Genomic DNA, 69086 nt, shown 5'->3' with positions numbered 1-69086 from the left:
TATATAGGGTGTATAATCCCCAGGTGTATCTCACACATCTCACAGTACAGTATATAGGGTGTATAATCCCAAGGTGTATCTCACACATCGCTCAGTATAGTATATAGGGTGTATAATCCCCAGGTGTATCTCACACATTGCACAGTACAGTATATAGGGTGTATAATCCCCAGGTGTATCTCACACATTGCTCAGTACAGATTACAGGATGTATATCACCAGGTGTATAACACACGTCACGCAGTACAGTATACAGGGTGTATAATTAATTACCAGGTGTATCACACACATCGCACAGTACAGTATATAGGGTGTATAATCCCCAGGTGTATCTCACACATCGCTCAGTACAGTATACAGGGTGTAGAATTAATTACCAGGTGTATCACACACATCGCACAGTACAGTATGTAGGGTGTATAATCCCAAGGTGTATCTCGCACATCACTCAGTACAGTATACAGGGTGTATAATCACCAGGTGTATCACAAACAATGCACAGTACAGTAAACAGGGTGTATAATCCCCAGGTGTATCTCACACATCGCTCAGTACAGATTACAGGATGTATAAAATCACCAGGTGTATAACACACGTCGCACAGTACAGTATACATACTGGTCACAACAATGCAGCAGATATTGAGCACTGATCAGGAAACTAGAAGTGACACAGAGCTGCAAGATACAGCAATGGCCTACTGAACTGTACTATATGTATACTGCTGGTAACCAAAATGCTGCACTGTCCTACTATATACTGCTCACAATAATGCAGCACAGATATGGATAGTATACTTGACACAGAGCTGCAAGATACAGCAATGGCCTACTGTACTGTACTACTATAATTATATACTGGTGGTCCCCACAATGCAGCACACTGAGCACAGATATTTGCAGCACACTGAGCACAGATATTTGCAGCACACTGAGCACAGATACGGAGCTTTTCAGGGAGAGAACGCAGCCACGTCCTCTCCGTTCAATCTCCAATGCACGAGTGAAAATGGCGGCGGCGTGCAGCTCTTTATATAGAATAAGAATTTCTCAAGAATCCGACAGCGGGATGATGACGTTCGGGCGTGTTCGGGTTAACCGAGCAAGGCGGGAAGATCCGAGGCTGCCTCGGAACCGTGTTAAATGGGTGAAGTTCGGCGGGGCTTGGATCTCAACAAACCGAACCCGCTCATCACTAATTATATTAATGTAAAAAAAACATACAATCGGTCGACAAACATTGGATCGACCTCATATGGTTGACTTGGACAAACTGTTGACATACAGGGGTAAATTTACTAAGATTCGTGTTTTCCCGTTTGAGGTCAAAGTTCAATCACGAATGACATCGAAAGTGTAAATATGTAACTTTTTGAATTGATTACGACTAATTTACTAAGCTGCCGTATTCTGCATTTTCGGGTTTTCCGATGTCGATGTCATTCGTTTTTTTTGGCAGTGTTTTACGCGAGTGACTTGTAAAACACTGCCGACTTTAATACAATTAATCTCGTCCGGATCTGAGAGATCCGTGCTGGGCTTCATAGTGCACTTTGTTAAAAATAAAATTCAGGTCAGCGGTGAGGTCACTTTCGGTCAACCGCTGACCTGAAAGTTCCCACCATTGGTTACAATGGAGCGCATAGGCGCTACATTGTAACACTGCCGTGTGCCGCCTGTCATACAGTACAGGAGCACACAGCCGATCAGGAGGGTGCCACAACGTGGCGCTCCCTGATTGGCTGAAGAAACCCACTTAGACATCAGTCAGAGTGGGTTTCTGGCATTCGGGGAAAGGGGGCCCATGTGAAAACATTGGTCCCCTTTCAGTTCGTGGTCGGGTATCCGTTTTTTTATTTTTTCAAGTACGTGGATTACAAAAGGATTTACTGAGGAGCCTTCAACCATGGATTATGTGAGTATAATTTTTTCTACAGGTACACCATGGATTCTACTGGAGAAGAGGACCGACCTGCGTGGGAACATAAGGTAAGTATGTGTATATGGAGGTGTGGATGGATGTATTAAAGTTATACTTTCAAGGTGTGTGTGTGTAATGTCTTTATTGGGGTATTTTTTTAGTAGTAGTACTACAGGTACCAGCGGGCCCATTTTTCCGCCGCATGCTGGTACTTGTGGTTCTCCAAGTACCAGCTTGCGGGGGAGGCTTGCTGGGCCTTGTAGTACTGCTACTAAAAACAATATCAAACACTTATCACAAAGGCTATCAGCCCCCCATCCGCAGCCCATTGGATGGGGGGGACAGCCTCGGGCTTCACCCCTGGCCCTTGGGTGGCTGGGGGGGGACCCCTTGATTGAAGGGGTCCCCACTCCCCCAGGGTACCCCGGCCAGGGGTGACTAGTTGGATATTTGATGCCACGGCCGCAAGGCACTGTATAAAAGTGACCCCCGGCTGTGGCATTATCTGTCCAGCTAGTGGAGCCCGGTGCTGGTTTCAAAAATACGGGGGACCCCTACTCTTTTTGTCCCCCGTATTTTTGGAACCAGGACCAGGCGCAGAGCCCGATGCTGGTTGCTTAAATATGGGGGAACCCCTGTCCATTTTTTCCCCATATTTCTGCAACCAGGATCGGCTCAAAGAGCCCGAGGCTGGTTTGCCTTAGGAGGGGGGACCCCACGCAATTTTTTTTCTGAAAATTTAGAACATTTCCCCCCCCTTCCCACTGAAAAACATGCACAGATCTCATGGATCCGTGCATGCCTATACAAATACGGGATAAAAAAGCAGGTCTGTTTTTTTTTTTTAGCACTTTTTCACGATTTGTATTTTATCACGGCAGTGTTTGGCTATTGTCGGCAGTGTTTGTGTTGTGCACTTTTTAGTAAATTCCCGATTTCTAGCAAATTGCAGGCGTATTTGACCGATGGTGTATTGATTCGTGATTTTTTCCTAGGACTTCCAAAATATTACGAATGCCCTCATCACTGCCGTGATTTTTGCTTAGTAAATTACCGAGATGACACTTTGATGAAAAAACGGCATCTCGGTCAAAATCGGGACCTTAGTAAATATACCCCACAGTATGAAAGGTTGACACTGGAAAAGGTTGACAAGTTCATGTGATCAACGCATGTCTAAAATTTTGCCCTTCAAAATGTAAATCTTGCCTCTACACTGACCAGCACCGAGAGTGAGCACTATATGTACTGACTGTCATTTACTGTACAGAGAAAGGCCAAATAAAAAATAATCTGACAATCTTTACACATGACAAAATAATAGTTTTGTTGATATATGAGTTGAGCACGAGAAGCTTTACACTGGCCGGACTGAAGACTGTTCCAATTGTAAAGAAACCTGTAAAACATTATTGAATTTATATTACTAAACAGTCGCACAGAAACTCCTGTATGTAGTCACGTCCTACAACAAAAACAAAAGAGAATCTGCACTCTCAAAGATCTAATGAGATGAAGGATTGAAAAACCCCACTTAATGTATTTGGACAAATCCCATCAATATAGGTCGGGGGTGCTACCTAAGACAACCATTAACAACACATGCGAAATATAGAGGTTAAAATAAAGGAAGTGAAAGAATGTGCTCAAGATAGAAGGTGAAAAAATTAAAAAATGTGTCTGCTCCTTTGATTGTGCTGACTCTATTATAGCTTGTATTGATTCAGAATAAATGTCCTTGTGTGTCACGTATACCTCTGTCCAATTAGTACTTAATTTAAATCCTGATATCTATGTAGCTGCTGTCCTATTATGTTCACTATGTCAAATGCGGTGGAAGTGTACTGTCCACCCTAGGTTGAACTACTCATCTCTATCCCCCACGTTCTCAAGTCTCTTATCGATGGTTAATAACCAAGATCCGTTTATTATGATAACACCGGTATTGGCTGTGATGTCATTGAACACCCGCCGTTATTTTGATTATGTATTTCTCCCAGAATGGACATATATGAAGGTGTCCACCCTACTTTTAAATGCCAGCAGTGACAAGGTATTGGATTAAACACGTTGTCACTGCTACTGATAGGCCATCTGATCTATATTGATTTCTATGCCTTGCCATTAAGGCTAGGGGACATAGTGTGGAAAGTATGCCAATGGGGATTGATAAACACTGTTACTAGGCTAATGTTCCTTAATCATACAGGAGTCTTATGCTACTCAGAGTATTTAAAACACCCGTGGCACATCTGATTGAAACGATGGTGTCACGGATTACTTGTACTACCCTATTTTGCACAGCATAATCTAACTACCATCCTGGGGGGATCCTCACTCCCAAATAACACTCTGGTGAAGGGAATGCAGATGGTAGTACTTTTGTGCTGCTAGATAGACTGTATAACCGTATTACACAAATGTGTGATTATTCCATATAAAGCTATTGCGGCATTGAATATGGTGCTATCTAATTAATGACAGGGTGAGAAATTCTGAGCATCAGATGAACTGAAGACATATAATTGTCCACTTGCCATGTAAGATCCAATCCTGATATAGTAAAGAAAGGAAGAAAGACAGGTGTATCCACAATCTCGACATAGTACCTGTATTCTCCTAATATGCAAGCGATGTCTAAGACCTGCTGGCTGAAGTGTTTTTCCTAATTAGCGGGTATTCCCGTGTTAGCCATATGTTGTACAGACCACTCTAACTGGAGAATGGGTAGATATGAAATTGGAGACCTATTTCTTATGAAGATGGACAGAATAGAGATGGTGGCATTGCATCAGTGTTTAGCCTAATCAGCATTTGTCCGATTAGTGGGTATTCCCATGATCACTGTGCAGTGCCAGTTAATTTAACAAGAAGCTCTAGAATAAAGAGTAAAAGTGACAGAGGTACTAGTAATTAAATATTAATTATTAAATGGGTATCTAGACTGCATCGGCTTTTGATCAGCATTTGTCCGATCCATGGTAACTACCATGTTCGCCGTGCAGTGCTTGAATAACCCAACAGACACATGAAGCAAGCTACAGTCAGCACAAGAGCATCGGAGCAGATCACTGTGCCGATGCGCGCATTTCGCAACAAGCTTTTTCGAGGCTCGGCGGGTGTTCAATGACATCACAGCCAATACCGGTGTTATCATAATAAACGGATCTTGGTTATTAACCATCGATAAGAGACTTGAGAACGTGGGGGATAGAGATGAGTAGTTCAACCTAGGGTGGACACTTCCACCGTATTTGACATAGTGAACATAATAGGACAGCAGCTACATAGATATCAGGATTTAAATTAAGTACTAATTGGACAGAGGTATACGTGACACACAAGGACATTTATTCTGAATCAATACAAGCTATAATAGAGTCAGCACAATCAAAGGAGCAGACACATTTTTTAATTTTTTCACCTTCTATCTTGAGCACATTCTTTCACTTCCTTTATTTTAACCTCTATATTTCGCATGTTGACCGAGCATCGGTCTCTTAAATGAATGTAAATAAAAGTTAAATTTTAATCAATATTTTTGTGCACCTAGCAGTACAACCCCATTCTCTTTCTTTACAATAGGTGTAGTCACGTCCTATCAGTGAAGATATAACAACATACTGTACTACAGCTAGGTGCAGGGTCCATTCTCATGTGATGTGATAGAGAATGATGAGACAGTAGTACTGTGATGTGATAGAGGATGGTGAGACGGTAGTACTGTGATGTGATATAGGATGGTGAGACGGTAGTACTGTGATGTGATAGAGGATGGTGAGACGGTAGTACTGTGATGTGATAGAGGATGGTGAGACGGTAGTACTGTGATGTGATAGAGGATGGTGAGACGGTAGTACTGTGATGTGATAGAGGATGATGAGACATTAGTACTGTGATGTGATAGAGGATGATGAGACAGTAGTACTGTGATGTGATAGAGGATGATGAGACGGTAGTACTGTCATGTGATAGAGGATGGTTAGACGGTAGTAATGTGATGTGATAGAGGATGATGAGACGGTAGTACTGTGATGTGATGTGATAGAGGATGGTGTGGAGGTAGTACTGTGATGTGATAGAGGATGGTGAGACGGTAGTACTGTGATGTGATAGAGGATGGTGAGACGGTAGTACTGTTTCGTGATATAGGATGGTGAGACAGTAGTACTGTGATGTGATAGAGGATGGTGAGACAGTAGTACTGTGATGTGATAGAGGATGGTGAGACAGTAGTACTGTGATGTGATAGAGGATGGTGAGACAGTAGTACTGTGATGTGATAGAGGATGGTGAGACTGTAGTATTGTGATGTGATAGAGGATGGTGAGACAGTAGTACTGTGATGTGATAGAGGATGATGAGACGGTAGTACTGTGATGTGATAGAGGATGGTTAGACGGTAGTACTGTGATGTGATAGAGGATGATGAGACGGTAGTAATGTGATGTGATAGAGGATGGTTAGACGGTAGTAATGTGATGTGGTAGAGGATGGTGAGACGGTAGTATTGTGATGTGATAGAGGATGGTGAGACGGTAGTACAGTGATGTGATAGAGGATGATGAGACGGTAGTACTGTGTTGTGATAGAGGATGGTGAGGTAGTAGTACTGTGATGTGATAGAGGATGGTGAGACGGTAGTACTGTGATGTGATGTGATAGAGGATGGTGAGACAGTAGTACTGTGATGTGATAGAGGATGATGAGACAGTAGTACTGTGATGTGATAGAGGATGGTGAGACAGTAGTACTGTGATGTGATAGAGGATGATGAGACGATATTACTGTGATGTGATAGAGGATGATGAGACGGAAATACTGTGATGTGATAGAGGATGGTGAGACGGTAGTAATGTGATGTGATAGAGGATGGTGAGGCGGTAGTATTGTGATGTGATAGAGGATGGTGAGGTAGTAGTACTGTGATGTGATAGAGGATGGTGAGACGGTAGTACTGTGATGTGATAGAGGATGATGAGACGGTATTACTGTGATGTGATAGAGGATGATGAGACGGAAATACTGTGATGTGATAGAGGATGGTGAGACGGTAGTAATGTGATGTGATAGAGGATGGTGAGGTAGTAGTACTGTGATGTGATAGAGGATGGTGAGACGGTAGTACTGTGATGTGATGTGATAGAGGATGGTGAGACAGTAGTACTGTGATGTGATAGAGGATGATGAGACAGTAGTACTGTGATGTGATAGAGGATGGTGAGACAGTAGTACTGTGATGTGATAGAGGATGATGAGACGGTAGTACTGTGATGTGATAGAGGATGGTGAGACAGTAGTACTGTGATGTGATAGAGGATGGTGAGACGGTAGTACTGTGATGTGATAGAGGATGGTGAGGCGGTAGTACTGTGATGTGATAGAGGATGATGAGACAGTAGTACTGTGATGTGATAGAGGATGGTGAGACAGTAGTACTGTGATGTGATAGAGGATGATTAGACGGTAGTACTGTGATGTGATAGAGGATGGTGATAGAGAGAATAGACTATTAAAGTTAAAACAAAATGTTTCTGTACTGCCTTAATTACTGTATGTCTCTCCAACAAGGTTGGACTGGCCCACCGGGGTACAGGGAAAACCCCTGGTCGGCCCCACTGCCTGGGGCTCCACCCCTTCCTCTAGGTTGTGCACTTGAATCATACATTTTGCATACTGTAAGTTGCATTAAACTGCAGAGTACTATGGTGTATTTATCATGCATGCACTAGCAGTATTTACCATATATATATTTATCTACCGAGTGGCGCAGGCCATGCAGTCGCTAAGGGTTAGCCTCTAAGCATGTGCCCTTACCACTGCATTCTCCCGGTGGGCCACTCATGACCTAGTCCGACACTGCTTTCCAAAATAAAGTGCATTTAGTTCTTTAGTGACCAGAAGGATGGTGGGGGGTTCAGCACAAAAGTACAGGGGAAGAAATATATCTGTGACAGAACGTCCACATAACGGCCTTGGCCATTATTTGTCATAAGGAGAACACCAATCTCACCATATCTGTGTGACGTTACCTTGACTTGTCTCAACACAGTCCCAGAGTATGGAGAACAGCTGTTTTCTCTCCCACGTGCATCAGCCTCCTGCACCAGCAAATGAAGTGTCTGTATTATGATGTCATATATAACTCCCTCTGTTACTAATCTGATAAAAGTGTGAATAATAAAATGTCTCACAATCTGTTCTTAATTCACTTTGATTTCTCATTGTAAAGGACTTTATGTCACTGTGGGTATATATGTGGTGAGGTTACATAAACCAATATCTGCTTTTATTGCAGACTGACTGAAAACAGATTTGCTTTTAACGGGATGCAGTTAATATACTGGCTGTCGGGATCCCGGAGTGCAGGAGACTTACGCCACAATCCCAACAGCCGATGGAATGCCGACAGACAGAATCCTGAACAAGACAGGTTATTCTCTCACAGTTGGTTGGTTCACGCCACTAACCGAGTGGGAATATAACTCATGGACGGCGGGGGAGGAGGAGACGGTGGTGCTGGGATGGGACAGAGGGAGGGAGGAGGAGATGGTGGTGCTGGGATGGGGAGGAGGAGGAGACGGGGGTGCTAGGATGGGACAGGGGGAGAAGGAGACGGTGGTGCTGGGATGGGGAGGAGGAGGAGACGGTGGTGCTGGGATGGGACAGAGGGAGGAGGGGACAGTGGTGCTGGGATAGTGGAGGAGGAGGAGACGGTGGTGCTGGGATGGGACAGGTGGAGGAGGAGACGGTGGTGCTGGGATGGGACAGAGGGAGGGAGGAGGAGATGGTGGTGCTGGGATGGGGAGGAGGAGGAGACAGGGGTGCTGGGATGGGACAGGGGGAGAAGGAGACGGTGGTGCTGGGATGGGGAGGAGGAGGAGACGGTGGTATTGGGATGGGACAGAGGGAGGAGGGGACAGTGGTGCTGGGATAGTGGAGGAGGAGGAGACGGTGGTGCTGGGATGGGGAGGAGGAGGAGACAGTGGTGCTGGGATGGGGAGGAGGAGGAGACGGTGGTGCTGGGATGGGGGAGGAGGAGGAGACAGTGGTGCTGGGATGGGGGAGGAGGAGGAGACAGTGGAGCTGGGATGGGGAGGAGGAGGAGACGGTGGTGCTGGGATGGGGAGGAGGAGGAGACGGTGGTGCTGGGATGGGGGAGGAGGAGGAGACGGTGGTGCTGGGATGTGGAGGAGGAGAAGACATTGGTGCTGGGATGGGGAGGAGGAGGAGACATTGGTGCTTGGATGGGGAGGAGGAGGAGACGGTGGTACTGGGATGTGGAGGAGGAGGAGACATTGGTGCAGGGATAGGGAGGAGGAGGAGACAGTGGTGCTGGTATGGGACAGGGAGAGGAGGAGACAGTGGTGCTGGAATGGGACAGGTGGAGCAGACGGTGGTGCTGGGATGGGACAGGTGGAGGAGGAGACGGTGGTGCTGGGATGGGACAGAGGGAGGGAGGAGGAGACGGTGGTGCTGGGATGGGGAGGAGGAGGAGACGGTGGTGCTGGGATGGGACAGAGAGAGGAGGAGACAGTGGTGCTGGGATAGTGGAGGAGGAGGAGACATTGGTGCTGGGATGGGGAGGAGGAGGAGACGGTGGTGCTGGGATGGGACAGAGGGAGGGAGGAGGAGATGGTGGTGCTGGGATGGGGAGGAGGAGGAGACGGTGGTGCTGGGATGGGACAGGGGGAGAAGGAGACGGTGGTGCTGGGATGGGGAGGAGGAGGAGACGGTGGTGCTGGGATGGGACAGAGGGAGGAGGGGACAGTGGTGCTGGGATAGTGGAGGAGGAGGAGACGGTGGTGATGGGATGGGACAGGTGGAGGAGGAGACGGTGGTGCTGGGATGGGACAGAGGGAGGGAGGAGGAGATGGTGGTGCTGGGATGGGGAGGAGGAGGAGACAGGGGAGCTGGGATGGGACGGGGGAGAAGGAGACAGTGGTGCTGGGATGGGGAGGAGGAGGAGACGGTGGTGCTGGGATGGGACAGAGGGAGGAGGGGACAGTGGTGCTGGGATAGTGGAGGAGGAGGAGACGGTGGTGCTGGGATGGGGAGGAGGAGGAGACAGTGGTGCTGGGATGGGGAGGAGGAGGAGACGGTGGTGCTGGGATGGGGGAGGAGGAGGAGACGGTGGTGCTGGGATGGGGGAGGAGGAGGAGACAGTGGTGCTGGGATGGGGAGGAGGAGGAGACAGTGGTGCTGGGATGGGGAGGAGGAGGAGGAGACGGTGGTGCTGGGATGGGGGAGGAGGAGGAGACAGTGGTGCTGGGATGTGGAGGAGGAGAAGACATTGGTGCTGGGATGGGGAGGAGGAGGAGACATTGGTGCTTGGATGGGGAGGAGGAGGAGGAGACGGTGGTACTGGGATGTGGAGGAGGAGGAGACATTGGTGCTGGGATAGGGAGGAGGAGGAGACGGTGGTGCTGGGATGGGGAGGAGGAGGAGACATTGGTGCTGGGATGGGGAGGAGGAGACGGTGGTGCTGGGATGGGACAGGGGTAGGAGGAGACTGGTGCTGGGATAGTGGAGGAGGAGGAGACATTGGTGCTGGGATGGGGAGGAGGAGACGGTGGTGCTGGGATGGGGAGAGGGAGGAGACGGTGGTGCTGGGATGGGACAGAGAGAGGAGGAGACAGTGGTGCTGGGATAGTGGAGGAGGAGGAGACATTGGTGCTGGGATGGGGAGGAGGAGGAGATGGTGGTGCTGGGATGGGACAGGGGGAGGAGGAGACGGTGGTGCTGGGATGGGACAGGGGTAGGAGGAGACGGTGGTGCTGGGATGGGGAGGAGGAGGAGACGGTGGTGCTGGGATGGGGAGGAGTAGGAGACATTGGTGCTGGGATGGGGAGGAGGAGGAGACGGTGGTGCTGGGATGGGACAGGGGGATAGTGGAGGAGGAGGAGACGGTGGTGCTGGGATGGGACAGAGAGAGGAGGATACAGTGATGCTGGGATAGTGGAGGAGGAGGAGAAAGTGGTGCTGAGATAGTGGAGGAGGAGGAGACATTGGTGCTGGGATGGGGAGGTGGAGGAGGAGACAGTGGTGCTGGGATGGGGAGGAGGAGGAGACGGTGGTGCTGGGATGTGGAGGAGGAGGAGACATTGGTGCTGGGATGGGGAGGAGGAGACAGTACTGCTGGTATGGGACAGGGGGAGGAGGAGACGGTGGTGCTGGGATAAGGGAGGAGGAGACGGTGGTGCTGGGATAGTGGAGGAGGGCGAGACGGTGGTGCTGGGATAGGAAGGAGGGCGAGACAGTGGTGCTGGGATGGGGAGGAGGAGGAGAAAGTGGTGCTGGGATGGGGAGGAGGAGGAGACGGTGCTGGGATAGTGGAGGAGGAGACGGTGGTGCTGTGATGGGACAGGGGGAGGAGGAGACAGTGGTGCTGGGATGGGGAGGAGGAGGAGACGGTGGTGCTGGGATGGGGAGGAGGAGGAGACGGTGGTGCTGTGATGGGACAGGGGGAGGAGGAGACATTGGTGCTGGGATGGGGAGGAGGAGGAGATGGTGGTGCTGGGATGGGACAGGGGGAGGAGGAGACGGTGGTGCTGGGATGGGACAGGGGTAGGAGGAGACGGTGGTGCTGGGATGGGGAGGAGGAGGAGACGGTGGTGCTGGGATGGGGAGGAGTAGGAGACATTGGTGCTGGGATGGGGAGGAGGAGGAGACGGTGGTGCTGGGATGGGACAGGGGGATAGTGGAGGAGGAGGAGACGGTGGTGCTGGGATGGGACAGAGAGAGGAGGATACAGTGGTGCTGGGATAGTGGAGGAGGAGGAGACAGTGGTGCTGAGATAGTGGAGGAGGAGGAGACATTGGTGCTGGGATGGGGAGGTGGAGGAGGAGACAGTGGTGCTGGGATGGGGAGGAGGAGGAGACGGTGGTGCTGGGATGTGGAGGAGGAGGAGACATTGGTGCTGGGATGGGGAGGAGGAGACAGTACTGCTGGTATGGGACAGGGGGAGGAGGAGACGGTGGTGCTGGGATAAGGGAGGAGGAGACGGTCGTGCTGGGATAGTGGAGGAGGAGGAGACGGTGGTGCTGGGATAGGAAGGAGGGCGAGACAGTGGTGCTGGGATGGGGAGGAGGAGGAGAAAGTGGTGCTGGGATGGGGAGGAGGAGGAGACGGTGCTGGGATAGTGGAGGAGGAGGAGGAGACGTGGTGCTGTGATGGGACAGGGGGAGGAGGAGACAGTGGTGCTGGGATGGGGAGGAGGAGGAGACGGTGGTGCTGGGATGGGGAGGAGGAGGAGACGGTGGTGCTGGGATGGGGAGGAGGAGGAGGAGACGGTGGTGCTGGGATGGGGGAGGAGGAGGAGACAGTGGTGCTGGGATTGGGGAGGAGGAGACGGTGGTGCTGCGATGGGGAGGCGGAGGAGACAGTGGTGCTGGGATATTGGAGGTGGAGGAGGAGACGGTGGTGCTGTAATGGGACAGGGGGAGGAGGAGACAGTGGTGCTGGGATGGGGAGGAGGAGGAGACAGTGGTGCTGGGATGGGGAGGAGGAGGAGACAGTGGTGCTGGGATGGGGAGGAGGAGAAGACGGTGGTGCTGGGAAGGGGAGGAGGAGGAGACGGTGGTGCTGGGATGGGGAGGAGGAGACGGTGGTGCTGGGATGGGGGAGGAGGAGGAGACAGTGGTGCTGGGATTGGGGAGGAGGAGACGGTGGTGCTGCGATGGGGAGGAGGAGGAGACAGTGGTGCTGGGATAGTGGAAGAGGAGGAGGAGACGGTGGTGCTGTGATGGGACAGGGGGAGGAGGAAACAGTGGTGCTGGGATGGGGGAGGAGGAGGAGACATTGGTGCTGGGATTGGGAGGAGGAGGAGACAGTGGTGCTGGGATAGTGGAGGAGGAGGAGACGGTGGTGCTGGGATGGGACAGAGAGAGGAGGAGACAGTGGTGCTGGGATAGTGGAGGAGGAGGAGACAGTGGTGCTGGGATAGTGGAGGAGGAGGAGACATTGGTGCTGGGATGGGGAGGAGGAGGAGGAGACGGTGGTGCTGGGATGGGGAGGAGTAGGAGACGGTGGTGCTGGGATGTGGAGGAGGAGGAGACATTGGTGCTGGGATGGGGAGGAGGAGGAGACAGTGGTGCTGGTATGGGACAGGGGGAGGAGGAGATGGTGGTGCTGGGATGGGACAGGGGGAGGAGGAGATAGTGGTGCTGGGATGGGGGAGGAGGAGGAGACATTGGTACTGGGATGGGGAGGAGGAGGAGACGGTGGTGCTGGGATGGGACAGAGAGAGGAGGAGACAGTGGTGCTGGGATAGTGGAGGAGGAGGAGACATTGGTGCTGGGATGGGGAGGAGGAGGAGACGGTGGTGCTGGGATGGGACAGAGGGAGGGAGGAGGAGATGGTGGTGCTGGGATGGGGAGGAGGAGGAGACGGGGGTGCTGGGATGGGACAGGGGGAGAAGGAGACGGTGGTGCTGGGATGGGGAGGAGGAGGAGACGGTGGTGCTGGGATGGGACAGAGGGAGGAGGGGACAGTGGTGCTGGGATAGTGGAGGAGGAGGAGACGGTGGTGATGGGATGGGACAGGTGGAGGAGGAGACGGTGGTGCTGGGATGGGACAGAGGGAGGGAGGAGGAGATGGTGGTGCTGGGATGGGGAGGAGGAGGAGACAGGGGTGCTGGGATGGGACGGGGGAGAAGGAGACAGTGGTGCTGGGATGGGGAGGAGGAGGAGACGGTGGTGCTGGGATGGGACAGAGGGAGGAGGGGACAGTGGTGCTGGGATAGTGGAGGAGGAGGAGACGGTGGTGCTGGGATGGGGAGGAGGAGGAGACAGTGGTGCTGGGATGGGGAGGAGGAGGAGACGGTGGTGCTGGGATGGGGGAGGAGGAGGAGACGGTGGTGCTGGGATGGGGGAGGAGGAGGAGACGGTGGTGCTGGGATGGGGAGGAGGAGGAGACAGTGGTGCTGGGATGGGGAGGAGGAGGAGGAGACGGTGGTGCTGGGATGGGGGAGGAGGAGGAGACAGTGGTGCTGGGATGTGGAGGAGGAGAAGACATTGGTGCTGGGATGGGGAGGAGGAGGAGACATTGGTGCTTGGATGGGGAGGAGGAGGAGGAGACGGTGGTACTGGGATGTGGAGGAGGAGGAGACATTGGTGCTGGGATAGGGAGGAGGAGGAGACGGTGGTGCTGGGATGGGGAGGAGGAGGAGACATTGGTGCTGGGATGGGGAGGAGGAGACGGTGGTGCTGGGATGGGACAGGGGTAGGAGGAGACAGTGGTGCTGGGATAGTGGAGGAGGAGGAGACATTGGTGCTGGGATGGGGAGGAGGAGACGGTGGTGCTGGGATGGGGAGGAGGAGGAGACGGTGGTGCTGGGATGGGACAGAGAGAGGAGGAGACAGTGGTGCTGGGATAGTGGAGGAGGAGGAGACATTGGTGCTGGGATGGGGAGGAGGAGGAGATGGTGGTGCTGGGATGGGACAGGGGGAGGAGGAGACGGTGGTGCTGGGATGGGACAGGGGTAGGAGGAGACGGTGGTGCTGGGATGGGGAGGAGGAGGAGACGGTGGTGCTGGGATGGGGAGGAGTAGGAGACATTGGTGCTGGGATGGGGAGGAGGAGGAGACGGTGGTGCTGGGATGGGACAGGGGGATAGTGGAGGAGGAGGAGACGGTGGTGCTGGGATGGGACAGAGAGAGGAGGATACAGTGGTGCTGGGATAGTGGAGGAGGAGGAGACAGTGGTGCTGAGATAGTGGAGGAGGAGGAGACATTGGTGCTGGGATGGGGAGGTGGAGGAGGAGACAGTGGTGCTGGGATGGGGAGGAGGAGGAGACGGTGGTGCTGGGATGTGGAGGAGGAGGAGACATTGGTGCTGGGATGGGGAGGAGGAGACAGTACTGCTGGTATGGGACAGGGGGAGGAGGAGACGGTGGTGCTGGGATAAGGGAGGAGGAGACGGTGGTGCTGGGATAGTGGAGGAGGAGGAGACGGTGGTGCTGGGATAGGAAGGAGGGCGAGACAGTGGTGCTGGGATGGGGAGGAGGAGGAGAAAGTGGTGCTGGGATGGGGAGGAGGAGGAGACGGTGCTGGGATAGTGGAGGAGGAGGAGGAGACGGTGGTGCTGTGATGGGACAGGGGGAGGAGGAGACAGTGGTGCTGGGATGGGGAGGAGGAGGAGACGGTGGTGCTGGGATGGGGAGGAGGAGGAGACGGTGGTGCTGGGATGGGGAGGAGGAGGAGGAGACGGTGGTGCTGGGATGGGGGAGGAGGAGGAGACAGTGGTGCTGGGATTGGGGAGGAGGAGACGGTGGTGCTGCGATGGGGAGGCGGAGGAGACAGTGGTGCTGGGATATTGGAGGTGGAGGAGGAGATGGTGGTGCTGTAATGGGACAGGGGGAGGAGGAGACAGTGGTGCTGGGATGGGGAGGAGGAGGAGACAGTGGTGCTGGGATGGGGAGGAGGAGGAGACAGTGGTGCTGGGATGGGGAGGAGGAGAAGACTGTGGTGCTGGGATGGGGAGGAGGAGGAGACGGTGGTGCTGGGATGGGGAGGAGGAGACGGTGGTGTTGGGATGGGGGAGGAGGAGGAGACGGTGGTGCTGGGATGGGGAGGAGGAGGAGACAGTGGTGCTGGGATGGGGAGGAGGAGGAGGAGACGGTGGTGCTGGGATGGGGGAGGAGGAGGAGACAGTGGTGCTGGGATGTGGAGGAGGAGAAGACATTGGTGCTGGGATGGGGAGGAGGAGGAGACATTGGTGCTTGGATGGGGAGGAGGAGGAGGAGACGGTGGTACTGGGATGTGGAGGAGGAGGAGACATTGGTGCTGGGATAGGGAGGAGGAGGAGACGGTGGTGCTGGGATGGGGAGGAGGAGGAGACATTGGTGCTGGGATGGGGAGGAGGAGACGGTGGTGCTGGGATGGGACAGGGGTAGGAGGAGACAGTGGTGCTGGGATAGTGGAGGAGGAGGAGACATTGGTGCTGGGATGGGGAGGAGGAGACGGTGGTGCTGGGATGGGGAGGAGGAGGAGACGGTGGTGCTGGGATGGGACAGAGAGAGGAGGAGACAGTGGTGCTGGGATAGTGGAGGAGGAGGAGACATTGGTGCTGGGATGGGGAGGAGGAGGAGATGGTGGTGCTGGGATGGGACAGGGGGAGGAGGAGACGGTGGTGCTGGGATGGGACAGGGGTAGGAGGAGACGGTGGTGCTGGGATGGGGTGGAGGAGGAGACGGTGGTGCTGGGATGGGGAGGAGTAGGAGACATTGGTGCTGGGATGGGGAGGAGGAGGAGACGGTGGTGCTGGGATGGGACAGGGGGATAGTGGAGGAGGAGGAGACGGTGGTGCTGGGATGGGACAGAGAGAGGAGGATACAGTGGTGCTGGGATAGTGGAGGAGGAGGAGACAGTGGTGCTGAGATAGTGGAGGAGGAGGAGACATTGGTGCTGGGATGGGGAGGAGGAGGAGACGGTGGTGCTGGGATGTGGAGGAGGAGGAGACATTGGTGCTGGGATGGGGAGGAGGAGACAGTACTGCTGGTATGGGACAGGGGGAGGAGGAGACGGTGGTGCTGGGATAAGGGAGGAGGAGACGGTGGTGCTGGGATAGTGGAGGAGGAGGAGACGGTGGTGCTGGGATAGGAAGGAGGGCGAGACAGTGGTGCTGGGATGGGGAGGAGGAGGAGGAGAAAGTGGTGCTGGGATGGGGAGGAGGAGGAGACGGTGCTGGGATAGTGGAGGAGGAGGAGGAGACGGTGGTGCTGTGATGGGACAGGGGGAGGAGGAGACAGTGGTGCTGGGATGGGGAGGAGGAGGAGACGGTGGTGCTGGGATGGGGAGGAGGAGGAGACGGTGGTGCTGGGATGGGGAGGAGGAGGAGGAGACGGTGGTGCTGGGATGGGGGAGGAGGAGGAGACAGTGGTGCTGGGATTGGGGAGGAGGAGACGGTGGTGCTGCGATGGGGAGGCGGAGGAGACAGTGGTGCTGGGATATTGGAGGTGGAGGAGGAGATGGTGGTGCTGTAATGGGACAGGGGGAGGAGGAGACAGTGGTGCTGGGATGGGGAGGAGGAGGAGACAGTGGTGCTGGGATGGGGAGGAGGAGGAGACAGTGGTGCTGGGATGGGGAGGAGGAGAAGACGGTGGTGCTGGGATGTGGAGGAGGAGGAGACGGTGGTGCTGGGATGGGGAGGAGGAGACGGTGGTGCTGGGATGGGGAGGAGGAGGAGACAGTGGTGCTTGGATTGGGGAGGAGGAGACGGTGGTGCTGCGATGGGGAGGAGGAGGAGACAGTGGTGCTTGGATAGTGGAAGAGGAGGAGGAGACGGTGGTGCTGTGATGGGACAGGGGGAGGAGGAAACAGTGGTGCTGGGATGGGGGAGGAGGAGGAGACATTGGTGCTGGGATTGGGAGGAGGAGGAGACAGTGGTGCTGGGATAGTGGAGGAGGAGGAGACGGTGGTGCTGGGATGGGACAGAGAGAGGAGGAGACAGTGGTGCTGGGATAGTGGAGGAGGAGGAGACAGTGGTGCTGGGATAGTGGAGGAGGAGGAGACATTGGTGCTGGGATGGGGAGGAGGAGGAGGAGACGGTGGTGCTGGGATGGGGAGGAGTAGGAGACGGTGGTGCTGGGATGTGGAGGAGGAGGAGACATTGGTGCTGGGATGGGGAGGAGGAGGAGACAGTGGTGCTGGTATGGGACAGGGGGAGGAGGAGATGGTGGTGCTGGGATGGGACAGGGGGAGGAGGAGACAGTGGTGCTGGGATGGGGGAGGAGGAGGAGACATTGGTACTGGGATGGGGAGGAGGAGGAGACGGTGGTGCTGGGATGGGAAGGAGGAGGAGACAGTGGTGCTGGGATGGGGAGGAGGAGGAGACAGTGGTGCTGGGATAGTGGAGGAAGAGGAGGAGACGGTGGTGCTGTGATGGGACAGGGGGAGGAGGAGACAGTGGTGCTGGGATGGGGAGGAGGAGGAGATGGTGGTGCTAGGATGGGGAGGAGGAGGAGACGGTGGTGCTGGGATGGGGGAGGAGACAGTGGTGCTGGGATTGGGGAGGAGGAGACGGTGGTGCTGGGATAGTGGAGGAGGAGGAGGAGACGGTGGTGCTGTGATGGGACAGGGGGAGGAGGAGACGGTGGTGCTGGGATAAGGGAGGAGGAGACGGTGGTGCTGGGATAGTGGAGGAGGGCGAGACGGTGGTGCTGGGATAGGAAGGAGGGCGAGACAGTGGTGCTGGGATGGGGAGGAGGAGGAGAAAGTGGTGCTGGGATGGGGAGGAGGAGGAGACAGTGCTGGGATAGTGGAGGAGGAGACGGTGGTGCTGTGATGGGACAGGGGGAGGAGGAGACAGTGGTGCTGGGATGGGGAGGAGGAGGAGACGGTGGTGCTGGGATGGGGAGGAGGAGGAGACGGTGGTGCTGTGATGGGACAGGGGGAGGAGGAGACATTGGTGCTGGGATGGGGAGGAGGAGGAGATGGTGGTGCTGGGATGGGACAGGGGGAGGAGGAGACGGTGGTGCTGGGATGGGACAGGGGTAGGAGGAGACGGTGGTGCTGGGATGGGGAGGAGGAGGAGACGGTGGTGCTGGGATGGGGAGGAGTAGGAGACATTGGTGCTGGGATGGGGAGGAGGAGGAGACGGTGGTGCTGGGATGGGACAGGGGGATAGTGGAGGAGGAGGAGACGGTGGTGCTGGGATGGGACAGAGAGAGGAGGATACAGTGGTGCTGGGATAGTGGAGGAGGAGGAGGAGACAGTGGTGCTGAGATAGTGGAGGAGGAGGAGACATTGGTGCTGGGATGGGGAGGTGGAGGAGGAGACAGTGGTGCTGGGATGGGGAGGAGGAGGAGACGGTGGTGCTGGGATGTGGAGGAGGAGGAGACATTGGTGCTGGGATGGGGAGGAGGAGACAGTACTGCTGGTATGGGACAGGGGGAGGAGGAGACGGTGGTGCTGGGATAAGGGAGGAGGAGACGGTCGTGCTGGGATAGTGGAGGAGGAGGAGACGGTGGTGCTGGGATAGGAAGGAGGGCGAGACAGTGGTGCTGGGATGGGGAGGAGGAGGAGAAAGTGGTGCTGGGATGGGGAGGAGGAGGAGACGGTGCTGGGATAGTGGAGGAGGAGGAGGAGACGTGGTGCTGTGATGGGACAGGGGGAGGAGGAGACAGTGGTGCTGGGATGGGGAGGAGGAGGAGACGGTGGTGCTGGGATGGGGAGGAGGAGGAGACGGTGGTGCTGGGATGGGGAGGAGGAGGAGGAGACGGTGGTGCTGGGATGGGGGAGGAGGAGGAGACAGTGGTGCTGGGATTGGGGAGGAGGAGACGGTGGTGCTGCGATGGGGAGGCGGAGGAGACAGTGGTGCTGGGATATTGGAGGTGGAGGAGGAGACGGTGGTGCTGTAATGGGACAGGGGGAGGAGGAGACAGTGGTGCTGGGATGGGGAGGAGGAGGAGACAGTGGTGCTGGGATGGGGAGGAGGAGGAGACAGTGGTGCTGGGATGGGGAGGAGGAGAAGACGGTGGTGCTGGGAAGGGGAGGAGGAGGAGACGGTGGTGCTGGGATGGGGAGGAGGAGACGGTGGTGCTGGGATGGGGGAGGAGGAGGAGACAGTGGTGCTGGGATTGGGGAGGAGGAGACGGTGGTGCTGCGATGGGGAGGAGGAGGAGACAGTGGTGCTGGGATAGTGGAAGAGGAGGAGGAGACGGTGGTGCTGTGATGGGACAGGGGGAGGAGGAAACAGTGGTGCTGGGATGGGGGAGGAGGAGGAGACATTGGTGCTGGGATTGGGAGGAGGAGGAGACAGTGGTGCTGGGATAGTGGAGGAGGAGGAGACGGTGGTGCTGGGATGGGACAGAGAGAGGAGGAGACAGTGGTGCTGGGATAGTGGAGGAGGAGGAGACAGTGGTGCTGGGATAGTGGAGGAGGAGGAGACATTGGTGCTGGGATGGGGAGGAGGAGGAGGAGACGGTGGTGCTGGGATGGGGAGGAGTAGGAGACGGTGGTGCTGGGATGTGGAGGAGGAGGAGACATTGGTGCTGGGATGGGGAGGAGGAGGAGACAGTGGTGCTGGTATGGGACAGGGGGAGGAGGAGATGGTGGTGCTGGGATGGGACAGGGGGAGGAGGAGACAGTGGTGCTGGGATGGGGGAGGAGGAGGAGACATTGGTACTGGGATGGGGAGGAGGAGGAGACGGTGGTGCTGGGATGGGACAGAGAGAGGAGGAGACAGTGGTGCTGGGATAGTGGAGGAGGAGGAGACATTGGTGCTGGGATGGGGAGGAGGAGGAGACGGTGGTGCTGGGATGGGACAGAGGGAGGGAGGAGGAGATGGTGGTGCTGGGATGGGGAGGAGGAGGAGACGGGGGTGCTGGGATGGGACAGGGGGAGAAGGAGACGGTGGTGCTGGGATGGGGAGGAGGAGGAGACGGTGGTGCTGGGATGGGACAGAGGGAGGAGGGGACAGTGGTGCTGGGATAGTGGAGGAGGAGGAGACGGTGGTGATGGGATGGGACAGGTGGAGGAGGAGACGGTGGTGCTGGGATGGGACAGAGGGAGGGAGGAGGAGATGGTGGTGCTGGGATGGGGAGGAGGAGGAGACAGGGGTGCTGGGATGGGACGGGGGAGAAGGAGACAGTGGTGCTGGGATGGGGAGGAGGAGGAGACGGTGGTGCTGGGATGGGACAGAGGGAGGAGGGGACAGTGGTGCTGGGATAGTGGAGGAGGAGGAGACGGTGGTGCTGGGATGGGGAGGAGGAGGAGACAGTGGTGCTGGGATGGGGAGGAGGAGGAGACGGTGGTGCTGGGATGGGGGAGGAGGAGGAGACGGTGGTGCTGGGATGGGGGAGGAGGAGGAGACGGTGGTGCTGGGATGGGGAGGAGGAGGAGACAGTGGTGCTGGGATGGGGAGGAGGAGGAGGAGACGGTGGTGCTGGGATGGGGGAGGAGGAGGAGACAGTGGTGCTGGGATGTGGAGGAGGAGAAGACATTGGTGCTGGGATGGGGAGGAGGAGGAGACATTGGTGCTTGGATGGGGAGGAGGAGGAGGAGACGGTGGTACTGGGATGTGGAGGAGGAGGAGACATTGGTGCTGGGATAGGGAGGAGGAGGAGACGGTGGTGCTGGGATGGGGAGGAGGAGGAGACATTGGTGCTGGGATGGGGAGGAGGAGACGGTGGTGCTGGGATGGGACAGGGGTAGGAGGAGACAGTGGTGCTGGGATAGTGGAGGAGGAGGAGACATTGGTGCTGGGATGGGGAGGAGGAGACGGTGGTGCTGGGATGGGGAGGAGGAGGAGACGGTGGTGCTGGGATGGGACAGAGAGAGGAGGAGACAGTGGTGCTGGGATAGTGGAGGAGGAGGAGACATTGGTGCTGGGATGGGGAGGAGGAGGAGATGGTGGTGCTGGGATGGGACAGGGGGAGGAGGAGACGGTGGTGCTGGGATGGGACAGGGGTAGGAGGAGACGGTGGTGCTGGGATGGGGAGGAGGAGGAGACGGTGGTGCTGGGATGGGGAGGAGTAGGAGACATTGGTGCTGGGATGGGGAGGAGGAGGAGACGGTGGTGCTGGGATGGGACAGGGGGATAGTGGAGGAGGAGGAGACGGTGGTGCTGGGATGGGACAGAGAGAGGAGGATACAGTGGTGCTGGGATAGTGGAGGAGGAGACAGTGGTGCTGAGATAGTGGAGGAGGAGGAGACATTGGTGCTGGGATGGGGAGGTGGAGGAGGAGACAGTGGTGCTGGGATGGGGAGGAGGAGGAGACGGTGGTGCTGGGATGTGGAGGAGGAGGAGACATTGGTGCTGGGATGGGGAGGAGGAGACAGTACTGCTGGTATGGGACAGGGGGAGGAGGAGACGGTGGTGCTGGGATAAGGGAGGAGGAGACGGTGGTGCTGGGATAGTGGAGGAGGAGGAGACGGTGGTGCTGGGATAGGAAGGAGGGCGAGACAGTGGTGCTGGGATGGGGAGGAGGAGGAGAAAGTGGTGCTGGGATGGGGAGGAGGAGGAGACGGTGCTGGGATAGTGGAGGAGGAGGAGGAGATGGTGGTGCTGTGATGGGACAGGGGGAGGAGGAGACAGTGGTGCTGGGATGGGGAGGAGGAGGAGACGGTGGTGCTGGGATGGGGAGGAGGAGGAGACGGTGGTGCTGGGATGGGGAGGAGGAGGAGGAGACGGTGGTGCTGGGATGGGGGAGGAGGAGGAGACAGTGGTGCTGGGATTGGGGAGGAGGAGACGGTGGTGCTGCGATGGGGAGGCGGAGGAGACAGTGGTGCTGGGATATTGGAGGTGGAGGAGGAGATGGTGGTGCTGTAATGGGACAGGGGGAGGAGGAGACAGTGGTGCTGGGATGGGGAGGAGGAGGAGACAGTGGTGCTGGGATGGGGAGGAGGAGGAGACAGTGGTGCTGGGATGGGGAGGAGGAGAAGACTGTGGTGCTGGGATGGGGAGGAGGAGGAGACGGTGGTGCTGGGATGGGGAGGAGGAGACGGTGGTGTTGGGATGGGGGAGGAGGAGGAGACGGTGGTGCTGGGATGGGGAGGAGGAGGAGACAGTGGTGCTGGGATGGGGAGGAGGAGGAGGAGACGGTGGTGCTGGGATGGGGGAGGAGGAGGAGACAGTGGTGCTGGGATGTGGAGGAGGAGAAGACATTGGTGCTGGGATGGGGAGGAGGAGGAGACATTGGTGCTTGGATGGGGAGGAGGAGGAGGAGACAGTGGTACTGGGATGTGGAGGAGGAGGAGACATTGGTGCTGGGATAGGGAGGAGGAGGAGACGGTGGTGCTGGGATGGGGAGGAGGAGGAGACATTGGTGCTGGGATGGGGAGGAGGAGACGGTGGTGCTGGGATGGGACAGGGGTAGGAGGAGACAGTGGTGCTGGGATAGTGGAGGAGGAGGAGACATTGGTGCTGGGATGGGGAGGAGGAGACGGTGGTGCTGGGATGGGGAGGAGGAGGAGACGGTGGTGCTGGGATGGGACAGAGAGAGGAGGAGACAGTGGTGCTGGGATAGTGGAGGAGGAGGAGACATTGGTGCTGGGATGGGGAGGAGGAGGAGATGGTGGTGCTGGGATGGGACAGGGGGAGGAGGAGACGGTGGTGCTGGGATGGGACAGGGGTAGGAGGAGACGGTGGTGCTGGGATGGGGAGGAGGAGGAGACGGTGGTGCTGGGATGGGGAGGAGTAGGAGACATTGGTGCTGGGATGGGGAGGAGGAGGAGACGGTGGTGCTGGGATGGGACAGGGGGATAGTGGAGGAGGAGGAGACGGTGGTGCTGGGATGGGACAGAGAGAGGAGGATACAGTGGTGCTGGGATAGTGGAGGAGGAGGAGACAGTGGTGCTGAGATAGTGGAGGAGGAGGAGACATTGGTGCTGGGATGGGGAGGAGGAGGAGACGGTGGTGCTGGGATGTGGAGGAGGAGGAGACATTGGTGCTGGGATGGGGAGGAGGAGACAGTACTGCTGGTATGGGACAGGGGGAGGAGGAGACGGTGGTGCTGGGATAAGGGAGGAGGAGACGGTGGTGCTGGGATAGTGGAGGAGGAGGAGACGGTGGTGCTGGGATAGGAAGGAGGGCGAGACAGTGGTGCTGGGATGGGGAGGAGGAGGAGAAAGTGGTGCTGGGATGGGGAGGAGGAGGAGACGGTGCTGGGATAGTGGAGGAGGAGGAGGAGACGGTGGTGCTGTGATGGGACAGGGGGAGGAGGAGACAGTGGTGCTGGGATGGGGAGGAGGAGGAGACGGTGGTGCTGGGATGGGGAGGAGGAGGAGACGGTGGTGCTGGGATGGGGAGGAGGAGGAGGAGACGGTGGTGCTGGGATGGGGGAGGAGGAGGAGACAGTGGTGCTGGGATTGGGGAGGAGGAGACGGTGGTGCTGCGATGGGGAGGCGGAGGAGACAGTGGTGCTGGGATATTGGAGGTGGAGGAGGAGATGGTGGTGCTGTAATGGGACAGGGGGAGGAGGAGACAGTGGTGCTGGGATGGGGAGGAGGAGGAGACAGTGGTGCTGGGATGGGGAGGAGGAGGAGACAGTGGTGCTGGGATGGGGAGGAGGAGAAGACGGTGGTGCTGGGATGGGGAGGAGGAGGAGACGGTGGTGCTGGGATGGGGAGGAGGAGACGGTGGTGCTGGGATGGGGGAGGAGGAGGAGACAGTGGTGCTTGGATTGGGGAGGAGGAGACGGTGGTGCTGCGATGGGGAGGAGGAGGAGACAGTGGTGCTTGGATAGTGGAAGAGGAGGAGGAGACGGTGGTGCTGTGATGGGACAGGGGGAGGAGGAAACAGTGGTGCTGGGATGGGGGAGGAGGAGGAGACATTGGTGCTGGGATTGGGAGGAGGAGGAGACAGTGGTGCTGGGATAGTGGAGGAGGAGGAGACGGTGGTGCTGGGATGGGACAGAGAGAGGAGGAGACAGTGGTGCTGGGATAGTGGAGGAGGAGGAGACAGTGGTGCTGGGATAGTGGAGGAGGAGGAGACATTGGTGCTGGGATGGGGAGGAGGAGGAGGAGACGGTGGTGCTGGGATGGGGAGGAGTAGGAGACGGTGGTGCTGGGATGTGGAGGAGGAGGAGACATTGGTGCTGGGATGGGGAGGAGGAGGAGACAGTGGTGCTGGTATGGGACAGGGGGAGGAGGAGATGGTGGTGCTGGGATGGGACAGGGGGAGGAGGAGACAGTGGTGCTGGGATGGGGGAGGAGGAGGAGACATTGGTACTGGGATGGGGAGGAGGAGGAGACGGTGGTGCTGGGATGGGAAGGAGGAGGAGACAGTGGTGCTGGGATGGGGAGGAGGAGGAGACAGTGGTGCTGGGATAGTGGAGGAGGAGGAGGAGACGGTGGTGCTGTGATGGGACAGGGGGAGGAGGAGACAGTGGTGCTGGGATGGGGAGGAGGAGGAGATGGTGGTGCTAGGATGGGGAGGAGGAGGAGACGGTGGTGCTGGGATGGGGGAGGAGACAGTGGTGCTGGGATTGGGGAGGAGGAGACAGTGGTGCTGGGATAGTGGAGGAGGAGGAGGAGACGGTGGTGCTGTGATGGGACAGGGGGAGGAGGAGACAGTGTTGCTGGGATGGGGAGGAGGAGGAGACGGTGGTGCTGGGATGGGGAGGAGGAGGAGACGGTGGTGCTGGGATGGGGAGGAGGAGGAGACGGTGGTGCTGGGATGGGGAGGAGGAGGAGGAGACGGTGGTGCTGGGATGGGGGAGGAGGAGGAGACGGTGGTGCTGGGATTTGGGAGGAGGAGATGGTGGTGCTGCGTTGAGGAGGAGGAGACAGTGGTGCTGTGATAGTGGAGGAGGAGGAGGAGACAGTGGTGCTGTGATGGGACAGGGGGAGGAGGAGACAGTGGTGCTGGGATGGGGAGGAGGAGGAGACGGTGGTGCTGGGATTGGGAGGAGGAGGAGACGGTGGTGCTGGGATGGGGAGGAGGAGGAGGAGATGGTGGTGCTGGGATGGGGAGGAGGAGGAGGAGACAGTGGTGCTGGGATAGTAGAGGAGGAGGAGACGGTGGTGCTGTGATGGGACAGGAGGAGGAGGAGACGGTGGTGCTGGGATAGTAGAGGAGGAGGAGACGGTGGTGCTGGGAAGGGACGGGGAGGAGGAGATTGTGGTGCTGGGATGGGGAGGAGGAGGAGAAGGAGACGGTGGTGCTGGGATAGTAGAGGAGGAGGAGACGGTGGTGCTGTGATGGGACAGGGGGAGGAGGAGATGGTAGTGAGCTCCGGCTTCTGCTGTGGAGAGCGAGAGCCGGCGATCTCAGCGGGCGCCCGGCATCTTCTGCGGCGCTGGGCACCCATCGGGTTAGGTGAGCCGGAGGAGGTGGAACTGCGTTCCGTCTCCAAGGGGAACGAAGTTCTGCCCCAATCCAGCTCACTTTAACCCCTGGTCCCAACGCACCCAGTAATCCTCATCATGGGTGTAAGTTCATGCCAGGCCTCCGGAGGTGAAACAGAAGGTGGTGCTCCACCCCCCACCCCCACCCCCACCCCCACCCAGTGGTTCCGGCTTGCACATGTGCTGACATCCCAGCGCCTTGCAAAATGGTACATCTGGGAGAATAAAGATTCCTTATTGAAGCTAGTTTTAGCATACTGTAGCTCGGAAAGAGATACAATTGTGAGCCATAAAGTACCAGCCAATCAACTTCTTCCGTACATTTTATAGGCTGTGGCCCTCATTCCGAGTTGATCGCTCGTTCTTTTTCATCGCATCGCAATGAAAATTCGCTTAGTACGCATGCGCAATGTTCGCACTGCGACTGCGCCAAGTAATTTTGCTATGAAGATAGGATTTTTACTCACGGCTTTTTCTTCGCTCCGGCGATCGTAGTGTGATTGACAGGAAATGGGTGTTACTGGGCGGAAACACAGCGTTTTAGGGGCGTGTGGATGAAAACGCTACCGTTTCCGGAAAAAACGCAGGAGTGGCCAGAGAAACGGGGGAGTGTCTGGGCGAACGCTGGGTGTGTTTGTGACGTCAAACCAGGAACGACAAGCACTGAACTGATCGCAGATGCCGAGTAAGTCTGAAGCTACTCTGAAACTGCTAAGTAGTTTGTAATCGCAATATTGCAAATACATCGTTCGCAATTTTAAGAAGCTAAGATACACTCCCAGTAGGCGGCGGCTTAGCGTGAGCAACTCTGCTAAATTCGCCTTGCGAGCGATCAACTCGGAATGAGGGCCCGTGTTTGAAAAATGACACTTAGGATTGGTTGCTACTTTATCTCTCATAACTGAATCTCTCTTCAAGCTTTGATTAAAAAAAAAACCCTGTTAAAAGTTTTATTACAATAATTAGTGCATTTTCTTAAAACCAACTTCTGATCCTTTCTTTCCTCATATAAGACACAGCAGCAGAGCTGTAGCTCATTGCACACAATGTGATCTGTTATCTGTGATCTGACACATTCCAGACTCTTCAGCTGGAGGGGTCTTCAAAGGGGTTTTCTGAGCTTGGACAGCAGTGAGCAGTGACTGCAGCAAACATGAAATGCCACTGGTCCTAATGCCGAATAAGGATTCAAGACAATTTTCACAGAATAACCAGGAAAGGAGTTTATGTGCCAGCCACACAGTCCTCACAGAAGAATGCGATATCAGATGCTGGCGGTCAGGGCCGGTGTTAGACCATGTTGCGCCCAGGTCGAAAGTTTCCTGTAGCTGTGCCCCCAGTAATTCTTCCCCCTGTAGCTGTGCCCCCAGTAGTTCTTCCCCCTGTAGCTGTGCCCCCAGTAGTTCTTCCCCCTGTAGCTGTGCCCCCTGTAGTTCTTCCCCCTGTAGCTGTGCCCCCTGTAGTTCTGCCCCCTGTGGCTGTGCCCCCTGTAGTTCTGCCCAATGTAGCTGTGCCCCCTGTAGTTATGCCCCCTGTAGCTGTGCCCCCTGTAGCTGTGCCCCCAGTAGTTCTGCCCCCTGTAGTTCTGCCCCCTGTAGTTCTGCCCCCAGTAGCTGTGCCCCCAGTAGTTCTGCCCCCTGTAGTTCTGCCCCCAGTAGTTGTGCCCCTTGTAGCTGTGCCCCCTGTAGTTGTGCCCCCAGTAGTTCTGCCCCCTGTAGCTGTGCCCCCAGTAGCTGTGCCCCCTGTAGCTGTGACCCCTGTAGTTGTGCCCCCTGTAGCTGTGCCCTCTGTAGGTGTGCCCCCAGTAGTTCTGCCCCCTGTAGCTGTGCCCCCAGTAGTTGTGCCCCCAGTAGTTGTGCCCCCTGTAGCTGTACCACCTGTAGCTGTGCCCTCTGTAGTTGTGCCCCCTGTAGCTGTGCCCCCTGTAGCTGTGCCCCCTGTAGCTGTGCCCCCAGTAGTTGTGCCCCCTGTAGCTGTACCACCTGTAGCTGTGCCCTCTGTAGTTGTGCCCCCTGTAGCTGTGCCCCCTGTAGCTGTGCCCTCTGTAGTTGTGCCCTCTGTAGTTGTGCCCCCTGTAGCTGTACCACCTGTAGCTGTGCCCTCTGTAGTTGTGCCCTCTGTAGTTGTGCCCCCTGTAGCTGTGCCCCCTGTAGCTGTGCCCTCTGTAGCTGTGCCCCCTGTAGCTGTGCCCTCTGTAGTTGTGCCCTCTGTAGTTGTGCCCCCTGTAGCTGTGCCCTAGTAGCGCCGCTTACAAACACACACAATAAAAAAAACTACTACACAATACTTACCAGCCCCGCTCCCACTTCTGGACCGCTGCTGCGCTGCCCTCTGTCTCCGCCCGCCGGCTCCTCTCTATGGGAGAGACGTCATGATGTCTCTCCCATAGCAGTTATGACCTCTAGTGTCTGTCATTGGAGCTGGCTGTAGTGGGCGCCCGCACAGCCCATGGCGCCTGCTGCACCCAGGGAGAGGGGAGCCGGGATCAGTAGCGGCTCTTGCGGCGGCTCCCTGGGAACAGCGGCACCCTGGGCAAAAAGCGTGCTTGCCGGTGGCAAGAACTGCTACTGCCGACGGTGAAGGAGTGTGGCGGTGTAACTGGGAGCACCATCTTAGTGAGCAGTTGACATTTAAACCAGTTTTTGGCAAATGCCACCAGAAGGAATGATGAAGTATTACAGGTCACTGGTAAGCTAAACCCCGACCAGTTACTCCAACCTGCCCCACTATTGTTTCTGAGGAAAAATCACAGTAGGTACAGTACTTGGACACCACTCAAATACACGTGAACATGCATCTCTCCAGAGCTTCTCCTGTGCCCGCCGGACTCTCTGATAGCCTTGTGGTCTCTCATGGATGAGATTGTTTGTACAATGGGGCCTAATTCAGACCTGATCGCAGCAGCAAATTTGTTAGCAGTTGCGCAAAACCATGGCCCTCATTCCGAGTTGATCGGTCGCAAGGCGAATTTAGCAGAGTTACACACGCTAAGCCTACGCCTACTGGGAGTGTATCTGAGCATCTTAAAATTGCGACCGATGTATTCGCAATATTGCGATCACAAACTACTTAGCAGTTTTAGAGTAGCTCCAGACTTACTCTGCCTGTGCGATCAGTTCAGTACTTGTCGTTCCTGGTTTGACGTCATAAACACACCCAGCGTTCGCCCAACCACTCCCCCGTTTCTCCGGCCACTCCTGCGTTTTTTCCGGAAACGGTAGCGTTTTCAGCCACACGCCCATAAAATGCCGTGTTTCCGCCCAGTAACACCCATTTCCTGTCAATCACATTACGATCGCCGGAGCGATGAAAAAGCCGTGAGTAAAAATCCTAACTTCATAGCAAAGTTACTTGGCGCAGTCGCAGTGCGAATATTGCGCATGCGCACTAAGCGAAATTTCACTGCGATGCAATGAAAAATACAGAGCGAACAACTCGGAATGAGGGCCCATGTGCAGTGCAGGGGGGGGGGGGGGCAGGTGTAACATGTGCAGAGAGAGATAGATTTGGGTGGGGTGTGTTCAAACTGAAATCTTAATTGAAGTGTACAGATAAAGCAGCCAGTATTTACCCTGCACAGAAACAAAATAACCCACCTAAATGTAACTCTCTCTGTACATGTTATATCTGCCTCCCCTGCAGTGCACATGGGGGGTCATTCCGCGTTGATCGTAGCTGTGCACAGCTGCGATCATGTTCCCAGACATGCGGGGGGGGGGGAGGGGGGCGCCCAGCACAGGGCTAATGCGCATGTCCATCCGACACCCCCCCCCCCCCTGCCCGCACAAGTACCTTCCTGCGTTGGCGGGACCGCGCCCCCAAAACGGCGGCCTAACGCTGCCGTGCCGTCCCCTCCCGCCCATCGACCGTCTCTGCCTGTCAATCAGGCAGAGGCATTCGCTAGGGAAAGACGGCCTTCGGCTGCGGCGCAGGCGTATGCGCAATTTCCGACCCAATCGCTGCGCTGCGAACAACTGCAGCGAGCGGTCGGGTCGGAATGACCCCTATGGTTTTGCCCAACTGCTAACAAATTTGCTGCTGCGATAAACTCTGAATTAGCCCCCCCCCCCCATGTGCAGTCCATGGACTGAGGTAAATTTACTAAGGTGAGAGTTTCTACAACTGGTGATGTTGCTCATAGCAACCAATAAGATTCTCCTTAACATTTATCTAGCTGCTTCTAGAAGATAATAGATGGAATCTGATTGGTTGCTATGGGCAACATCACCAGTTCTAAAAAAAAAAAGACTCCCACGTTAGGAAATTCACCTCATAGGGCCTGATCCTGAGTCTCGCACACTCTGCTCGCGATGCGATGTCCACATGTTTGAGCTATTATTTGCAGATATTCATGCATGGAAATTTCTGAAAACCCCTAGAGCTCCTGCGTCACGCAGAGTAGGCCTGATTCAGAGATGTGCGCTATTGCAGAGCCGCTGTGACTCTGCATGCAGCCGCTGTGCAAGAACATGCTAATGCCGCAGGAGGTATCTTCAGTAAATAGCCACCTCCTCCCGGCTTCTGTGAACCGCTGCGGCATCCTAAGATGCAGTATTGGATCATCTGCAGGAACATTGTTCTCGGGCTCCTCAGGAAGGACAGTGCTTCGGTGTTATGACGGGGTCAGAGGGTTTGTGTACCGCTCTGAATTGAGCCGAGGGGGAACGTGGAAAGGTATAAACAGGACGCCATTGTCAGGCGGAGACACTGCACCTGCCATAAAGCTGCTGCAGGTTTAGATGGTGATGTCTAAGCGGCACCAGTAGATAATTGAGTGCACGGGCACTAAAAGGGGGCGTCTCAGTCCTTGCACATTCGGCCGCAGGCAGGTGATTACTAATAGACACTGCTGCATACGCAGAATCAGCCAATGGTTAGAAGATAGAAACACCTGGACATCGCTAGATAAGAGAATACAGGGCCCTTCTACTTATATAATCCCTTGTAACCAGCTACACACACATGTATAACACTTGTGCCAAATTACACGTGACGCATTCAACCACAACACGCGGATTCTGCCATACTGCTTCATAGTCCATCTGATGGATCTTCAAGAAGAAGTTTCCTCCTACTCTGCTGTGTGTGTATCATTCTTTACACCGGGTTTAGTATGAAATACCTACAATTAAAATCCTGACGATAAAAATACTGACCACAATTGACCGACAGTAATGGGATAACAGTTTGATTTATTTATTGCATAGCATTTATTTTTACAGTGTTCTTATGTCGTTACATGTAAAAATACTGTGAGCCCAGAAAAGGAAGCCATAAGCTCACCATAGGGCAAGAGGCCATTCTGATTGCTACAGGAGGGGTAAAAGAGGGGAAGGGGAAATGAAGAACAGAAAGGTGGGGCTGCTTTGTCTTTCATCACTCTGGTAATGCGTATGATGCCATATGTGGGATCTAGTACACCACATAATCTTCCTCCTTTACCGCAATCTTCATCACGCTCTCCTTGAGCGAGTAGTTAAACCCCTTCCAGGTGGACCATACCATGCCGGTGGCATACTGGGATGTGTTGCCTGTCAGGTATAAGCCGTTGAGGTTGGATGCGTGGCAATTTTTGTACCAATAGGCGCCTGTATATTTCTCTGCACAGTTTCCTGGATATACGTCTCTGTCGTTGTCGTAAGTGGAGAAGTTCATCCCGTTCTGATTTGCTAGAGAGTCACCTGGAAGAGGAGAACATAAAGTCGGTTGCTTACAATTCAGATATACGAGATGAATGTTTGTCTATGGCTCAGCTTACTCTCGGGTACTGCGATTCTCCATTGGCTTAGTTGATGAATTTACTTATATATATATATATATATATATATGAAACAAAAAAATGTCTAAGGGAGCTATGTAATTGTAACTTTAGATGTAGGTTCTTTTCCAAGATTATTTGACCACAGAATCATTAAAATAAATTTATTCACATATTGTCCTTGAACAGTACATTTGCAGTGAGTAATGTGTTCCTGACAAAGTTTAAAATACATACTTTGATACACAACCTGACATAAAAATTCTAAATGAATTCATCCAATAATGTCTTTCAATGAATGTCTGATGTTCTCACATCTGAACCTCAACCCAACGCATTTCGTCCCAAAGGACTTCATCAGGGGTTCATATCAATAGATGTTGAAAGGGCTCTATGGGATCAATAACCGATTTATCAGTAATGCTGTTCCCACAGGGATATCAGTATGGAAATAACACAACAAGAACGTTGAATTTGTCAGTATTGGACAACGAATCAGGCCAAAAGGATCTCAATGCTGTATTCTCTACCAGTTATAACCACAACTATGTTGGTCAGGCTTTGTGGTCTGACAGGCTCTCCAGAACAGTAGTCACTGTCCAATAATGAAAGACATTATTGGATGAATTCATTTAGAATTTTTATGTCAGGTTGTGTATCAAAGTCTGTATTTTAAACTTTGTCAGGTACACATTACTCACTGCAAATGTACTGTTCAAGGACAATATGTGAATACATTTATTTTAATGATTCTGTGGTCAAATAATCTTGGAAAAGAACCTACATCTACAGTTACAATTACATAGCTCCCTTAGACATTTTTTTGTTTCTTGTATCCTACCTCAGTACCCCAGCTAATAGAGGGTACGTCTTAAGGTTGAAGCTCACTCTTTAGCGCGGAATTAGGTCTACATCACATCCATATATATATATATATATATATATATATATTTATATTTAGAGATGTGCTGCTGCCACTTTTCATGTTTAGTGTTTTGGTTTTGGTTCTAATTCCACTTTCGTGTTTTGGTTTTGGATTGGTTTTGCCAGAACCACCCTTTCATGTTTTGGTTTTGGTTTTGGATCTGGATGATTTTTGAAAAAAACATAAAAACGGCTAAAATCACAATATTTGGCGGTAATTGTGATCCTACGGTATTATTAACCTCAATAACATTCATTTCCACTCATTTCCAGTCTATTCTGAACACCTCACACCTCATCAATATTGTTTTTAGGCCAAAAGGTTGCACCGAGATTGCTGGATGACTAAGCTAAGCGACACAAGTGGACAACAGAAACACCTGGCCCATCTAGGAGTGGCACTGCAGTGGCAGACAGGAGGGCAGATAGATAAAAAAAAAAGGCCCCAAACAGCACATGATACAAAGAAGAAAAAGAGGTGCACCGAGGTTGCTGTATGACTAAGCCAAGCGACACAAGCGTGCAGCACAAACACCTGGCCCATCTAGGAGTGGCACTGCAGTGTCAGACAGGATGGCACTTTTCAAAAACTAGGCCCCAAACAGCACCTCATGCAAAGATGTATAAGAGGTGCAATGAGGTAGCTGTATGACTAAGCCAAGCGACACATACAATTTGCCCATCTAGGAGTGGCACCTCAGTGGCAGACAGGAGGGCAGATATATATAAAAAAAGGCCCCAAACAGTACATCATGCAAAGATGTAAAAAAGGTGCAATGAGGTAGCTGTATGACTAAGCCAAGCAACACAAACAATTCCCACTAGAATTATACAGCAATATCACTGGAGTTATACGGCAATATCACTGGAATTATATGGCAGTACCACTGGACATATACGGCAGTATCACTGGAATTATATGGCAGTACCACTGGACATATACAGAAGTGTCAGACAGGATGGCACTTTAAAAAAAGTAGTCCCCAAACAGCACATGATGCAAAGAAGAAAAAGAGGTGCAAGATGGAATTGTCCTTGGGCCCTCCCACCCACCCTTATGTTGTATAAACAGGACATGCACACTTTAACAAACCCATCATTTCAGCGACAGGGTCTGCCACACGACTGTGGCTGAAATGACTGGTTGGTTTGGGCCACCACCAAAAAAGATGCAATCAATCTCTCCTTGCACAAACTGGTTCCACAGAGGAAGGATGTCTACCTCCGCCTCACCGTCCGATTCCTCACCCCTTTCACTGTGTACATCCCCCTCCTCACAGAGTATTAATTTGTCCCCACTGGAATCCACCATCGCAGGTCCCTGTGTACTTTCCGGAGACAAATGCTGGTCAAGGTCTTCCTGGAGGAATTTATAATTCATTTTGATGAACATTATCTTCTCCACATTTTTGTGGAAGTAACCTCCTATGCCGATCGCTGACAAGGTTACCAGCTGCACTAAACACTCTTTCGGAGTACACACTGGAGGGGGGGGAGGGGGGGGGGGGGGGGGCAACTTAGGTAAAATAAAGTCAGTTTGTGCAAGGGCCTCCAAATTGCCTTTTTCCTGCCAGTATACATACGGACTGTCTGACATGCCTACTTGGACGCCGTCACACATATAATCCTCCACCATTCTTTCAATGGTGACAGAATCATATGCAGTGACAGTAGATGACATGTCAGTAATCGTTGGCAGGTCCTTCAGTCCGGACCAGATGTCAGTTTTCGTTCCTGACTGCCCTGCATCACTGCCAGCGGGTGCGCTAGGAAATCTTATCCTTTTCCTTGCAGCCCCAGTGGTGGGAGAAATTGGTGGAGGAGCTGTTGACGGGTCACATTCCGCTTGAGTTGACAATTGACTCACCAGCAGGTCTTTGCACCTCTGCACACTTGTGGCTGCCGGAAAGAAAGATACAATGTAGGCTTTAAACCTAGGATCGAGCACGTGGACAAAATGTAGTGCTCTGATTTCAACAGATTGACCACCCTTGAATCCTGGCAAAGCGAATGAAGGGCTCCATCCACAAGTCCCACATACTTAGTGGAATCACTCCGTCTTAGCTCCTCCTTATATAGAGCATATAGAGTGTTGAATTCCACCTCGTTACTACCTCTTGGTTCAGTTGATGGCAGGGCAGGTTCAGGAGTGTTTGCTCGCGCTCCAGTCTTCGGCACGCAGTGGCAGAATGTCGAAAAGTGGCCCGCAATTTTTTGAGCCACCGACAGCATCTCCTGTACACCCCTGTCATTTTTGAAAAAAATCTGCACCACCAAATTAATTGTATGTGCAAAAGATGGGACATGCTAGAATTTGCCCAGTTGTAATGCAAGCACAATATTGGTGGCGTTGTCCGATATCACAAATCCCCAGGAGAGTCTAAGTGGGGTAAGCCAATGCGCGATGATGTCCCTCAGTTTCCGTAAGAGGTTATCAGCTGTGTGCCTCTTACGGAAAGCGGTGAAACACAGCGTAGCCTGCCTAGAAACGAGTTTGTATTTGTGAGATGCTGCTACTGGTGCCGCTGCTGCTGTTGTTACTGCAGGAGGCAATACATCTACCCAGTGGGCTGTCACAGTCATATAGTCTGCCCTGTTCCACTTGTCCACATGTTCGTGATTAAGTGGACGCTGGATACAACCGCATTTTTTAGGACACTGGCGACACTTTTTCTGACGTCTCTGTATATTCTCTGTATCGCCTGCCTAGTGAAGTGAAAATCTAGATGGGATTTGGTACCGGGGACACAATACCTCCATCAATTGTCTAAATCCCACTGCAGTAATGGCTGATACCGGACGCACGTCTAACACCAACATAAGTGTCAAGACCTCAGTTATCCGCTTTGCAACGGGATGACAGCTGTCATATTTCATCTTCCTCACAAAGGACTGTTGGACAGTCAATTGCTTAGTTCATGTAGTACAAGTGGTCTTACGACTTCCCCTCTGGGATGACGATCGACTCCCAGCAGCAACAACAGCAGCGCCAGCAGCAGTAGGCGTTACACGCAAGGATCCTCCTGAGGAATCCCAGTTAGGAGAGGACTCGTCAGTCTTGCCAGGGACATGGTCTGCAGGACTACTGACGTTCATTGCTGTGGAGAAAGTTGACATTGAGGGAGTTAGTGGTGTGGCTTGCAGGAGCTTGGGTACAGGAGGAAGAAGGGATTTAGTTGTCAGTGGACTGCTTACGCTCTTACCCAAAGTTTCACAACTTGACACTGACTTCTGATGAATGCGCAGCAGGTGACGTATAAGGGAGGATGTTCCTAGGTGGTTAATGTCCTTACCCATACTTATTACAGTTTAACAAAGGCAACACACGGCTTGATACCTGTTTTCTGGATTTGTGAAGAAATAATTCTACACCTAAGAGGTGGCTTTTTTGGTACTTTGCCCAGGCATCACAATAGGCTTCTTTATCCCACGGACAACAGGTGTCTCCCCCGGTGCCTGACTTAAACAAACCACATCACCATCAGAATCCTCATCGTCAACTTCCTCCTCAGCACCAGCAACACCCATATCCTCATCCTGGTGTACTTTAACAGTGACATCTTCAATTTCAATATCAGAAACTGGACTGTGGGTTCTCCTTCCAGCACTTGCAGGGGGCGTGCAAATGGTGGAAGGAGCCAACTCTTCCCGTCCAGTGTTGGGAAGGTCAGGCATCGCAACCGCCAACACACTTGGACTCTCCTTGGGGATTTGTGATACCATCTCAGAACGCACAGTTCTTTTTTTGTGCTTTTTCCAGTTTAAATCTTTTAATTTTTCTAGCGGGAGGATGAGGGCTTCCATTGTCATGTGAAGCTGAACCACTAGTCATGAACATAGGCCAGGGCCTCAGCCGTTCCTTGCCACATATGTCATAAATGGCATATTGGCAAGTTTACATTTCTCCTCAGACCATTTAAATTTCTTTTTTTGGGGTCTGTTTACAGAACTTTGACTTTTTGGATTTTACATGCCCTCTACTATCACAATGGGTATCGGCTTTGGCAGACAACGTTGATGGCATTTCATTGTCTATGTCATGGCTAGTGGCAGCAGCTTCAGCACTAGAAGGAAGTGGTTCTTGATCTTTCCCTATTTTATTCTCCAAATTTTTGTTCTCCATTATTTTTCTGGAGTTATATAACACAATATGCGGCACAAGAGAGCGTACCCCTACACCTTACAGTGCAAACCCTGTAAAAATTATTTGGATTAAATATTAATAACCCCTTTATTTGTAGTAAATAATATACAGCACAGGACAGCACCACTGAATTTATGTGGCAGCACCACTGGACTGGATTTATAAGGAATTATATGGATTTATATGGAATTATACGGCAGGATTACTGGAATTATACGGTAATATCACTGGAATTATATGGCAATATCAAAGGAATTATACGCCAGTATTCCGGAAATTATATGGCAATATCACAGGAATTATACGGCAGTATCACTGGAATTATACAGCAATATCACTGGAATTATACACCAGTATTCCGAGAATTATACGGCAATATCACAGGAATTATACGCCAGTGTTCTGAGAATTATATGGCAATGTCACAGGAATTATACGCTAGTATCACGGGAATTATACGCCAGTGTTCTGAGAATTATATGGCAATGTCACAGGAATTATACGCTAGTATCACGGAATTATACGGTAATATCACAGGAATTATACGCCAGTATCACGGGAATTATACGGCAGTATCACAGAAATTATACGGCAATATCACAGGAATTATACGCCAGTATCTCAGGAATTATACGCCAGTATCTCAGGAATTATACGCCAGTATCACGGGAATTATACGGCAATATCACAGGAATTATACGCCAGTATTCCGAGAATTATACGCCAGTATTCCGAGAATTATACGCCAGTATTCCGAGAATTATACGGCAATATAACAGGAATTATACGCCAGTATCACGGGAATTATACCGCAATATCACAGTAATTATACGCCAGTATCCCGAGAATTATACAGCAATATCACAGGAATTATACGCCAGTGTTCCGAGAATTTATACAGCAATATCACAGGAATTATATGCCAGTATCACGGGAATTATACTCCAGTATCACAGGAATTATACGGCAATATCACAGGAATTATACGGCAATATCACAGGAATTATACGCCAGTATTCCGAGAATTATACGGCAATATCACGGGAATTATACACCAGTATCACGGGAATTATACGCCAGTATCACGGGAATTATACGCCAGTAACACTGGATATATGGCAGCAGAAGACACCACCACTGTAACTGGTCACTGGACTGATGCTGCACAAGACACTACCCCTGGTCTGATGCAAGACAACACAGCAAAGTTGCAAGGGATTTATACAGCAGCACTGGGGACATATAGCAGCAGAGGACACCAAGACTATGGCTGGACTGATGCTGCATAAGACATTGACTACACTGGACTGGACTGAGCAGCACAACACAGCACAATACTCGCCCCACCACTTTCCCGCCCCCACACAGACACTGAGGACGGAGACACGTCCTCTCACTACTCTCTCTGAGACCAGAGTGAAAATGGCCGCGACGCGCAGCTCCTTATATGGAATACAAATCCCGCGAGAATCCGACAGCGGGATGATGACGTTTTGCCTCGTTCTGGTTTCCGAGTCAGGCAGAAAACCCGAGCCTAACTCAGATCCGGACTTGGGTAGGGAGGTTTGGTAGGGTTCGGATCTCAGGGATCCGAACCCGCTCTTCTCTAATATATATGTGTGTGTGTGTATATGTATGTATCTATGTATGTATGTATGTATGCATGCGAGTGTGTGTGTGTGTGTGTGTGTGTGTGTGTGTGTGTGTGTGTGTGTATATATATATATATATATATATATATAAAAGCAATAGGAGTATAGCGCCACATACGTATGTGTAAAACACTATATAGATTGTCACCTATTGACCAATTTAAAAAAAACACTCCCTTAGCAATATAGGGTATCAGCCAGCCCCAAGTGTTTAGCATGGGTAAAATACTATTTATAAGAAGATATAGATATGTGGCTAGGGGTAACAGCGACCAGGGATGGTTTTAATTATTCGTTTCTACATTAGAAGGCTAAAAATCTGGAGAGTAATAATGGGATTTCTAAAATGTATGTATGTATGTATGTATGTAAAATCCTGGGATCCTGAAATAATCAGATTTCTAAAATGGATGTGCTCTGTGTAACATCCTATATAATAAAAGGCTGAAGTTGCTCCTCAACTTTATGGGGTGAATTCAAGTGTTTTACACACCAGAGGCCACTAGATGGCGCCCAACAGAGCAATTCAAGCGCCACTCCACTCGGGTGCGACAGCCACTGACGTTGACGTTACTGTCATGACAGTCTGTTATTTTTACGGGGCTGGTAACTAGTATATTAATAAAGAAGTAAAAAGTACAAACTGATTTGCCAAACTTTTAGCCTGGCTCATGTTTACGGCACAATTACTGTACATACATTTTCTGTTTCTTTTTAGTTATTACACATGTTGATTGTCCACTCTAGGCCACCCCATAGGCTCACTTCTGTTCCCCTGGATTCCTGTAGACAACACTCCCATATATGTAGGCAGACATTGCCAAGATTCCTGATATAACTGGAAATTTTACCACCCCAGAAGTATGAGAAGTACCCGGATGTGTTGTCTGATCCCCGCAGCAGCCCACCTTTAGTCCAGAGACATACTATAAAAAGGAAGACCGTGGATTTGGGAGTTTGTCACTTACGAATAGGTTTGGTGATATCTCCCTCCTGAAATCCAGCGATGTGCAGTTTATAGCCATCTTCCTCAGGAGACACGGCCAGAGGAGAGATGGAGAAGGTATCATAAGTCACAAAACGGGTGTCATTGTCAAAGTCCTTCAGGTTGATTTGAAGGCGGTAGGGCCTCTTTTGGGTGAGAAGGTTAATGCTCTTCAGACCTGGTCAGAATGGAAAGGAGAGGTTCTACATAACCTTTTATAAATTTTATACAGGACTGATGATGAGCCAGGAAGGGGCGGGGGATTCTCAGGTAAGTGTCAAAAGAAGGACTTACCCAGCCAGTACTCTCCATCTGCTCGGCCAAATCCATATTTATAGTCCTTCCAACCACGGTAAAAACTCACACTTCCATCAAACCTCTTCTGAAACACCTGGAGATGAGAAGATAAAGATGCTCAGGGGTCAGGGTTAAAGTGTAGGACATATCGCTTAGCACAAACACAATGAACTGCCCACCTAGTACCGCCAGGCAGGCCTTGACAGGATAATAGGGCATCCAGAGCTGAGGGGGCATATAGGGGTTGTGTGACATTCCACAAATTGTTTCCCACTTTTCAGGCTACAGAATCCCAAACAAACGTTGCCGCATAAAAGGCTCGCACAGCGCCTCTAAGCAACCAGTCCGATTCTATTATCTTCTTGAAGCAGCTAGATAAATGTAAAGTAGAATCTGGTTGCTATGAGCAATATCACCAGTTCTAAGAAACTCCCAACGTAGTAAATTTACCTCAGCCTAAGGGACATATTTATCTAAGCTTTCAGAGTGATAAAGTGGAGAGAGCTAAAGTACCAACCATTCAGCTCCTAACTGCCATGGAGCTGGTACTAGTGGCCCTGCCCTTTTTGTGATGTCATCAGCATGGCAGACCCACTTCCTTTTGTGTCGCTATTGGTTGGGGGCGTGGCTGGCACTGGAAGACCATATTACGGCATTGTCTGTTACTCACCTCTGTAAGGCCGCTTCCTCTTCTCTAGGTTAATTCTGGTTTCTCCTACACGTCGTGCCAGTGGGCTCTCTTAATGAATCTACCAGCTCTGGCGCATTGGCGCTGCCATATTGGAAGTGGTTATCGGACCGCATTTCCTCTAATGGCTGGCCACATCCATCTCCCATGACCACAGACAGCAAGTGACCCTATTTAATCCCTTTCTGGACTACTGGCCAGTTGCCAGTACAGTGTCGTTATTCCAGACACCTTCCTGGTCCAGCAGCCTGTGGACTGGGTCAGAGTTCCTGCTTTTCATGTATTTCCGGTTCCAGCCCGGTTACCAAATGCATTACTTGTCCCAGCCTGGTTACCTAACCCATTACTGGTCCCAGCCCAGTTACCTGATGCATCACCGGTTCCAGCCTGATACCAGATGCATTAACAGCTCCAGCCCGGTCACCTCCAACATCAGTCATAGGGGGTCATTCTGACCCATTCCCACGCAGCAGTTTATCACTGCGGTGCGAACGGGTGTGGAATGCGTATGCGCGGCGGATGCAGTGCTTGACATTGCCTGGCGACAGGGGTCGCCGGGTTACTTTGCGTCTTGAGAAGAAATCGGTCGCAGACCGGACCGCAAAGAAGATGGACAGGAAGAAGGCGGACCTGTGCGTCTCCACAGCGTTGGCGGCTGTTTTCGGGAAGTGGATTGGAAAATGCAGGCGTGTCCAGAACAACGGAGGGCAGATGTCTGACGTCAGAAGCAGCTTTAGCATCGCAGATATCATCACATAGTTATAGGGCTGGTCAAGTTCTGCTTGAAAATTTTTGAGCTTAGCAGGGCTGCTCAAGCGATTGCAGCCCTGCTAAGTTAAAATACACTCCCCCATAGGCATGGACTATTGATCGCAGCAGCAGTAAAAAGTTGCTGACTGCGATCAACTCGGAATGACCACCATAGTCCGGTACCACACACATTAACAGCTCCAGCCTGGTTAGCTCCCATGTCACCAGTCCCAGCTTGAGACATTACGGTTCCAGCTTGGTTACCTCATACATTACTGGCCCCAGCCCGGTACCAGAGACATTACCAGTTCCAGCTCAGTTACCTCAAGTATCACCGGTCCCAGCCCGGTACCAGAGACATAACGGTTCCAGCTGGGTTACCTCACACATTACCGGCCCCAGCCCGATTTCTGATACGCATTACTGGTTCCAGCCTGGTTACCTTATACTACCAGGCTGAATTCTCAAGACTATCACTTCTACCCTCCTATCCAATGCCTAGTACTCTCCTCAGTGCTAACTCCATGCAGAGAAACCTCATAAAGCCTCCCAGCTTTAGATACGTTGCCTCCAATCCAGCTCCAACCATACTGTAAGCTCTAGTGCGGGTGCAAAAATATCCCCAGTCCTGACTGTTACCCCAGAGGACTTAGATTAGAGGGCATTGGTCTTTAATACACCCCTGCACATTGCTATTATTCGAGTATTTACTGCATACTCCCCTACTTTCCTGATCTGCCCTCAGGCGGATAACGGGAGCTAGAGGTGGGAGGGGCAAGTCATCATGACCCTGCCTACTTCACCTGTCCCGGAACTCAGGAGAACTCCCCAAGTTCAACCCAGACCCTGGCGTAGTACCTGCATCAGTTTTTCATTTCAGGTTTTAATTTATTCTCCTAGTGACTTGTTAGATATATTGTAATTAAACCCTTGTGTGGCTACTGCACGGTATACGGAAAGATGATTTCATGTTGGACGTTCAGATTTGGTTAGAATGCTGACCCACCTTCCAATGCCCAGACTTTTCTTTCCTTGGGTTTCCTGACTCCCAAGCTCTTTTTTATTTTTGTCATTGAGAACCCAACATTGCTGCTGCCACTGTGGGGTCACTGCTGTTACTTACCGTCCACGGTCCCCCCTTACTGGTCATGTCACAGTACACAGGTACGGCAGTGGAGTACCATCCTCCTGGGAATATCAGGTACACCCCATCTGTGGTCAGACCCTGGGCATACACATCCGAGCAGTCGTGTGGGTAACAGGTGCCTATGGACATACCGTATGGAAGGAGAAGACAAGTAAAGAATTACAGAGTAAAATATGCAGCAGCTGTAAATGTCACTATATTATATAGGTTGGGGGGTCTATTACCAGATCATGGAAAAAGCAAAGACCACGTGCTTGTGTACTGGGTACAGATGACCTCTGACGTGCAATGTACCCTCTGTGTGACACAGACATCTAGTGCCTCATTCAGGGATGCGCACAAGATAATAAATGCAGAACTCTGCCCATATGGGGAGTTACCTGCACAAAGGGGGCTGCACTGTCCCACCATCACTATCAGCGTGCATTTCCGCTAGTCCTATATCTGGTGCAACCAATCCACCTGGAATCAGACTGCGCACAAAAGTCTCAGAATAGCCTGTAATTACGCCCACAACGCCATCGGAACACTTGGTCTGTGTTAGGACGTCTAGTTGTCGCCCAGTTACACCCTTCAGCCGCAAGTGGGGAAACTACGCAGACACATGCAACTCTGAAACCCCCTCAGTCTCACAAAGCTGTGTATGGTAGACTCATGCGTAGTGTAACACCGCGAGATATGTCTGCAAAATGGACTTTTCCTCAACTTTACAATACATCAGGCCTCTACTGTCTACATCCCAGAGAGACCGTTACCTACAACATACAGTATGGGAACATTTCCGTCTAGAGAGGAGTCAATGTCACATTACAGAAGGAGCAGAGTCCGGGTCACCATGGAAAACGGATAAAGCGGTGATTACATGCTAACTGCAGGACCCCAAACACTTATCTAGTGCCCAGTGACAGTCAGTGTTACCATGGTGATCAGTGACAGTCAGTGTTACCAGGGTGACAGGTGACAGTCAGTGTTACCATGGTGACCGGTGACTGTCAGTGTTACCAGGGATACCGGTGACCGCCAGTGTTACCAGGGATACCAGTGACAGTCAGTGTTACCAGGGTGACCAGTGACAGTCAGTGTTACCAGGGTGACAGGTGACAGTCAGTGTTACTAGGGAAACCGGTGACAGTCAGTGTTACTAGGAAGACCAGCGACAGTCATTGCAAAAATCAGTGTTACTAAGGAAGACCTGTGACCACGCCCCTTTTTTGAATTTGTACTGATTTTTATGTGTAAAATGTTGGAGGGTATGTGTTACCAGGGAGATCGGTGACGGTCAGTGTTTCCAGGGATACCGGTGACAGCCAGTGTTACCAGGGATACCGGTGACGGTCAGTGTTACCAGGGAGATCGGTGATGGTCAGTGTTTCCAGGGATACCGGTGACAGCCAGTGTTACCAGGGATACCGGTGACAGCCAGTGTTACCAGGGATACCGGTGACAGTCAGTGTTACCAGGGATACCAGTGACAGTCAGTGTTACCGGGAAGATCGGTAACAGTCGGTGTTACCAGGGATACCGGTGACAGCCAGTGTTACCAGGGATACAGGTGACAGCCAGTGTTACCAGGGATACCGGTGACAGTCAGTGTTACTAGGGAGACCGGTGACAGTCATTGTTACCAGGGAGACCTGTGACAGTCAGTGTTACCATGGTGACCGGTGACAGTGTTACCAGGGAGATCGGTTACAGTAAGTGTTACCAGGGATACCGGTGACAGCCAGTGTTACCAGGGATACCGGTGACAGCAGAGCCGGCCATATGCATAGGGAAACTAGGCAATTGCCTAGGGCATTTGATATGCCTAGGGGCATCAGCAGCTTCTGCTGATTAAAATGATATGCAGCATACCTATATTCTGTATGTAGCATTTCATATGCAGATACAGCCACAGTCTCACACAGTATATAGGCATGCTGCATATCAGTTTAATCAGCAGAAGCTGCTTGTGCATCCTAGCCACATAGCAATGCAAATAAGATGCATTTTCATTAAAAAAAAGGTGCCCGACGTTAGCATTGATGCAAGATTTATGAGGACACATCTGTATCCAAGCAGAGGCAGAGGTGACAGTGTTAGTGGCAGTGTGAGTGCTGTGTGCATGTGAGTGGTTGTGCAGTAGTGTTCAGAATATGTGTAAGGAGCATTATGTGTGTCATGTAAAAATGCATTAATAATGTGCAACATATGTGTAAGGGGCACTATGTGTGTCATTATGTGTATAAGGGCATTAATAATGTGCGGCATATATGTAACAGGGTACTACTGTATGTGTGTCATTATGTGTATAGGGGCACTAATAATGTGCAGAAAATGTGTAGGGGTCACTGTGTGTGTCATTATGTGTATAAGGGCATTAATAATGTGCAGCAAATGTGTAGGGGCACTGTGTGTGTTATTTGTGTATAAGGGCATTAATAATGTGCGGCATATGTGTAAGGGACATTATGTGTAAAAGGGTATTAATAAAGGTTGTCATAATGTGTAAGGTGCATTATGTTTAGAAGGACATTAATGTGTCTCATATGTGTAAGGGGCATTACTGTGTGGAATTGTGTATAAATGCATTACTAATGTGTGGCATTATGTGTATAAGGTGCTGTACTATGTGGCGTTGCATATGGAAAGTGCACTACTGTGTCGTCTAATGTGAATAAAGAGCAATAAGGTGTGGTGTAATGTGAATAAGGAGCAATTCAGTGTGATGTAATGTCAATAAGGGGCTCTACTGTGAGGAGTAACGTTTATAAGGTAAAGTGATACTACTGTGGGATGTAATATGAATTATGGACACTATCGCAAGATAAAATGTGAATAAAGTTGCAGTACTGTGTGGCGTAATTGGAATTGGGGTTACTATTGTGTGGCCATGCCCCTTCCCAGCAAGAAGATGCCCCTTTTTGGTCTGTGCGTCAAATGTGCGAACGGTTCCTATTTAAAATGTAGGGGGTTCAAGGACTGCTATGGGTGAGGGGTGATGGTGCTGGGAAAGAGGTGCAAGGTCAGAGGCAGAACCAGCGGTGGTGCTAGGGGGCACCAGCCAAAATCTTGCCTAGGGCTTCATATTGGTTAGGGCTGGCTCTGGGTGACAGTCAATGATACCATGGTGACCAGTGACAGTCAGTGTTTCCAGACAGATCAGTGACAGTCTGTGTTACTAGGAAGTCCGGCAACAAGGTCAGTGTTACAAGGGAGATCGGTGACTGTCAGTGTTACCAGGGTGACCGGTGACAGTCAGTGTTACCGGAGTATCCAGTGACAATCAGTGTTACCAGAGTGACCAGTGACAATCAGTGTTACCATGGTGACCGGTGACAATCAGTGTTACCAGGGAGATCGGTGATGGTCAGTGTTACCAGGGATACCGGTGACAGCCAGTGTTACCAGGGAGATTGGTGACAATCAGTGATACCATGGTGACCAGTGACAGTCAGTGTTACCAGGGATACCGGTGACAGCCAGTGTTACCAGGGAGATTGGTGACAATCAGTGATACCATGGTGACCAGTGACAGTCAGTGTTACCAGGGAGATCAGTGACAGTCAGTGTTACTAGGAAGACCGGCGACAAGGTCAGTGTTACCAGGAAGATCGGTGACAGTCGGTGTTACCGGGGTGACATGTGACAGTCGGTGTTACCAGGGCGACTGGAGACACTTATAACATCACTTACCATAGGCCTCGTTCGCGGGAACCACGTCCTCAGCTTGGTGACCCCTCTCCAGAAATAGGAACAGCACGAGAACGGTCGGAAACATCCACATCTTCTACCTGAGGAAATAAATATTTGTTTTACTTGTTATAATTCATCTTAGATCAGGGGTCAGTCAGCAATCTTTGGTTTTCCAGCTGTTGAACTACAAATCCCAGCGTTCCCTGCTGGCTACTAACAATATATCAGGACTTATATGTTTATAAAAGTTCAAGAGTCCCAGGTTGCCAAAGCCTGGTTTACTTCTTTGATATTTTAGGAATCCACTTTTTCCTCTGGAGAATTTGCTAGAAACAGATCACCAAGGAAAGGGCTAAGTGTTTCTTCTTGTGGTTTTATTTCCAAAACTTTATTAAATAATCCTATTTTTACGACTTTCTATAGCCTGTTTTGTTTTTTGTCCTTTTAACCCCTTCGATGCGGTTCAGATGATGCGCCCCCTTAGTGGTTATTATATGGTGATCACACATGATCGCTGGACAATGTTACCCCGCGCTGGGGAAAACATACGTTTTCCATATATAGGGGGAAGGCACCCCAATATTATGACACAACAACTTCATGAGAGAGGGGAGTCCCTTCTTCCAAATGATGTGGCCCCTTAGTAGTTATTAGGACAAATGCATCAATGCCAGACGGCATTTGTTCCTGGACCCTGCTCCTACCCTATGGAAAATACTCCCGGTTGCAAAGAGGTATCCAGATGAATAGACATATTGGAGAGAGATAAAGTACCAGCCATTCAGCTCCTAGCTGCCATGTTTCAGGCTGTGTTTGAAAATGACAGGAGCTGTTTGGTTGGTACTTTATCTCTCTCCAAGCGTTGATGCATATGCCCCAATATTCACTGAATCAGTACACAGACAATCTAATGTTCCACAAAATGGAGCTGATCTAAACCCCTTATCCCTGCCCTCATCTTCTCTCAAATAAGAACCAGTCTCCCATTAAAGAGCCGATTCAGAGATTTACATAAATTCCATATTTTAATGGAATCTGCCCCAAAAGCCGCAGTGTGATTGACATGTGCTGAAGTTTGGGGGCGGCAACGGGGAGCGTTTCAGATAATGGGGCTGTGGCCTCAAATGCAGCATCACTGGCCCTGGCAGCGTCATTTTGTGAGACATCTTGCGGTATCCGGGGGTTACTCAGATGTCTGATGCACACGCAGTGGATCTGATGCTGGGTCTTCGGACACAGCAGCAGATCACTGAAGGTGGCAGTGCCGCTTCTGCAAATTTTGCACAGCCGCTCCATATAAAAGCGCCCGTGTCTTTATACAGAGCGACTGTGCAAAATGATGATCTATTAGCATCCAACTCCTCAATGCGATGGTTTTTAATATAGTACTGTTGGCCTTATTACTGCAACATGTTCTTCCTTCACGTAAGAATCCTTTAGATCAAGACGGTGAATTTTTTTTTTTTTTTTTAAAGTGCAGATTTATTTTTTGTAAAAAAAAAATCCAGCTTTTTACTGTTTTGGAAAGAACCTCAAAGTATTCTTTGTGGCGTTTATAAGGCCAGAAAAATATATTACATTTACATTTTATCTTCTTTCTTCAAATTGTAAGAACATTTTTTTTGGGGGGGCCATTGGGTTAAAACATTTTTTTAGTGTATTAGAATAAGTAAAAAGACTAATGGTTTTTTATGAAAATAACTATATACTATAACTTGTGTAATCCGTGAAACTGATGTTGGAAATTGGAATGTGACATAATTTGTTTCCATTAATTTTTGTCCTTGCACGGAACAATATTTTCCCCTATCGACAGATTTTAGAACCAAATTTTTGTTTGCAGATTCCTTTTTTCCCATGCCAGGAATAGCGTGCTGACTAAATTTGGTGGCATTCCGCTAATTGGTTAGATCTACAGACGGCTTTGAGTAGGGAAACATTAATTATGACCATGCCGTATATAGACTTGATCGAAAGGGCGCACTCATAACACATGCACTCTCTGCACCTATTGAGCTACGCTCTTGAAGCACTGAATCGCCACACATTTCTTATCACTGAAACCATTTTCTTATTGCCTCTTCTGGACAATACCTCCCCCATATACATTACAGTGACCATAATGGCATTATGCCAAAATAACTGGATTTGTTCTAGTTCATCAATTGTTTTGGCTCAGATTTGTTTTTTGGTTTATTTAAAATTGGTAAAAATAAATAAATTAATAATCATTGATAAAATTGATTGAAAAAAAAACAGTTAAATCATGTAATTTTTGCAATCCCAAACCTTAAATTCTTATTTAAAATCTGAATTCCGAACAGCGGGGAGATCTGACCTGGGATTTCGTTCAGTTTGGGTCTCCTCCGGTGATCCGGACCGGGTTTTGGTTCAGTTTGGATCCACAAATTTTGGTTGGATTCACATTTCTGGAGAACCGAACTGTATATCTCTAACATAAGGGTAACAAAATTACAATTTCAATCTACCATCACCCCTAGCAACGTACCTCAGGTTATGTCAGACTGCCGGTTATGTCAGAAGTCTCCCTCCAGGTAAGTTGATAGGAAGGTCTACCCGTGTGCTATTTATACCATGGGCTGAAGATGTGCCAGTGTGGGCTGCCAATAACTGATTGCCCAGTCGCAGTGACGTCACTTCATTTGCATATCCCGATTATATGTATTTGTGTCCTGTTTGTTGCAGCATCATCTAAGGTTGGATCAGAGCAGCTGCCAGAACGTTCATTGTCTGTTTTTTATTGGGTAAAACAATAGTTTCATCAACAGGTGTCACCTTAAAGAATAGGTTCTATGCCTGTAATACTGCGCTAGCGTGCAGTATATTACATGTTGTGCTCTATAAGTTACTGTTCTCTCTTCTTTTCAGCTTTGGTTCAGTTTTCTGGGGGCGTATAATGCCACTATTTTAAAATTACATCATTATTTACTATCACATATATAAAATATAAAATTTATAGCCAAAGACTTAGCTTTAGACTTTGGCCTTGAAAGCTAACTCCAACTCAAGATGGCGTTAGACATTGTAGCCTATAGGCTACAGATCGCAAAAAGTACCGGGAGAGGGATCTCATAGATCCATCCCAGGCACTCACCTCTCATGCATGTGCGTTCAGCAGACTGCATATGTCCAGAAAGTAAAGTGGGATATCGTATAAGGTACATGTGGAGCAGAGGGGTATAATGGCAGAAAGGGGTGATATGGAGAAGTGAGATGGCATATTTCTCTATCTTCACTTTCCCATCCTTTTCCATCCTCCTGACCCCAGGCCAACCTTGCTGGGTGACCATATCATTCAGCCCACCAAGAGCCTGTGCAATCTGGTGGACCATTATGCAATAGACAGCACCTTTCCTTGTGTATCAATGCCTATTTCTCTATAGAGCAGGGGTAGGGAACCTTTTTTCAACCAAGGGCCATTTTGATATTTATAAAATCCTTCGGGAGCCATGCAAAAATTCTCAACTTAAAAAATTACCATGCCCCACAGTAGGTCTGCCCCTTAGAGGCACGCCAAAAAAATGGGTGTGGTCAATTAAAATGGGACGTGATACACATATGCCCCCAATAGTGCAGTGCCAGATCCACAAATGCCCCCACAGTGCCAGATACACAAATGCCCCCACAGTGCCAGACACGCAAATGCCCCTACAGTGCCAGACCCACAATTGCCCCCACAGTGCCAGATCCACAAATGCCCCCACAGTGCCAGATATACAAATGCCCCCGCAGTGCCAGATATACAAGTGCCCCCAGAGTGCCAGATGATCTACAAGTGTCCCCAGAGTGCCAGATGATCTACAAGTGTCCCCAGAGTGCCAGATGATCTACAAGTGTCCCCAGAGTGCCAGATGATATACAAGTGCCCCCAGAGTGCCAGATGATCTACAAGTGTCCCCAGAGTGCCAGATGATATACAAGTGCCCCCAGAGTGCCAGATGATATACAAGTGTCCCCAGAGTGCCAGATGATATACAAGTGTCCCCAGAGTGCCAGATGATATACAGGTGCACCCAGACTGCCAGATGATATACAAGTGCCCCCAGAGTGCCAGATGATATACAGGTGCCCCCCCCAGAGTGCCAGATGATATACAAGTGCCCCCAGAGTGCCAGATGATCTACAAGTGTCCCCAGAGTGCCAGATGATATACAGGTGCCCCCCCAGAGTGCCAGATGATATACAAGTGCCCCCAGAGTGCCAGATGATCTACAAGTGTCCCCAGAGTGCCAGATGATATACAGGTGCCCCCCCAGAGTGCCAGATGATATACAAGTGCCCCCAGAGTGCCAGATGATATACAAGTGCCCCCAGAGTGCCAGATGATATACAAGTGTCCCCAGAGTGCCAGATGATCTACAAGTGTCCCCAGAGTGCCAGATGACCTACAAGTGTCCCCAGAGTGCCAGATGATATACAGGTGCCCCCAGAGTGCCAGATGACCTACAAGTGTCCCCAGAGTGCCAGATGACCTACAAGTGTCCCCAGAGTGCCAGATGATATACAGGTGCCCCCAGAGTGCCAGATGACCTACAAGTGTCCCCAGAGTGCCAGATGACCTACAAGTGTCCCCAGAGTGCCAGATGATATACAAGTGTCCCCAGAGTGCTAGATGATCTACAAGTGTCCCCAGAGTGCCAGATGATCTACAAGTGTCCCCAGAGTGCCAGATGATCTACAAGTGTCCCCAGAGTGCCAGATGATCTACAAGTGTCCCCAGAGTGCCAGCTGATCTACAAGTGTCCCCAGAGTGCCAGATGATATACAGGTGCCCCCCCCAGAGTGCCAGATGATATACAAGTGCCCCCAGAGTGCCAGATGATATACAAGTGCCCCCAGAGTGCCAGATGATCTACAAGTGTCCCCAGAGTGCCAGATGATCTACAAGTGTCCCCAGAGTGCCAGATGATATACAGGTGCCCCCCCAGAGTGCCAGATGATCTACAAGTGCCCCCAGAGTGCCAGATGATCTACAAGTGTCCCCAGAGTGCCAGATGATCTACAAGTGTCCCCAGAGTGCCAGATGATATACAAGTGTCCCCAGAGTGCCAGATGACCTACAAGTGTCCCCAGAGTGCCAGATGATATACAAGTGTCCCCAGAGTGCCAGATGATCTACAAGTGCCCCCAGAGTGCCAGATGATCTACAAGTGTCCCCAGAGTGCCAGATGATATACAAGTGCCCCCAGAGTGCCAGATGATCTACAAGTGTCCCCAGAGTGCCAGATGATCTACAAGTGTCCCCAGAGTGCCAGATGATCTACAAGTGTCCCCAGAGTGCCAGATGATCTACAAGTGTCCCCAGAGTGCCAGATGATCTACAAGTGTCCCCAGAGTGCCAGATGATCTACAGGTGCCCCCAGACTGCCAGATGATATACAAGTGTCCCCAGAGTGCCAGATGATATACAGGTGCCCCCCCAGAGTGCCAGATGATATACAAGTGCCCCCAGAGTGCCAGATGATCTACAGGTGCCCCCAGACTGCCAGATGATATACAAGTGTCCCCAGAGTACCAGATGATATACAAGTGCCCCCAGAGTGCCAGATGATATACAAGTGCCCCCAAAGTACCAGATATACAAGTGCCCCCAGAGTGCCAGATGATATACAAGTGCCCCCAGAGTGCCAGATGATATACAGGTGCCCCCAGAGTGCCAGATGATATACAAGTGCCCCCAGAGTACCAGATATACTAGTGCCCCCAGACTGCCAGATGATATACAAGTGCCCCCAGAGTACCAGATATACTAGTGCCCCCAGACTGCCAGATGATATACAAGTGTCCCCAGAGTGCCAGATGATCTACTAGTGCCCCCAGAGTGCCAGATGATATACAAGTGCCCCCAGAGTGCCAGATGATATACAAGTGCCCCCAGAGTGCCAGATGATATACAAGTGCCCCCAGAGTACCAGATATACAGGTGCCCCCAGAGTGCCAGATGATATACAAGTGCCCCCAGAGTGCCAGATGATATACAGGTGCCCCCAGAGTGCCAGATGATATACAAGTGCCCCCAGAGTGCCAGATGATATACAAGTGCCCCCAGAGTGCCAGATTATATATAAGTGCCCCCAGAGTGCCAGATATACAAGTGCCCCCAGAGTGCCAGATCGCTCACCACTGCTGCAGGTCCATCCGGCTGCGGCGTGTCTCACCTGTCAGGTCATGGCAGGGAGGAGAGCTTGGCTATGTCAGGCTGCAGCGGCGTGTAGGACCTCAAACCAGCCGCCAGATCGTGAGCCAATCAGAGCTCGTGGACCGGCAGCGGCGGCTCCTGATTGGCTGCCAGTCCGCAAGCTCTGATTGGCTCATGAACCGGCGGCTGGTTTGAGATCCTACCCGCGGGTGTCGGACATAGGGCAGGGAGGAGAGCGCAGCTACTAACAGCTAAGACACGCCGCCGCTGGACTGAGCGGCGGCGTGTCTCACTGCCAAACTAGCGGGCGGGCCGGAACAAACGGCTTTGCGGGCCGTATATGGCCCGCGGGCCGGAGGTTCCCCACCCCTGCTATAGAGTGTAAGCCTGCGAGCAGGGCCCTCCCACCTCTAGGTCTGTCTGTTACTACCCAGATTTGTTTTATCATTGTTGTTTCCAATTGTAAAGCGCAACGGAATTTGCTACGCTATATAAGAAACTGATAATAATAATAATAATAATAATAATAATAATAATAATAAAGAGGCATGTGCAGTCTGATGACATAAACGGGGCACATGGAGGGGTCTGATGGTATAAAAGGGGCACATGGAGGGGTCTGATGGTATACAAGGGGCATATAGAGGGATATATTAATCTATGTACAGATGGAGCCTCGGCCATCTAGTCTTCTCTGCTGCACCTAGGTGCACCAAGGCTTATTAGCATAAACCTTTCATCTATTGTACTCAGCTGCAATACAATACAGAGAGAACAATACAGCATGGGATTAAGGGGGTCATTCCAAGTTGATCGCTTGCTAGCATTTTTTAGCAGCCGTGCAAACGCTATGCCGCCTCCCACTGGGAGTGTATTTTAGCTTAGCAGAAGTGCGAACGAAAGGATCGCAGAGCGGCGGCAAAAAAAAATTGTGCAGTTTTAGACTAGCCCCAGACCCACTCAGCGCTTGCGATCACTTCAGACTTTTCAGTTCCGGATTTTACGCCACAAACACACCCTGCGTTCACCCAACCACGCCTGCGTTTTTCCTGGCACGCCTGTGTTTTTCCGACCACTCCCTGAAACGGTCAGTTGACACCCAGGAACGCCCACTTCATGTCAATCACTCTGCGGTCAGCAGTGCGACTGAAATGCTTCGCTAGAGCCTGTGTGAAACTACTTAGGCTATTGTGAAAGTATGTCGCACGTGCGCATTGCGCCGCATACGCATGCGCAGAAGTGCCAGGTTTTTTTGCTTCATCGCTGCGCACTGCGCAGCGAAAGGAATGCGATCAACTTGGAATGACCCCCTAAGTCTGATTCCCTTGTCTCAATTAATCCTATTAAAGAGATAGATGAGAAGGGCTCCATCTGTAACACTCAGTATAGTATGCGGTTGTATTGCCACTGGTAACATGTAACAGTTGTTTATTTATTTTCAGCCGTGTGTGTGTGTGTGTGTGTGTGTGTGTGTGTGTGTGTGTGTGTGTGTGTGTGTGTGTGTGTGTGTGTGTGTGTGTGTGTGTGTGTGTAGCTTGTATTGTCATTCCCCAATTGCGCGGGATTCCTGCCACAGTCATAAACACGTGTGAGATATAAGAGTGAATAAATCATTAATTTGTGTATTTATTATCCAGCTCTTTACACCATATTTTTTTCAGCTTCAATTGAGCCTCACATGCCGACCATGCGTGCTTCGGTTAAATTAGGCAAGGGGCGAGCGCTGCCATAACATAAGGTATGCACCAGGGTGCCACGGCTGCACAGTACACCTCTGATCACACATACTGTACACCCAGGAGAAATGTACACAAGCCTGGAGAAAACATATAAACACCACACCCATGGGGCTCTCTATGGAATCTAACCTCAAGACCCCTGTGCTGTAAGGCAGCAATGCTAACCATTGTTCCACCATGTCACCTAAGATTTATCCATCAGATAAAGCTGCTGCTTAGCACAGAGTTCAGTCAGTAGTATATGCTGAGGTCACACCACCCTATGTGTACACAATATAATAATGTCATATGCAAAAAAGAGAATAGTGTCCCGACAGCTATTAATAAATGCAGACACATTTGTCAGTTCCCCCTTTTTAAAGTAAAATAGAAAATAGAAAATCTCTTCTGCAGTGATTCTAATGGAAAGCAAATTGAGCAAGCCCCCTCTGCAGTACTTACAGTCCATGGTCCCCCCTTACGGTCATGCCACAGCACACCAGTATGGCAGAAGAATGCACACCACCTGGGTATACCATGTCTGTGGCCTTTCACACCCTGTTTGTAGACATCTGAACAGTCCTTGAGGATGGCAGGTGTTACTTATGCCAGTGGTTCTCAAACTGTGTGCCTAGGCACCCTAGGGTGCCTCAGGTTGGTGGTCCAGGACCACATCAAATTATGATGGGTAATTCCAAGTTGATCGCAGCAGGAATTCTGTTAGCAACTGGGCAAAACCATGGAGGTCATTCCGAGTCGTTCGCTCGGAAAATTTATTCGCATCGCAGCGTTTTTCCGCTTAGTGCGCATGCGCAATGTCCGCACTGCGACTGCGCCAAGTAAATTTGCTATGAAGTTTGGATTTTTACTCACGGCTTTTTCTTCGCTCAGGCGATCGTAGTGTGATTGACAGGAAATGGGTGTTACTGGGCGGAAACAGGCCGTTTTATGGGCGTGTGGGGAAAAACGCTACCGTTTCCGGAAAAAACGCACGAGTGGCCGGAGAAACGGAGGAGTGTCTGGGCGAACGCTGGGTGTGTTTGTGACGTCAAACCAGGAACGACAAGCACTGAACTGATCGCAGATGCCGAGTAAGTCTGGAGCTACTCAGAAACTGCTACGAGGTGTGTAATCGCAATGGGGGTAATTCCAAGTTGATCGCAGCAGGTAATTTTTTAGCAGTTGGGCAAAACTATGTGCACTGCAGGGGAGGCAGATATAACATGTGCAGAGAGAGTTAGATTTGGGTGTGGTGTGTTCAATCTGCAATCTAATTTGCAGTGTAAAAATAAAGCAGCCAGTATTTACCCTGCACAGAAACACTATAACCCACCCAAATCTAACTCTTTCTGCAAATGTTATATCTGCCCCCCCACCTGCAGTGCACATGGTTTTGCCCAACTGCTAAAAAATTTCCTGCTGCGATCAACTTGGAATTATCCCCAATATTGCGAATACATCGTTCGCAATTTTAAGATGCTAAGATTCACTCCCAGTAGGCGGCGGCTTAGCGTGTGCAATACTGCTAAAATCGCCTTGCGAGCGAACAACTCGGAATGAGGGCCCATGTGTGCACTGCAGGTGTGGCAGATATAACATTTGCAGAGAGAGTTAGATTTGGGTGGGTTATTTTGTTTCTGTGCAGGGTAAATACTGGCTGCTTTATTTTTACACTGCAAATTAGATTGCAGCTCTGTATATCCTCCTCATATTAATGTGAAATGGCCGGTAGCAGGGGGCGGGGCTAAGCATTGGGCAGTGAAAGCCCATTAAAAAAATCAGCTGAAGCAGCACTTACTACAAGTGCCTCTTTGACAGGGGCGTGCTTTCAGCCTATATGAAACCACGCTCCTGTCACTAACCCTGATTTGATTGGCCAGTGGCGGATTAAGGGGATGGGGGGGGGGGGGGGGAGACACATCATATAGTTTTTAATAATTATTCTTATTAACATGTGCAGCCGCCTATTCGCTCCTCGCACTCCTATCCCCCGGTAATGCATTGCAGTCCAGCCAGAGGGGAAGGAGGAGCCGAGATACCCTCTCCTCTCGGCAGTCGGCTCCCATTAATCAGGCTACCAGCGGCTCCCTGACCGGCCCCAGTGCAAACCCTGTACAGAGGAGAAGGCGAGCAGCGTGCACCGCACAAGACCCCCCCCCCCCCTCCCCCCCGCACGGCACAAGGACAGCAGGCAGAGGTAGGAAGACCTGGAGAGGATGAGCAGTGCGCACCGCACCCACCCTGCCCCCCCGCTCTGCACCACTACTCCCATCCTACCCTCCCTGCTCTGCACCACTGCTCTCATTCTGCCCCCTTGCTGTGCACCACTGCTCTCATTCTGCCTCCCTGCTCTGCACCACTACTCCCATCCTACCCTCTCTGCTCTGCACCACTACTCCCATCCTACCCTCCCTGCTCTGCACCACTACTCCCATCCTACCCTCCCTGCTCTGCACCACTGCTCTCATTCTGTCCCCCTTGCTGTGCACCACTGCTCCCATCCTGCCCCCCCGCTCTGCACCACTACTCCCATCCTACCCTCCCTGCTCTGCACCACTGCTCTCATTCTGCCCCCCTTGCTATGCACCACTACTCCCATCCTGCCTCCCCTGCTCTGCACCACTACTCCCATCCTACCCTCCCAGCTCTGCACCACTGCTCTCATTCTGCCCCCCTTGCTGTGTACCACTGCTCCCATCCTGCCCACCTGCTCTGCACCACTACTCCCATCCTACCCCCCTGCTCTGCACCACTGCTCTCATTCTGCCCCCCCACCCCCGCTCAGCACCTCCTCTTCTCCCATCCTGCCCCCCCCCCGCTCTGCACCAATACTCCCATCCCACCCTCCCTGCTCTGCACCACTGCTCTCATTCTGCCCCCCTTGCTGTGCACCACTGCTCTCATTCTGCCCCCCCTTGCTGTGCACCACTGCTCCCATCCTGCCCCCCTGCTCAGCACCACTACTCCCATCCTACCCCCCTGCCCTGCACCACTACTCCCATTCTGCCCCCCTTCCCGCTCAGCACCAATGCTCCCATCCTGCCCCCCTTGCTATGCACCCCTACTCCCATCCTGCCTCCCCTGCTCTGCACCACTAATCCCATTCTGCCCCCCCCCCCCCGCTCAGCACCTCTTCTCCCATCCTGCCCCCCCTCGCTCTGCACCAATACTCCCATCCTGCACCCCCTGCTCCACACCTCTACTCCCATCCTACCCTCCCAGCTCTGCACCACTGCTCTCATTCTGCCGCCCTGCTCTGCACTACTACTCCTACTATCCTGCCCCCTTGCCCCACACTTCTCCTCCTATCTTACCTCCCTGAGCCACACTACTATTCCTCTTATCCTGCCCCTTTCTCTGCACTACTCCTCCTCCTATCCTACCCCATTGCTCCACACTACTCCTCCTCCTATCCCGCCCCATTGCTCCACACTCCTCCTCCTCCTATCCTGCCCCATTGCTCCTCACTACTCCTCCTCCTATCCTGCCCCTTTCTCTGCACTACTCCTCCTCCTATCCTGCCCCATTGCTCCTCACTACTCCTCCTATCCTGCCCCATTGCTCAACACACCTCCTCCTCCTATCCTGCCCCCTTGCCCCACACTTCTCCTCCTATCTTACCTCCCTAGCCACACTACTATTCCACTTATCCTGCCCCTTTCTCTGCACTACTCCTCCTCCTATCCTGCCCCATTGCTCCACACTACTCCTCCGCCTATCCTGCCCCATTGCTCCTCACTACTCCTCCTCCTATCCTGCCCCTTTCTCTGCACTACTCCTCCTCCTATCCTACCCCATTGCTCCACACTACTCCTCCTCCTGTCCTGCCCCATTGCTCAACACTCCTCCTCCTCCTATCCTGCCCCATTGCTCCACACTACTCCTCCTCCTATCCTGCCCCATTGCTCAACACTACTCCTCCTCCTATCCTGCCCCATTGCTCCACACTACTCCTCCTCCTATCCTGCCCCATTGCTCAACACTACTCCTCCTCCTATCCTGCCCCATTGCTCCACACTACTCCTCATATCCTGCCCCATTGCTCCACACTACTCCTCCTCCTATCCTGCCCCATTGCTCAACACTACTCCTCCTCCTATCCTGCCCCATTGCTCCACACTACTCCTCCTATCCTGCCCCATTGCTCCACACTCCTCCTCCTCCTATCCTGCCCCATTGCTCAACACTACTCCTCCTCGTATCCTGCCCCATTGCTCCTCACTACTCCTCCTATCCTGCCCCATTGCTCAACACTACTCCTCCTCCTATCCTGCCTCATTGCTCCACACTATTCCTCCTATCCTGCCCCATTGCTCCACACTACTCCTCCTCCTATCCTGCCCCATTGCTTCACACTACTCCTCCTATCCTGCCCCATTGCTCCACACTCCTCCTCCTATCCTGCCCCATTGCTCCACACTACTCCTCCTACTCAGCACTCCTCCTCCTCCTATCCTGCCCCTTTGCTCCACACTACTCCTCCTCCTATCCTGCCCCATTGCTCCTCACTACTCCTCCTCCTATCCTGGCCCATTGCTCCACACTACTCCTCCTCCTATCCTGCCCCATTGCTCCTCACTACTCCTCCTCCTATCCTGCCCCATTGCTCCACACTACTCATCCTACTCAGCACTCCTCCTCCTCCTATCCTGCCCCTTTGCTCCACACTACTCCTCCTCCTATCCTGCCCCATTGCTCCTCACTACTCCTCCTCCTATCCTGGCCCATTGCTCCACACTACTCCTCCTCCTATCCTGCCCCATTGCTCCTCACTACTCCTCCTCCTATCCTGCCCCATTGCTCCACACTACTCATCCTACTCAGCACTACTCCTCCTCCTATCCTACCCCTTTGCCCCACACTAATGTTCCTCCTATCTTATCCCCCTGCTCCGCACTACTGCTCCTCCTATCCTACCCCCTGCTCTGCAATACTACTCCCATCCTGCCCGCTGCTCCATACTACTCCTCCACCTCAATGTACTGTGCAATGTGACCCGATGACGTCACACCACGCGAATGGCCGCCTATCTGCCCGTGTACTCCTGCTAGACCCACCAACTCCACTGACGAGGCTGAGAGACAGTGAAGGGCGGGCGACTGAGAGGCACAGAGAGAAGGGTGGGAGGCTCAGAGGCACAGAGTGAAGTGGGGAGAATGAGAGACAAAGTGAGGGGTATTGCGAGAGATTCAGATGTTGAGATGATGGTGTGGCTGAGAGACGATGCAGGGAGGAGATGATGGTGTGGCTGAGAGACGATGCAGGGCGGAGATGATGGTGTGGCTGAGAGACAACGCAGGGAGGAGATGATGGTGTGGCTGAGACGACGCAGGGAGGAGATGATGGTGTGGCTGAGAGACGACGCAGGGAGGAGATGATGTGGATGAGAGACGATGCAGGGAGGAGATAATGGTGTGGCTGAGACATGATGCAGGGCGGAGATGATGTTGTGGCTGAGAGACGACGCAGGGAGGAGATAATGGTGTGGCTGAGAGACGATGCAGGGAGGAGATGATGGTGTGGCTGAGAGATGATGCAGGGCGGAGATGATGTTGTTGCTGAGAGACGACGCAGGGAGGAGATAATGGTGTGGCTGAGAGACAATCCAGGGCGGAGATGATGGTGTGGCTGAGAGACGACGCAGGGAGGAGATAATGGTGTGGCTGAGAGACAATCCAGGGCGGAGATGATGGTGTGGCTGAGAGATGCAGACAAGGGGTAATGGTGTGGCTGAGAGACGACGCCGGGAGGAGATAATGGTGTGGCTGAGAGACAATGCAGGGAGGAGATGATTGTGTGGCTGAGAGATGCAGGGAAGGGGTAATGGTGTGGCTGAGAGACGATGCAAGGTGGAGATGATGGTGTGGCTGAGAGATGCAGAGAAGGGGTAATGGTGTGGCTGATAGATGCAGAGGGAAGGAGGTGACACGAGTCTGGTTGAACCTCTGTTGTATGATGATGACATTGGTTATATTCCTACACAAACAGGCATCTTCCGGATCATGTGATCTCCTACATGAATAGTGATTACTGACTGAAGATGCCGTCTGCCAAGGAAGGATACATTTCTTCAGAGGTTCACCATTATGAGAAACCACCATACAGGTAAGGTGCATATTGAATAGAAAAGAATGCCAATAGGCGGTGCTAGACACACCCAGTAGGCAGTGCTAGAAACACCCAATAAGTGTTGCTAGACATGCCCAGTAGGTAGGTGATACTAGACACGCCTCTACGACGGTGCACCCCCTAATAAAATGTGCTGCGCACGCCTATGTGCGTCGGGAGCTGCGGCAGCGGACAGTGGCGGGTACTTTAGTTTGTAATGGGCTGAGCTCACCCATGCTTTATCAGGGACCCAAGGCTCAGGGCTGTACTCCTTCTGTTGTATTCTATACTGCTGGTAGATGGGACAGTAATGTGCTCTCCCTGGCGTCACCCTCTCACTGTCACCAACTGCTGTCACCCACAGCTAGCACCGACTGCTGGTACCCTCTCACTGTCACCCTCTCCATGGCGTCACCCTCTCAACGTTACCCTCTCACTGTCACCGACTGCTGTAACCCACAGCTGGCACCGACTGCTGGTACCCTCTCCCTGTCACCCTCTCCCTGGCGTCACCCTCTCAACGTCACTCACAGCTGGCACTGACTGCTGTCACCCACTCCCTGTCACCTTCTCCCCGTCACCCACAGCTGGCACCGACTGCTGTCGCTCTCTCCCTGTCGTCACCCTCTCCCCGTCACCCACAGCTGTCACCCTCTCCCTGTCACCCTCTCCCTGTTGTCGCCCTCTCTGTCACCCACAGCTGGCACGGACTGCTCTACCCTCTCACTGTAACCCACTTCCTTTCACCCTCTACCTGGCGTCAACCTCTCCCTGTCACCAACTGCTGTCACCCTCTCCCCGTCACCCACAACTGGCATCGACTGCTGTCGCTATCTCCCTGTTGTCACCCTCTCCCCGTCACCCACAGCTGTCACCCTCTTCCTGTCACCCTCTCCCTGTTATCGCCCTCTCTCCATCACCCACATCTGGCACAGACTGCTCTACCCTCTCACTGTAACCAACTTCCTTTCATCCTCTATCTGGCATCAACCTCTCCCTGTCACCAACTGCTGTCACCCTCTCCCCGTCACCCACAGCTGGCATCGATTGCTGTCACCCTCTTCCTGTCACCCTCTACCTGGCGTCAACCTCTCTCTGTCACCCACAGCTGGCGCCGACTGCAGTCACCCTCTCCCCCTCTTCCTGTCACCAACTCCCTGGCATCAACCTCTTCCTGTCACCCTCTCCCTGTGACCCACAGCTGTCGCAGACTGCTGTCACCCACTCCCTGTGACCCTCTTGCTGTCACCAGCTCCCTGGCATCATCCTCTCCCTGGCGTCACCCACTGCTATCACTCTCTCACTGGTAACACCCTCTCCCTGTCACCCTCTCCCTAGCATCACTCACTGCTGTCACCCACTGCCTCTCCCTGGCATCACCCACTGCCTTTCTTTGTCACCCATTGACCCAGGGACAGAGGTGGTAGCAGGCATAGGCTTGGCGGCGGTGGCGGGCATCGGTGGGACACGGCAGACATTATGGCTGCAGTGCCTCACCAGCCACTGACCTCACTGCACGCCACTGTTGCACATACTCAGGGCCCACATCTGGGGAGGGCTCCAGGGGAACCCTCTGCCGGCCGGCTCTGTGATCTGTAGCCCATAGGCTACAATGTGCTACCACCATTTTCAGATGGCAGTAGCTGCGGGGACCAATATCCAGGATGTGGGTGTTTTCGGGGATATAAATGGGCCACTAAATCTCTCTGCACATGTTACATCTACCCCATCTGCAGTGTAAGATGGTTTTGCCCAGTTGCCTCCTTTTTTGGTTTCTTCAACATCTGCATAATCCCTTCTGTTCAGAGGGGGGCTCATTTGCAGTCAATGATTGGGGCCCCTCCTGTCTATGGGCAGGTCTCCGAAAACATGTCGCTGGAACCGTGTTACTGGACACATCTCTAGTGCATGGTGGCCATTTTCCTAGTGATTTTTGCCGCTGTGCAGCTTGTGTTGGGCTGACAAAGAGGTGATAACAATTAAATGGGTGCAGGGTGTGCACAGTTGCGGATCTAGACTTAACTTTTAGAGGGGGCGGTTTAAGAATGATGACTCCTCCCCCTAATCATAGCCCCTCCCACTTAGTAATGTCCTTCCCGTTCGCTTCTAAAATTTCCTATTGTTGCCATTACTAATAAAATGTTGCCAGTTAGTGGAGAGAACCCTGCGCACTGGTGATACAGACTGGCGAATCGCCATTCCTTCCATCAGGGGTGGTAGAGGATAAGACAGTAGGGCAATTTAAACATGCATGGAATAGACATAAGGATATTCTTACAAAGAAATAAGGATCAGATAAGGTTAGAGATAAAAATAATGTAACATAAAAAAAAAAAAAAAAAAGGGGCAGACTAGATGGGCCAAGTGGTTCTTATCTGCCGACAAATTCTGTTTCTACAGCACACAGAATGAGCCGAAATTCACATTATAGCACACCGAATGAGCCGACATTCACATTATAGCACACTGTATGAGCTGAAATTCACATCATAGCACACTGAATGAGCCGAAATTCACATTGTAGCACACTGTATGAGCCGAAATTCACATTATAGCACACTGAATGAGCCGAAATTCACATTGTAGCACACTGAATGAGCCGAAATTCACATTGTAGCACACTGAATGAGCCGAAATTAACATGATAGCACGCAGAATGAGGGAAAATTCACATGGTAGCAGACTGAATGAGCCGACATTCACATTATAGCACACCGAATGAGCCGAAATTCACATTATAGCACACTGAATGAGCCGAAATTCACATTATAGCACACTGAATGAGCTGAAATTCACATGATAGCACGCAGAATGAGGGAAAATTCACATGATAGCACACTGTATGAGGCAAAAATGACATTATAGCATGCAGAATGAGGCAAAATTCACATGATAGCACGCAGAATGAGGGAAAAATCACATTATAGTACACTGTATGAGGCAAAAATGACATGATAGCACGCAGAAGAGGCAAAATTGACATGATAGCACGCAGAATGAGGCAAAATTCACATGATAGCACGCAGAATGAGGCAAAATTCACATGATAGCACGCAGAATGAGGGAAAAATCACATTTTAGCACGCAGAATGAGGGAAAAATCACATTATAGCACGCAGAATGAGGGAAAAATCACATTATAGCACGCAGAATGAGGGAAAAATCACATTATAGCACACTGTATGAGGCAAAAATGACATAGCACACAGAATGAGGCAAAACTCAACCAAATAATGCAGGGAGAAGAGGGGGGGGGGAGAAATGGGACACACACACTCACACACTCCCACCTCATAGATGGAGGCCGGGTCCCGCCGCGGTATTGGGAATGGGGTGCAGAGCGGTGCAGCGCGGCGGGGGACGAAGACAGAGAGAGAGCGTCTTGACGTGCGTACAGGAAGGAGGGGGCGTGGTCAGAACAGAGGTCGCTGTACGCGCGTCACGACGCTCCTCTCTCTCTCCTCGTACCCCGCCGCGCTGCACCGCTCTCCACCCCGTTCCCAATACCGCGCCGGGACCCGGCCTCCATCCCGGTGCCGGTATATGTAGGGGGGCGTTCGCCCTAATCGCCCCCCGCTAAATCCGCCACTGGGTGTGCAGTGTGTGGGCCCTCCTGGACCCAGGGGCCATGTGCTCTGGACACCTTACATCCATTATAAATACGCCAGTGCCTCTGATTGTATATATTGGTTGTGCAGTACTGGTGTTCACCAGTAGGGGCTGCTGCCAGAGCTCAGCTCTCTGGGCTTGTGTGAATCTTACCTGCAAGGCTGCATAATGGGGGTCATTCCGAGTTGATCGCTAGCTGAATTTGTTCGGTGCGTATGTGGCGCAATGCGCACGCGCGATGTACTTTCACAACGTCCGATGTAGTTTCACACAGGGTCTAGCGATGCTTTTCGGTCGCACTGGCTGCCGCAGAGTGATTGACAGGAAGTGGGCGTTTCTGGGTGTCAACTGACCGTTTTCAGGGAGTGTTCTGAAAAACACAGGCGTGGCAGAAAAAACGCAGGCGTGGCTGGGTGAACGCTGGGCGTGTTTGTGACATCAAATCCGGAACTGAATGGTCTGAAGTGATCGCAAGCGATGAGTAGGTTTTGAGCTGCTCTAAAACCGCACAATTTTTTTTGTAACCATTCTACGATGAAAGCGTTCGCACTAATCCAAACTAATATACACTCCCAGAGGGCGGCGGCTTAGCGTTTGCACGGCAGCGAAAAACTGCTAGCGAGCGACCAACTCGGAATGACCCCCAGTGGTCCTCATTCCGAGTTGATCGCAGCGGCTGATCGCAACGCAAGGCACGGAATTTAGCAAACATGCGCATGTGCAAAGTCAGCCGTGCGATGAATGTGCTGAAGTCCAAAAGCTTTTTGTGTTCACTGTAATCCAACAACAAAGATGGCGTGTTGAAGGCGGTGCGGGGGAATGGCTACGCTAGCTAGCGAAAAGGGGCGTGAAGGTGGGTGTCTACTGTGGGAGTGTGCAAAGGGCAGTAGGTGGGGTTTTCGCACCACTGCGTAGCTGATGGCAGCGGATACACAACAATCGTTTGCAATACGAACGCAGCACAGGAGTAGGTCCTGAGCTACGTAGAGCAAGCGAACTCGGGCAACAAGTGGCTGGCAGGGCGTAGCTAGCTGATAATTGGCAATAAAATGCAGCTGGCGAGCAGCTCATTGCTCAACACTGCAAATGTAACTGACACTCTGACAGACAGTAAGTGCATTTAAACTCCTAGCAGTTATCTTATGGCTTTTAAAGGTACACTAGTCACCTGACACTGGCTGATAAATTACTAAGGAGCAGCTGACACAGGTTTAGAACAAATGAGTTTACACAGGGGTGCATGAAAAGGCCTGTGGCCACAGTTATTAAGAGTTAACCAAAAGATATGTGGCAGGTATACCTTAAACCTGGTGGGCATATTTGCAGTTACATTATGTGTGATACAGTTGCCAGGTTTTAATTTTTAAGACTCTGTGATAGTGTAGGACCTGCAAGATGGTGGGTACCTTGGCGAGCGGTTTGCAGGCTTCCGTGCATTGGCCAATTCACTAACTAAACCCCCATCATTTATTTATTGATGTTGTGAGGACAAGTGAGCTTGCTATGGTGAGTGCTGAATTTCCTGTTTGTATGTATTTGGGTAGGTGGCCATGGGCTGCATGCACCCCACCCTATGAGTGGCGAGTGCGGACGCTGCACCCCGCCTCTGGGGTGGCGAGTGCTGTGGTTTTCTATAGTTGTTTGTGTGTGTGTATGTATAGAGATATATATATATATATATATATATATATATATATATTAGAGATGTTCACCGGAAATTTTTTGTGTTTTGGTTTTGGATTCGGTTCCGCAGCCGTGTTTTGGATTCAGACGCGTTTTGCCAAAACCTCCCTGAAATTTTTTTGTCGGATTCGGGTGTGTTTTGGATTCAGGTGTTTTTTTTCAAAACCCCCTCAAAAACAGCTTAAATCATAGAATTTGGGGGTAATTTTGATCCTATAGCATTATTAACCTCAATAACCATAATTTCCACTCATTTCCAGTCTATTCTGAACACCTCACACCTCACAATACTGTTTTTAGTCCTAAAATTTGCACCGAGGTCGCTGGATGACTAAGCAAAGCGACCCAAGAGGGTGGCACAAACACCTGGCCCATCTAGGAGTGGCACTGCAGTGTCAGACAGGATGGCACTTCAAAAAAATAGTCCCCAAACAGCACATGATACAAAGAAAAGAGAAAAAGAGGTGCACTGTGGTCGCTGGACGGCTAAGCTAAGCGACACAAACACCTCAATATCACAGGAATTATTCGTTCTAATCAATGGTATTATTGGTCCAAATCACTGGAAGAAAATGACAAAATCACTGGAATTATTCGTAAACATTTGTAGAAAGTCGCTGCTTTCTGATTACAGAAATGCTCAGATATTCCTGCGAATCCACAATCCCTTCCCAGAGGAAAAAGAAATTCAGAAACCGTTGTTTGAGAACGTTTGTTCTCTTTCCCTTACAAAGGAACAAACCACTTTCCAAAAAGACTGACGTTTTGGGGATTATGGAGACATAATGTTTTTGAATATAAATCATAAAGCAGGTGGTGTATTAGAGCAAAAGAGTGCAAGAGACCAGCCATGCAGTTTCTGAAATATTATGACAAAATGTTACTGTATTTCATAAGCACTCATTCCTAACTCTGCTAAGTACTGTTTGGTATAGTGTATCTGGCTTCCATGAGGTAGTTGTCCATTATTTCAGCTTCCATTGACCTTTTTGAAAGCGGTAGAAGTTATTGATTCTTTTTTTTATTTTTCCCCCCCATATTTTTAATTTTCTCCTGCATAGCCCAGTAAAATGTTGCAATGTTAAGTATTGACTTGTGCCTTCTGGGGGTCCACTTCTTCACCAAACCGAGCCAAATCTCATCCTAACCCTCTGTTCCACGTTCTCTATGTACCCCATCTGTGTCACCCATGTCTGTCTACCCCTCCCCTTTAGATTGTACGCTCTCACGAGCAGGGCCCTCTTCCCTCATGTGCTTATCCTTTGTCTTACTTTAATAATCTTCAACTGTACCACATCCAGCAGTCTTCTGCCACCTGATACTTATTCCAGTGTCATCTGCTGATGTAACTATGTGTATTTACCCTGTACTTGTCCTATACTGTCATCAACTGTAAGTTGCTGTTTTCCTGTTTGATTATTTATGTACTCTGTAATTGGGTGCTGCGGAACCCTTGTGGCGCCATATAAATAAAGGATAATAATAATAATAATTAATATAGGGTGTATAATCCCCAGGTGTATCTCACACATCACACAGTACAGTATATAGGGTGTATAATCCCCAGGTGTATCTCACACATTGCTCAGTACAGATTACAGGATGTATAATCACCAGGTGTATAACACACGTCGCACAGTACAGAATACATACTGGTCACAACAATGCAGCAGATATTGAGCACTGATCAGGATACGTGCAGTGACACAGAGCTGCAAGATACAGCAATGGCCTACTGTACTGTACTATATATGTATACTGCTGGTCACCAAAATGCTGCACTGTCCTACTATATACTGCTCACAAAAATGCAGCACAGATATGGAATGGATACGTGCAGTGACACAGAGCTGCAAGATACAGCAATGGCCTACTGTACACAACTATATACTGTTGGGTCACCAAAATGCTGCGCTGTAATACTATATATACTGCTCACAAAAATGCAGCACAGATATGGAATGGATACTTACAGTGACACAGAGCTGCAAGATACAGCAATGGCCTACTGTACACAACTATATACTGTTGGGTCACCAAAATGCTGCACTGTAATACTATATATACTGCTCACAAAAATGCCGCACAGATATGGAATGGATACTTGCAGTGACACAGAGCTGCAAGATACAGCAATGGCCTACTGTACACAACTATATACTGTTGGGTCACCAAAATGCTGCACTGTAATACTATATACAGTATACTGCTCACAAAAATGCAGCACAGATATGGAATAGACACTTGCAGTGACACAGAGCTGCAAGATACAGCAAAGGCCTACTGTACACAACTATATACTGTTGGGTCACCAAAATGCTGCACTGTAATACTATATATATTGCTCACAAAAATGCAGCACAGATATGGAATGGATGCGTGCAGTGACACAGAGCTGCAAGATACAGCAATGGCCTACTGTACACAACTATATACTGTTGGGTCACAAAAATGCTGCGCTGTAATACTATATATACTGCTCACAAAAATGCCGCACAGATATGGAATGGATACTTGCAGTGACACAGAGCTGCAAGATACAGCAATGGCCTACTGTACACAACTATATACTGTTGGGTCACTAAAATGCTGCACTGTAATACTATATATACTGCTCACAAAAATGCAGCACAGATATGGAATGGATACTTGCAGTGACACAGAGCTGCAAGATACAGCAATGGCCTACTGTACTGTACTACTATAATTATTATATACTGGTGGTCCCCAGTCCCCACAATGCAGCACACTGATCAGATGTTTGCAGCACACTGAGCACAGATATGGAGCGTTTTCAGGCAGAGAACGTAGATATTTTCAGCACACTGAGCACAGATTATTTGCAGCACACTGAGTACAGATATTTGCAGCACACTGAGCACAGATTACAGTGCTTTTCAGGGAGAGAATGCAGCCACGTCCTCTCCGTTCAATCTCCAAAGCACGAGTGAAAATGGCGGCGACGCGCGGCTCCTTATATAGAATACTTATCTCGCGAGAATCCGACAGTGGGATGATGACGTTCGGGCGCGTTCTGGTTAACCGAGCAAGGCGGGAAGATCCGAGGCTGCCTTTGAACCGTGTAAAATGGGTTAAGTTCGGGGGGGTTCGGATCTCGAGGAACCGAACCCGCTCATCTCTAATATATATATTTATATATATATATAATATATATATAATATATATATATATATATATTTAACATCTGGTAAGTATTCGCATGAAGTTGCTGTGCTTGGGGTGGTGGTGTGTAGTTGGGACAGTGTGTTTGTACAGTTTCTATATACAGGTTGAGTATCCCATTTCCAAATATTCCGAAATACGGAATATTCCGAAATACGGACTTTTTTGAGTGAGAGTGAGATAGTGAAACCTTTGTTTTTTGATGGCTCAATGTACACAAACTTTGTTTAATACACAAAGTTATTAAAAATATTGTATTAAATGACCTTCAGGCTGTGTGTATAAGGGCCCTCATTCCGAGTCGATCGCTCGCAAGGCGAATTTAGCAGAGTTGCTCACGCTAAGCCTACGCCTACTGGGAGTGTATCTTAGCTTCTTAAAATTGCGACCGATGTATTCGCAATATTGCGATTACAAACTACTTAGCAGTTTCAGAGTAGCTTCAGACTTACTCGGCATCTGCGATCAGTTCAGTGCTTGTCGTTCCTGGTTTGACGTCACAAACACACCCAGCGTTCGCCCAGACACACTCCCCCGTTTCTCCGGCCACTCCTGCGTTTTTTCCGGAAACGGTAGCGTTTTTATCCACACGCCCCGAAAAACGCCGTGTTTCCGCTCAGTAACACCCATTTCCTGTCAATCACACTACGTTCGCCAGAGCGAAGAAAAAGCCGTGAGTAAAAATACTATCTTCATTGTAAAATTACTTGGCGCAGTCGCAGTGCGAATATTGCGCATGCGTACTAAGCGGAATTTCACTGCGATGCGATGAAAATTACCGAGCGAACAACTCGGAATGAGGGCCAAGGTGTATATGAAACATAAATGAATTGTGTGACTGTAGATACACTTTGTTCACTGCACAAAGTCACAAAAAGTATTGGCTAAAAGTACCTT

General features: G+C 51.2%; 1 protein-coding gene across 2 annotated transcripts; it reads right to left on the bottom strand.

Annotated features, from left to right (window-relative positions):
* Positions 1–30883: 30883 nt before the first annotated feature.
* Positions 30884–45878, bottom strand: LOC134943911 (microfibril-associated glycoprotein 4-like). 2 transcript variants are annotated; one of them, XM_063932477.1, is made up of 5 exons: positions 45729–45878; positions 42030–42172; positions 39466–39562; positions 39155–39349; positions 30884–31389 (listed from the first exon to the last, which is right to left on the bottom strand). In XM_063932477.1, the coding sequence occupies exons 1-5, from the start codon at positions 45817–45819 to the stop codon at positions 31121–31123; spliced, it is 795 nt and encodes a 264-aa protein (XP_063788547.1). In that variant the 5' UTR covers positions 45820–45878; the 3' UTR covers positions 30884–31120. The 2 variants fall into 2 exon arrangements, with proteins under 2 accessions (XP_063788547.1, XP_063788548.1); XM_063932478.1 differs by lacking the exon at positions 45729–45878 and adding an exon at positions 43315–43555.
* Positions 45879–69086: the final 23208 nt, after the last annotated feature.

The sequence above is a fragment of the Pseudophryne corroboree genome, chromosome 7 (assembly GCF_028390025.1).
Source record: "Pseudophryne corroboree isolate aPseCor3 chromosome 7, aPseCor3.hap2, whole genome shotgun sequence".
NCBI classification, from domain to species: Eukaryota; Metazoa; Chordata; class Amphibia; order Anura; family Myobatrachidae; genus Pseudophryne; species Pseudophryne corroboree.
The sequence above is the reverse complement of the archived record's forward strand: the minus strand, read 5'-3'. Positions and strand labels throughout refer to the sequence as shown.

Excerpts from the sequence above, each read along its gene's own strand:
- LOC134943911 (XM_063932477.1), bottom strand. The coding sequence starts at position 45,819 with ATGTGGATGTTTCCGACCGTTCTCGTGCTGTTCCTATTTCTGGAGAGG. Across the intron at positions 42,173-45,728 it reads TCCCGCGAACGAGGCCTATG|GCACCTGTTACCCACACGAC; the intron begins GTAAGTGATGTT and ends GTATGTCCATAG. Across the intron at positions 39,350-39,465 it reads AGATGGAGAGTACTGGCTGG|GTCTGAAGAGCATTAACCTT; the intron begins GTAAGTCCTTCT and ends CATTCTGACCAG.